The sequence below is a fragment of the Jaculus jaculus genome, chromosome 17 (genome assembly GCF_020740685.1).
Source record: "Jaculus jaculus isolate mJacJac1 chromosome 17, mJacJac1.mat.Y.cur, whole genome shotgun sequence".
NCBI classification, from domain to species: domain Eukaryota; kingdom Metazoa; phylum Chordata; class Mammalia; order Rodentia; family Dipodidae; genus Jaculus; species Jaculus jaculus.
This window is the reverse complement of record NC_059118.1, coordinates 43,106,729-43,169,990: the sequence shown is the minus strand read 5'-3', so window position 1 is coordinate 43,169,990 and position 63,262 is coordinate 43,106,729. Positions and strand designations below refer to the sequence as shown.

The following is a 63,262-nucleotide window of genomic DNA, read 5'->3' as shown; positions in this document are numbered from 1 at the left end:
ATGGAGGAAGGGATATTTATTGAAGCTTACAGATCCAGGGGAAGTTCCACAATGGCAGAAGAAGCTGGCCTGCTTTCACAGGACCTAGCAGAGAGAGAGGACCACAAGCCTAAAGCCACACAGCACACTTCAGGAACTCCAGCTAGGTGCACTTTGCATATCTTTAGATTGAAATCTGAAACCCACCACCACACCTTAAGATCTTCTCAGTGACACTGCCTCCAGCCAGGTGGCTGCAGAGGCAAACTACAAACAAATAAAAAAGCTGAATATATGGGGGGCTGAGCATCTATTCAAACCATCACACTGAGCTACGTCAGACTTTATGTAACTTGAAAATACAGTCCAGGGAATTCTTATGTGACCTAGCAGGCATGTGTGACCTAGTGCTTGCCTCACCTCTGGGTGTCTGGCTTACATTGGGTCTGGAGAGTAAAATATGGGTCTTCAGGTTTTGCAGACAAGCACCTTAACCACTAAACCATCTCTCCAGCCTGTGTATTGGCTTTTACATGATCTCTAGTTTTGAAATTCCCTTCCTTAAAAATGTAACACTTCCAAAGACAAAGAATTATATAGGCAGGTCAATGAAATGGTGCGAGTCAAGCCGTGGAAAGAAGAATGACAAGGAGGGCTAGAGAGATGGCTTAGCAATTGAAGGTGCTTGATTGCAAAGCCTGGTGGCCTGGGGTTCAATTTCCTAGTACTCACATAAAGGCAGATACACAAAGTGGCACACACATCTAGGGAGTGAGTACTCTCTCTCTCTCTCTCTTTTTTTTTTTTTTTTTGGTCTCCATCTGCTTATATCTACCTCAAATATGTGTATATATAATTTTAGCCAGGCCAGAACTTGAGATGCAGATGTAGAAGGACCTCTGTGAGACTGAGGCCAGCCTGAGACTACAATGAGATTCTATCTCAAAAACTAAAACAAATAGAAAAATAAAATAAAATATTTTTTTAAAAAGGCTGGGGGAATTTCTTACTGGTTAAGGCATTTGTGTACCAAGCAAAAGGACCCAGGTTTGATTCCCCAGGACTCACATTAGCCAGATACACAAGTGGGTACATTTGTATGGAGTTTGTCTGCAGTGGCTGGAGGCTCTGGGGTGCCCATTCTCTCTCTCTCTCTCCCTCTTTCCTTGTCAAATAAAGAAACAAAAATAAAATATTTTAAAGAAAGAAAAAAAAAATTAACCAGGTCTGGGGTGGTGGCATGCACCTTTAAACCCAGCACTCTGGAGGCAGAGGTGGAGGATTGTTGTGAGTTAGAGGCCAACCTGGGACCACAGAGTAAGTTCTGGTCAGCCTGTGATAGACTGAGACCCTACCTCAAAAAACTAAAAAGGAAAAGGAAAAAAGGAAAAGAATGATGAAAAAGAAAAGAAAGAAAATTGAGCTAGTGGCTGCAGAGAAGGGCTCAGGGATTAAATGTGCTTATTTGCAAACCCTGCATGTCTGGGTTCAATTCCCCTGTATTTACATGAAGCCAGATACACAATATGGTGGATGTGTCCAGAGGAGAATAAACAAACATTTCTTTGTTTGAAAATGCCAGAATGAGGGCTTAGGAGAAGGCTCAGTTGTTGAAGGTGTTTGCTTCCAATGCCTGTTGCCCCAGTTGATTTAACCAATACTCACCTAAAACCAGAACCTAGTAGCCATGTTAAGCCATATGTTTATGGGAGCATGCATCTGGAGTTTGTTTGCAGTGGCAAGTGGTTCTGGCTACCCATTCTCTCTCTGATTCTCTTTATCTCACTCTGTCTCTCTCTCTCCCTGCTCTATAAATAAAAACAGATTATTTTTAAAGAAAGAAAATTTAAAATAAAGGGGCTGGAGAGATGGCCTAGCGGTTAAGTGCTTGCCTGTGAAGCCTAAGGACCCCGGTTCGAGGCTTGATTCCCCAGGACCCACGTTAGCCAGATGCACAAGGGGGCGCATGCATCTGGAGTTCGTTTGCAGTGGCTGGAGGCGCTGGCGCGCCCATTCTCTCTCTCTCTCTGTCACTTTCAAACAAATAAATAAAAATAAACCAAAAATTTAAAAAGAAATTAAAAGTAAATAAAATAAAATAGTCAAGCATCATGGCACATGTCTTTAATCCCAGCATTTGAGAGCCGAAGTTAGAATTGCTGTGAGTTCAAGGCTAGACCGAGAGTACATAGTGAACTCCAGGTCAACCTGGGCTGGAGTGAGACCGTGCCTTGTAAACAACAACAACAACAAAAAGCCATAATAAAACCTAATACTAAACTGGCCATGGTGGTGTATGCCTTTAATTCTAGCACTCGAGAGGCAGAGGCATTAGGATCACAATGAGTTTGAGTCCCCCATCCCCCTGAGAATAGAGTGAATTCCAGCCTGGTCCAGAGTGAGACCCTGTCTTGAAAGCAATAAAATAAAATAAAATACAAACCTTGAACCCTAATACTTTGTGGTAAATAAAATTAAACAAAAGAGAAAGAAAGAAAGAAAGAAAGAAAGAAAGGAAGGAAGGAAGGAAGGAAGGAAGGAAGGAAGGAAGGAAGGAAGGAAGAGAGAAAGAAAAAACCACTGTCTGGTCAGGGAAATGTCCACTCTCCTGTTAGAACACAGTGACTTCTATTTTGCTTTGAGTCTGAACAACAGAGGAGCTCCAGGTTCAGTGATGAACTCAGCTTCAGGGAAATAGGGTGGACAAGTGATCAAAGAGGACCTGCATGTAGTCATCTTGTCCCCACATATGCATCTGCAAACACATACATACACCATACAACACATACTATATACACACTCTGAAAAGCTCATTTCACACATATACTCTCTACAGTGACTGTAAGAGTCGTATTTCCAACATTATTTTTTTTCTTTAAAACAAGTATCAAATGCTGTAAAGATTTATATAATCTTGAACAGTTTTCATGGTAATTGAATGCCAAATATATATATTTTTTTATTTAAGGGAGAGAGAGAGAGAGAGAGATTGCTCAGCAGTTAAGGCACTTGCTTGCAAAGCCTTATGACCAAGGTTTGATTCCCCAGTACTCATGTAAAGGAAAAAGCACAAATGGTGCATATATCTGGAGTTTTTTTGCAGCTGCTAGAGGCCCTGGAGTGCTCATTATCTCTGTCTCTCTTCTCTCTATCTCTTTCTGTTTGTAACTAAATAAACTTTTGAGAGAGAGAGAAACAGCATTAGGTCATTTTGTTACTGCAAACTCCAGGCACATGTACCTCTTCATGCATCTGTCTCTACATGGGTACTGAGGAATTAAGCACCATTAACTCCTGAGCCATCTCTCCAGCCTCAGGAGAGACACCCTGGATGAGATAGGGTAAGGGCTAAGAAAGGAGGGGTCCAAGAAATAGCTCTAATTCTGGCTAAGGCAAGTGGAAGGAGCTGGGGTCAGGATAGGTGAAGTTAATCAGGGACAGGCAGGGGAAGAAGGCATGAGTTAATGTCAGAGTTTAGTCTTGTAAATCAGTATCAGACAGGGGAGCCTATTAGTTTGACTCATTGTTTATACTGTAGTTATATTTTTCTCATTGGGTGGTTAAGACCATGTAGCTATCAGAATTAACTGTATATATACTTTGGAGGTCAATAATGGTTCTGTAGGAGAGACTTTTAGGGACCTGTGAGTTCTATGACTTTCATCTTCTAGGACAAGTCAAGGCTGTGTTGACCAAGTGACCCTCCCTCTTTTGGGAAGCCTGGAGGACTGATTTTCCTCTGATGTGACTCTCTTGTTGCAGATACACTGACTTGGAACTCATTTCTGGGTCTCCACATCCTCTCTGATCAAGAAGATAACTTACCAGAGGCTATAAGAAGTGTCCCATCATCTCCTGTGGACTTTTGACCAGGGAGCAGGAACCCAAATTTTGGTTATTTTTATTTATTTTTTTAAAATATTTTATTTTTATTTATTTGACAGAGAAAGAGGGAGAGTTAGAGAATGGGTATGCCAGGCCTTCCAGCCACTGCAAACAAAGTCCAGACATATGTGACCCCTTGTGCATCTGGCTAATGTGGGTCCAGGCAAATGCCTTAACTGATAAGCCATCCCGCCAAACCTTGGTTATTTTTTTTTTTTAACTCCAACGTTTTCAATTCATTTTGGCTTCTACATATGTTATTACTCTCTCAGAGAGACTGTATGTATCTGATTAGCAAAACAGATTAGTCAAAAAGGGTACAGAACATATCTGGTTAGCAAAGTAGATATGATAGAGAATGACATAATAGTTAAAAATCGTTCTGATTAATATTTAAGTTTAGTTGTCAGGTGACAGTATAAGCTATATCTGGGACATAGAAAGCATACACATTCTAGCTTTTAAGTATGTGCCACTTTTAAGTATAGGCAGAACATTTTAGTAGCCCTAAAGACAGTATTTTATCAATAACTTTATTGTATGCCAGAAAAAAGACAAGAAAGTATAAAAACTTAGCATCTGTGTTTGAAAACAACTTTGGTTAGTGTGTATGTTAATGTAGGTACCAGTTACCCCTCACACTGGAAGTAGAGCATCAATTTAAGATTATTTTTAGGGCAGGAAGCATGTTTTAAGTATCGATATCTCTATAAGCAATGAACTCAATATATCAGAAATGAGACAATTCATTAAGTGAAACCTTGATTGAGACTGATTAAAGAACTTGGTCATTGTTGAGTTAAGCAAGCATGATTTTAACATGCATTAGAGACAATATGTATGACAGACACAAAGCAATTTTTACAATTGAACAGTTTTAAGGCTTAACTAAAGAAATATTTATGACAGTTACATGAAGCTTAGACTGAAAGGCCCAAGAAACCAGAAGCCCAGAAATACTATCATGCTCCAAAAGGAGCTTAAGCGGGCCCCTGCATACCTCAAATTCCAGGCCCTACTCTCTGCTAGGAAGTAAGTAAAGAATCCCTCTTCTCATTATATCAGAGCCCACTCCCGATATAAAACTAGGTAAAAGGGTATGAGATAGCCCTCAAGGATGGGAAATGAGTAATGGAGTAAACTGCTTATTTGGTTTCTGTAAATAGCCCACACCATAAGCCTTAGTAGCCCGCGCCGTAAGCCTTAGCAGCCTGCCTTAAACCACACTTTGTCACCCCCACCCAAGGACCCATGCAAATGCTGACCACTGAGGTCATAGGAAACTGACTGGTCCATGGGGCAGGGGCTTGAGCAATTTAAACTAATTGGCTTAGAAATTATGGAGTGGCATAAACTGACTGGCTCACACCGCGCGGGCTCCTGATGCTAAGAAATGATTGGTTTAATGCCTAGGCTTTGTTAGAAATCCTATAAAAACTGCCCCATTTCTGCATTCAGGGCTCTGCAGTCCTCTACCCCTGTGCACTGTATGACTGTGGGCCCCAGTGCGCTTGGAATAAAATCCTCTTGCAGTTTGCATCAAGACCGCTTCTCATGAGTGATTTGGGGTGTCGCCATATCCGGGCAGAGGGTGGGGTCCCCGTTTTGGGGGGCCTACATTGGGGGCTCATCCAGGATTTGAAGACCACCCCACGCACCTGAGAACTGACTTGGAGGTAAGGGGGAACCCCCTGGAGTGAATGTGTGCCAGCCGGTGTTTTTTGTTCTGAGTATCTGGTTTCTGGGACGCGCAGTTTTGGTTTGGTTTGCAGCCGTCCTCTCAGGCCGTAAGGACCAGAGGACTGTGATCAGTAGACATGCTAGGAGGATCACAGGCTGCCACACTGGGGGACACCCTGGGAGGTGAGGAGAGCCAGGGATGCCAGGTAGTCTATTGTCGGTCAGAGGACTGAGTTCTATTGTTAGAGCGGAAGCTTCCTCCTCTGTGGCCGTCCAATTCTTTCGCCTGCTTGTGGAAGACGCAGACAGGTCGCTGGTGTCTGGATCTGTTAGTCTCAGTTGTGTGTGTTGTTGTCCTTTGTGTCTTTGTCTATAGTTCTGTTATGGGACAGATGGTGACAACTCCCCTTAGCTTGACTCTTGACCATTGGACTGAAGTTAAGTCTATAGCCCATAATTTGTCAGTTGAGGTTAAAAGGAGACCCTGGCAGATGTTTTGTGCCTCTGAGTGGCCAATTACAAGGTCGGATGGCCATCAGAAGGAACTTTTAATTCCGAGACTATTCTGGCTGTTGAAGATATTATTTTTCAAAATGGACCAGGCTCTCATCCCAACCAAGAGTCTTATATCTTCACATGGAAGGATTTGGTGGACAACACCCTGCTGTGGGTTAGGCCGTGGTTGAATAAACCAAGGAACCCAAGCTCCTGAGTCCAGGCCCTCGAAAATGAAAAAAAAAAAAAAACCCTCTCCTGAGAAAGCCAGACCTCCCCCTCGCATCTATCCCAAGATCAAGGAGCACCCGGCATGGCCGGAGACTCAGCCTTCCCCTCCTCCCCCTTACTTAGTCCCGGGGACCAAGGGAGGGTTCTCCACCCCTCCTGAACCTCCGTCCCCCACCCTTCCTGAACCTCCACCCCCGCCCTTCCCAAGCCTCTGCCCCCACCCTTCCCAAGCCTCCACCCCCTGCCCTTCCTGAGCCTTCACCTCCTGGCCTTCCCAAGCTTCCTCCCTCTGCCCCTCCTGAGCCCCTGGAAATGGGAGGGCCAGCCACAAGGATGGGGAGCTGGAGAGATGCTACTCCAGAGGGAGCAGATGGAATTGTAACATTGCCGCTACACGAGTCAGGTCCTCCTATGCTGGGAGGCCAACTACAACCCCTCCAATATTGGCCTTTTTCCTCTGCAGATCTTTATAACTGGAAAGCTAATCACCCCCCTTTTTCAGAGGAACCGTGGCACCTCACGGGACTGATAGAATCTCTTATGTTTTCTCATCAGCCTACTTGGGACGATTGCCAACAGCTGTTGCAGACACTCTTCACAACCAAGGAGCAAGAGAGAATTCTAATAGAGGCCAGAAAGAATGTCCCCGGGGCCAACAGGCAGCCCACGCAGCTGCAGCATGAGATAGACATGGGGTTCCCTCCGACTTGCCCTGTTTGGGACTACAATACGGCTGAAGGTAGGGAGAGCTTAAAAATCTGTCTCCAGGCTCTGGTGGCAGGTCTCCGAGGTGCCTCCAGAAGGCCCACCAATTTGGCCAAGGTGAGAGAGGTGATGCAGGGGCCAACGGAATCTCCCTCAATGTTTCTTGAGAGGCTCATGAAAGCTTTTAGGTGGTTCACACCCTTTGACCCCACCTCTGAGATTCAAAAAGGCTCAGTAGCATTAGCTTTCATAGGACAGTCAGCTTCTGACATCAGAAAGAAACTTCAGAGATTGGAAGGATTACAGGAAGCTGAGTCGTGTGATTTAGTAAAAGAGGCAGAAAAGGTATATTACAAAAGGGAGACAGAAGAGGAAAAGGAGCAAAGGAAAGAAAGAGAGAGAGAAGAATGAGAGGAGAGACATGAGAAAGAGAGAGAGGAAAGAGAAGATAGGCGCAACAGACGACAAGAGAAAAATCTGAATAGGATCCTGGCCACAGTGGTGGAAAAGAAAGGAGAAATAGAGAGGAATATTTGAAAAGTTAGGGCAGGCCCTAGGCAGATAGGGAACCTGGGCAACAGGACCCGACTTGATAGAGACCAATGTGCCTGTCATAAGAAGAAAGGGCACTGGGCAAGAGATTGCCCTAAGAAAAGCAGCAAAGGACCTAGGGTCCTAACCCTTGAAGAAGATGAAGATTAGGGAGGACGGGGCTTGGAGCCCCTCCCTGAGCCCAGGGTAACTCTAAAGGTGGAGGGGAAGCCAGTCAAATTCCTGGTCGACACTGGCACAGAACATTCAGTACTCTTACAACAACTGGGAGGACTAAAAGATAAAAAATCCTGGGTGCTGGGCACTACTGGACAACGGCAATATTCATGGACTACCTGAAGAACCATTGACCTGGGAGTGGGACGGGTAACCCACTCATTCTTAGTCATTCCCAAATGCCCAGCACCCCTCCTTGGTAGGGACCTATTAACCAAGATGGGTGTTCAAATTTCCTTCAAATCAGAAAAACCAGAAGTGTCTGCCAGAGGTCGACCCATCACCGTGTTGACGCTCCAACTAGATGATGAGTATTGATTACACTCTCCCCCAGTAGAGCCTAATCAAGACCTAAAGCCCTGATTAGAGCAATTTCCCCAAGCCTGGGCAGAAACCGCAGGCATGGGCTTGGTGAAACAAGTACCCCCACAGGTCATTCAACTAAAAGCCAGTGCTACGCCAGTATCAGTCAAACAATTTCCCATGAGCCGAGAGTACCAAGAAGGAATTTGGCCCCATATCCTAAGACTGATTCAGCAAGGTATTCTGGTTCCAATTCAGTCCCCCTGGAACACTCCCTTACTGCCAGTTAGAAAACCTGGGACCAATGATTACTGCCCAGTACAGGACTTGAGAGAAGTCAATAAAAGAGTACAGGACATACATCCAACTGTCCCAAACCCTTGCAACCTCCTTAGCACCCTCCCACCTGAGCGAATTTGGTACACAGTGTTGGATCTAAAAGATGCTTTCTTCTGCCTAAGATTACATTTGGACAGCCAACCTCTTTTTGCTTTCGAATGGAGAGACCCAAACAGAAAGGACTGGGCAGCTCACCTGGACTCGTTTGCCCCAGGGATTCAAGAACTCCCCAACCATCTTTGATGAAGCCCTACACAGGGATCTAGCCAATTTTAGAGTTCAACACCCCCAGGTAACCCTCCTTCAATATGTTGATGACTTACTCCTGGCAGGAGCTACCCAGCAGGACTGCCTAAAAGGTACAAAAGCGTTACTACTGGAGCTGACTGACCTTGGCTACCGAGCCTCGGCTAAGAAGGCTCAAATATGCAAAAGAGAGGTAATGTACTTGGGGTACTCCTTGCGGGATGGGCAAAGATGGCTGACAGAGGCACGAAAGAGGACTGTAGTACAAATACTGGTTCCAACTATGTCCAGACAATTCAGAGAGTTCCTGGGGACAGCTGGGTTCTGCAGACTATGGATCCTGGGGTTTGCGACCCTAGCAGCCCCCTTCTATTCACTAACTAAAGAGAAAGGGAAATTCACTTGGACCTCCGAACACCAGGGGGCATTTGATGCTGTCAAGAAGGCACTATTAAGTGTGCCTGCTCTAGCCCTCCTTGATATGACTAAACCATTCACCCTTTATGTAGATGAGCGTAAGGGGATAGCCCGGGGAGTCCTAACCCAATCCTTAGGACCATGGAGAAGACCCATTGCCTACCTATCAAAGAAACTTGACCCTGTGGCTAGTGGATGGCCTGTCTGTCTAAAAGCCATAGTGGCAGTGTCCACGTTGATCAAAGATGCTGATAAGCTAACTCTAGAGGATAACTGTCATTGCCCCCCCATGCTCTGGAGAGCATTGTCCGGCAGCCCCCAGACCGATGGATAACCAACGCCCATATGACTCACTACCAGAGCCTGCTCCTCACTAACAGGATAACGTTTGCCCCACCTGCCATCCTCAACCCCGCCACTCTTCTGCCTGAAGAAACTGATGAGCCAGCGACTCATGACTGTCATCAAATGCTGGTTGAGGAAATTGGGATCTGAAAGGATCTTACAGATGTCTCACTGACCGGAGGAACATTAACCTGGTTCACAGATGGGAGCAGTTACATTGTAGAAGGTAAGAGGATGGCTGGGGTGGCGATAGTAGACGGAATGTGAACAGTCTGGGCCAGCAGTCTGCCAGAAGGAACTTTGGCACAAAAGGCTGAACTCATGGCCCTCACACAGGCCTTACAACTAGCCGAAGGAAAGTCTGTGAATATCTACACAGACAGCAGGTAAGCTTTTGCTACTGCACATGTACATGGGGCCATCTATAAACAGAGAGGGCTGCTTACTTCAGCAGGGAAAGAAATTAAAAACAAAGAAGAATTTCTAAGTTTGCTAGAAGCCTTACATCTACCCAAAAGACTGGCCATTATGCATTGTCCTGGCCACTGAAAAGCCAAAGATTTTATCTCTAAAGGGAACCAGATGGCTGACCAAGTGGCCAAACAGGAAGCCCAGGGATTCAGCCTTCTGCCCATAATAGAAAAGCCAAAGAACCAAAAAAGTAAGCAACAATATACCCCAGATGATTGGCAGGAAGTCAGAAAGTTAGACCAGTTCTCCAAAACTCCAGAGGGGTCCTGTTTTACCTCAGAGGGAAAAGAGATTCTACCTCAAGCAAAGGGACTAGAATACATTCAACATATACACCGCCTAACCCACCTGGGGGCCAAACATCTACAAAAACTACTGCAGACATCTCCTTACCATATTCTGAGGTTGCCAGAGATAGCTGGCTCAGTAGTCAAGCATTGTGTACCTTGCCAGATGGTCAATGCTAATCCCTCAAGAATGCTTCTGGGGGGCTGGAGAGATGGCTTAGCGGTTAAGCGCTTGCCTATGAAGCCTAACGACCCCGGTTCGAGGCTCGGTTCCCCAGGTCCCATGTTAGCCAGATGCACAAGGGGGCACACGCATCTGGAGTTCGTTTGCAGAGGCTGGAAGCCCTGGCGCGCCCATTCTCTCTCTCTCCCTCTATCTGTCTTTCTCTCTGTGTCTGTCACTCTCAAATAAATTAAAAAATAAAAAAATTAAAAAAAAAAAGAATGCTTCTGGGGAAGAGGCTGAGAGGAGACAGCCCAGGCACTCACTGGGAAGTGGACTTCACTGAGGTAAAGCCAGCTAAGTATGGTAACAAATACTTACTAGTTTTTGTAGACACTTTTTCAGTATGGGTAGAGGCTTATCCTACCAAGAAAGAAACCTCAACTGTGGTGGCTAAGAAAATACTGGAGGAAATTTTCCCAAGATTTGGGGTACCTAAGGTAATAGGATCAGACAATGGTCCAGCTTTTGTTGGCCAGGTAAGTTAAGGACTGGCCAAAATATTGGGGATTGATTGGAAATTACATTGTGCATACAGACCCCAAAGTTCAGGACAGGTAGAGAGGATGAATAGAACCATTAAAGAGACCCTCACCAAATTGACCGCAGAGACTGGCGCTAATGATTGGATAGCTCTCCTACCCCTTGTGCTCTTCAGGGTCAGAAACATGCCTGGACAGTTTGGACTGACCCCTATGAATTGCTATACGGGGGGCCTCCTCCACTGGTAAAAATAACCTCTATACATAGTACTGATGTGCCGCTTTCCCAGCCTTTGTTCTCTAGGCTCAAGGCACTCGAGTGGGTGAGACAATGAGTGTGGAAGCAACTCCAGGAGGCATACTCAGGAGAAGGAGACTTACAGGTCCCACATCGCTTCCAAGTGGGAGATTCGGTCTATGTTAGACACCACCACGCAGGAAACCTTAAAACTCGGTGGAAGGGCCTCTACCTCGTCCTACTGACCACTCCAATGGCCGTGAACATTGAAGGAATACCTGCCTGGATCCATGCATCTCACATCAAGCCTGCTCCACCGCCAGGCCCTGAATGGCAAGCCGAGAGGACGGACAATCCCCTTAAACTTAGGCTTCACTGTGTGGCTTCTCCTTCTCCAGCTAGGTGATGCCTCCAATCCCCATGTCCCCAAAAGTTGACTTGGCAAGTGCTTTCTCAGACGAGGGATGTAATATGGACTGAAACTAGGGAAGCGCCCCCCTGGACTTGGTGGCCTGTCCTGACCCCGGATGTATGTGCCCTGGTAGCTGGGCTAGAATCTCGGGATATCCCAGAGCTCACCCCCGAGAAGGTCCCTAGAGAAGTCCACTCTCATGTGGCTAAGCGGGCACTCACACAGGGGTTGTCTCCCAGGGCCAATACATGGCAGATGACCCAGGGTGCAGTTCTGGGCCAGCCCAACATAGGATGCAGCATACTCCATTTTATGTCTGCCCCCAAACTTCTAAACGAAGTTGTGGAGGGGTAAAACAGTTCTACTGTAAATACTGGGGTTGTGAGACTACAGGCAATACCTATTGGCATCCAGTTTCCTCCTGGGACCTGATCACCACGCAGGATGGATTAGATGGGAAAAGGGAAGTTCCTCTCAGCATCTCTTTCACCCCCCAAGGTCAAGAGTCCTGAGATTGGATAAAAGGAAAAACTTGGGGACTCAGGTTCTATATGACAGGATGGGATAAGGGCCTAACCTTTACTATATGACTCAAGATAGAGCCTCCCACCCCAAGACCAGTAGGACCTAATAAAGTTCTAGTAGATCAGGGACCCCCCTAATGTGGCATTGCCCAAGCTCCTACCCACAGTGGCAGCCAAGACATAATGACCGCTAGAACCACTTCGACCAACCCACTCTTGGAAGCCCCACACAGGACAAGACAGAGGCTCTTTAACCTTGTCCAGGGGGCCTTCCTCGCCATAAATGCCACCAACCCCAATGCTACCTCTGCCTGCTGGCTTTGTTTATCCTCAGGACCATCCTACTATGAGGGGATGGCAACTATGGGAGAGTTTAATGTGACTAAAGAACATAATAGACAGTGCTCATGGGGAACCAAAAACAAGTTGACTCCCCCGGAGGTCTCAGGAAGGGGGACATGCATAGAAAAGCCCCCCCAACACCCCCCCCCCCCCACGTCCCACCAACATCTTTGTAATATTACTCTGACCTATAATCAGACCTCAGACAACCAATATCTAGTGCCAGGGTATAACAGGTGGTGGGCATGTGATACTGGGCTAACTCCCTGTGTTTCTACCTCAGTTTTTAATCCATCCAAAAATTTCTGTATAATGGTCCAGCTTGTCTTCCGGGTTTACTACCATCCTGAGGAAGTAGTCATTGATGAATATGATTATCATTCTACCCGATCCAAAAGGGAGCCTGTCATGCTTGGCTTAGGGATAGCAGCCGGTGTGGGGTCAGGGACCACAGCCCTGGTCATGGGACCACAACAATTAGAAAGAGGACTTGGTAAACTACATGCTGTCATAACTGAGGATCTCCAAGCTTTAGAGAAATCTATTAGTAATCTAGAGGAGTCCCTGACCTCCTTATCTGAAGTGGTTCTACAAAACCGGAGGGGATTAGACCTACTGTTCCTAAAAGAAGGTGGATTATGTGCAGCCTTAAAGAAAGAATGTTGCTTTTATGTAGTTCACTCAGGAGCTATCAGAGAGTCCATGAGCAAACTCAGGGAAAGACTAGAAAAACGTCGAAGGGAGAAGGAAACTGACCAAGGATGGTTTGAGGGATGGTTCAACAAGTCCCCCTGGATGACTACTCTGCTTTCCACCCTGATGGGACCCTTAATGGTTTTGCTCCTGATGCTTTCAGTTGGGCCTTGCATAATTAATAAGCTTACTACTTTTGTTAGAGAACGAGTGAGTGCGGTCCACATCATGGTACTTAGACAACAATACAAGGGCCTTCCAAGCAAAGAGGAAGCTTACATTTAGTCCTTCCAGTTCTAGGATTAGAACTATTAACAAGAAAAAAAGTGGGAAACGAAAGGCCCAAGAAACCAGAAGTCCAGAAATACTATCACGCGTCCTACATGACAACCTATATTACCATTGTTTGTATACAGCAGATTTTCTAAGACATGAGGATTTTTTCAGTTTTTATAAGAACAAAATCACAATAAGTCACTTTTTATGAGACTTAGATTATAAATAACTTCAGTGATAATCATCTAGCAAAATAAGCTTGAATAAGACAAGAACCATAATAAATGTCAGAGTTTTGGCCAGGCATGGTGATGCATGCTTATTGATAGCTAAACATCACAGACTTTGTATAAATCAAATTATAATATTCTAATATTTGGAAAAGTTTGATATTACCAAAAATTAGAGTTTACATATTTAAAGCACATGACACTACAGAGAGCAAACTATGAACAAAAGGTCTCCTGACAGAATTTAAAATCTATGTCACTTTTTTTGAAATTACTTTAGTTATATTTAACATACCCAAAGAATAGAGGAACTTGGGCTGGAAAGATGGCTTAGCGGTTAAGCACTTGCCTGTGAAGCCTAAGGACCCTGGTTCGAGGCTCGGTTCCCCAGATCCCACGTTAGCCAGATGCACAAGGGGGTGCATGCGTCTGGAGTTCGTTTGCAGAGGCTGGAAGCCCTGGCGTGCCCATTCTCTCTCTCTCCCTCTATCTGTCTTTCTCTCTGTGTCTGTCACTCTCAAATAAATAAATAAATAAATAATTTAAAAAAAAAAGAATAGAGGAACTGGATTAAACTGCCATGATCTAATAAAAAAAAAAAAAGGAGACAAGTCTCATGGAAAAAGAGGGAATGAGCATGTCAGGACCACTTGCCATTGTAAATGATTTTCAAAACAATTTTCAAATGTATGTTCCACTAAGTGCATTTGGCTTTGCAAATAAGCACCTTTAATTGTTGAATCAAAAAGAAGTATTTTTAATCTCTTTCAAACCAATATTATGGAACTATATTGAATTTTAAATATACACAAAATTTGATGGCACAATCTATAACTATTCAAACCTTAACCAACTTTATAATTCTCCTTGTGGTACTTTGGTCAACTTGTTCAGTAATGGTGTAAGTTAAAATTAAAGTATTAAGAAGGATTGTTGGAGGAATTGAGGAATTACATCGTAAAATCACAACCTAACTTTGCTTAGGATTTTTTTTTTATACTGTTCATCATGAAGTAAATAATTTTTAAGTGTGTGGCAGATAAGAACTGTTTAGTGTTTCAAATGTGGTCTATTTACCTTATACAAAAACGGAAAAAATAGTTCCTCTGTGAGTTTTTTTTTTTTTTTTTTGAGGCAGGGTTTTAGATATAATAACCTTAGGAGAGAATATTAATGAGTCAATTTTAACCTTAAGATTTAGTTAAAATGTTGGCAAATGGAGGAACCCAGTTAACTTGGTTGGGTACTCTAAATTTAGTGTTTTGTAATCATTATTATGACCAGATTAACATCAAGGAGTTAAAGTTAGATTTACAACCTGAATACCATTAGCATCCCCCTACCAGCCAGGGCCATACTTTGTTAGTCTGATGTAAACCCCAGGGTATGTCATTTTGCATCTCAATAAGTCTGTAATCTGATTAGGTACTTTGTTTTTAAGCTGTTTTAAACTCACTCACATCTTCACGTACATACTTTTACCTTACAATCCATGTAACCACTCTGTCAAATATCTAATATTCAACATTTAAAATTTTCTCTCCAGTTTATCTTCTTTAGTCACATTTATCTCATAACTATTGACAACAACTTACTGTCCTTACCATAAGACTGTGTTTTTTTTGATAATTATAAATTACTAAATTTATAAAGGGAAGTACAGAGCCAATGAAAGGCACCCACATGGCTAGAGATCCCAAGTGGAGGCCCTGGGAAAACTGGGGAAAGAAGAGACAGAAGAAAGTTCAAGGAGCTCCTGCCATGTGGGGAGCTGGAGGGGTGAAGGAGCCATGTGGAGAGTAAGGAGGGGCACTCCCGCTGGGTCTGAGCCTGGGCCAAGACAGCCCAGGCCCAGAAGAGGGAAAAACTCACCCACAGCTGGAAGTTCCCAAATGGTCAGAGACCCATAAGACTTTTAATATGACCATTTTTTCCTCCTTAAAAGGCCTTTCCAAAAGGTCTTTTGTTTTGTTTTGTTTTTGTTTTTGTTTTTCAAGGTAGGGTGTATCTCTAGCTCAGGCTGACCTGGAATTCACTATGTAGTCTCAGGGTGGCCTCAAACTTACAACTCACAGGGATCCTCCTACCTCTGTCTCCCAAGTGCTTAGGATCAAAGGCATGTGCCATCACACCTAGCTTTGAAATAACCTTTTTTAAAAAAGATTTTTCTTAAAGATCAGGTTTGACTTATGCTATTTACCCAAAATAAACATACAGATTTTGGAACTTTGTTTTTTATAACTTTCCTGAAACACATTTAAAAAAATATGAAAGCAGACTTAAACATTGTTTTAGAAAAATGTTTTACAAATTTAGTATGGAGTAGTTTTAAATTTAAACATAAATCTTGAGGCTATTGTCTGTTAGTTCCATAGGAGCATAGAAAGATAAAGCAAACATAAAACAGTTACCATTTCTTATAAGCATAAAACAGTTACAAATTTCTTTCTTTCTTTCTTTTTTTTAAGTAGGGTTTCACTCCAGTCCAAGCTGACCTGTAATTCACTATATAGTCTCAGGGTGGCCTCAAACTCATGATGATTCTCCTACCTCTGCCTCCTGAGTGCTGGGATTAAAGGTGTGTGCCACCACGCCCAGGTTACAAATTTCTTATAAGAAGTTCTCATAGCGACTTGGCATTCATTCATCAGCATGCTAGGGTGAAGATCCTGAGATTCCCTGTGCTTGCAGTTCCCTGGCTCTGCAAAGCAGGCAAGCTAAGAAAGAGCCATTCTCCCCACTCCCCAAATTCCAGGGAGAGTTCCCTCAGGGTCATCTGCTGCTTTTCAAACCTGTCATTTTATAACTCTTTAGAGTAAGAGAATATTGCCTTATTCCCCCCCCCCCCCATGATTGTAATTACTTTTAAGTGTTCCTGCAGGGGGGACACTAAAAAGTAAATTTGGCTCTGCAGTCTAGTGCAGTGGGCTTGGTGGAGAATATCCCTACAATGAAATGGTATTGCTCAGATATTCATTCTGCAACCTTAGGGCTGTGAGCCACGTACATATTCATACACACACACTCATTTTTCATATAGACTCAAGACAAACATATTTCCTTCATATATTCATTCCTTCAAAAGTTATGCATTCCCATTTTAAATTTCTATTTGTTTTTTACAACTCTGGAGATTTTAATAAAATCTTATTACCAGGCAAGGTGTTAGTAGAGGCTGTGGGAGCCAGAGGAGCTGGAGGAGCTGTTGGGACGAGGCCCTCTATGGAGTCAGGGTCAAAATCAGAGGGTGAGGACAAGTATGGGGGGAGTTGAGTGAGAGTGCATTCCTGAAACCTGGTGAGAATGGCAGGTAAGGCAGAGATAAGGCCTTGTATAGAGTGAAATATAGGGTACTGTGGACCATTTGCCTGGCAGTGGCAGAAGTTTGTCTTAAATCAGTGAGAATTTGGAAATCAAAGTATCATTCTCAGGCCATTTGGACCCATTGTCCAGATGATGGATGTGGCCAAGAAGAGTTGCAGAAAAAGATAAGATGTCCTAGGGAGACAGAGAAAGAACAAAACAATAGTGAGAGAAAAATAAACCAGAGCTTAAGCTGGGTTTACACAGAACAACAATATGACCCCCTGCCCCATGAGGGTGAATGGGGCCTGCACCTCCCACATGGGCAGAGGCCAGGCGTACAGGTAGCAACTGTGGGCTTTTTTGCCTATTAGTGGACAAGGAGGGCAACTGGACTCCTGATGGTGAAAGCTGCTGGTTGTGGAAGATTAAAGCAGCTGGCAGTGGAAGATGAGAGCTCAGGAGGGAGAGGGAGAGGAGGGAAGGAGAGGGGTTGTTCTGAGATGGTACAACCAGACCAAAAGGTGCCCCATAGGGTATGGTAGACCAGAGAGAAAGAGAGAGACCCAAGGCATCCAGAGCGCATCTTTGGAGACCTGGAGTCGGGGCCTCTTGGCTGAAGGACTCAGGAACCAGAGGGACACCATGACAGGCTTCAGAGTCACCAGTTGGCCTAAGTTTCTGTTTCCTGGCAAGGTTTAAATAAAAGTTTAACATTACTGAAAAAACCACAAACTGCTTATGCCATACATTCCTAAAATAGTTCATAAAATAAGTTGCTTAAAGTGTTGCTTAAAGTTCCTCAAACCTACATAGCCAATCACAATAAAAGTACCTAATCTACCTGGCATTCCCCTAGCCCCTGCCTGCCAATTTCCTAAGCCAGTCAGGAGAATACAAGTACAGTTACTGTTGAAAACAACCAATCATGTAACCATCCCCTACTTCTATGTTCAAATCCCTATAAAAACTCTGTTTTCCTGACATTCATGGTTCTTGTATGGATCCACTGCATTGGTGAAGTCAACAATCTGAGCTTAAGCCTGAAATAAAGTTCTTTGCCTTTGCATACATGTCTCGTTCTCCTTGTTGGTCACTGGGGGTGCCAAGAACTGGGCATTACATGGCCAAGAGGTGTAGCCTGGTGTGCTGGCATGACTTCTACCAGGAGGGGTGAAATCCAAGACAGGCCAACCAGGAGAGAGAGAAAGAAAGGCTTTTTGAGAACGAGGGAGGAGATGCAGAAATGAACAGTGAGGCCGAATCATGGTGGGTGTGAAAGCCTGTATCAGACAGCAATGGTAGTAGTCCTTCAGAGGGTCAAATGGCAGCTAGGTGGTCTGGTCAGGATAAAAGGAGGTCTGGCCACCAAAGAGGGCAATCAGACACCTTCTTACCTGAGTCAGAGCACCACAGGTAAGGTTCAGGAGTGACCAAGGACCACGGAGACCACTCTGAGGCAAGGATGGAAGTTTTTATTTGGTGTGTGTGCGTGCGGGGGACACTAGCTGCCAGGACTGACTATCAAGAGTGGAGCTATCAACTTGGGGTTACAGATAGTGCCTTTATAGGCTCTTCAGTTGGGGGAGGGGGAGGAAGGGAAGGAAGTTCTTTGTCGGGGCAGTAAATCTCCATTCCATACATTAGCCATAGGGTGAGACCAGAAGTGACCCAGTGAAAGATAGGTGGAAGTAAATCTACATCTGGAGACTTGTTAGGCAGGGAAGGGATAATGGCTAGACAATTTCTTGAGGGATGTAGATATTCCCTTTGGCCTCCTGCTGTAACTCCATTTTGTCCTGACCTAACAGTATGATTTGGGATTTAGGTGCTTTGTATATAACCTATAGTATGTTGAGATATAAACCCTCCATGCCAAGTCTCTCCAGGGTTTTGGTCATGAAGTGATGTGTTTTGTCAATGACCTCTGCATCTATTCAGATGATAATGTGTTTCTTATGTTTATGTGGTATATTACATTAATTGATTTCTATATGTTGAACAATTCCTCCCTCCCTAGGATGGAGCATGCTTGATTGAGGTGAGTCATGCTTTTGCTGGGTTGTTGAATTCAGTTTGCAAGGATTTTGTTCAGAATTTTGAATCCAAGTTCGTTGGGGATATAGGTCTCTAGTTTTTGTGTTGTATCTCTGGTTTTGGTATTAGGGTGATGCTAGCTTCATAGAAGGAGTTGGGGAAAGTGGTAGTTTAAATAGACAGCCTCCAATATATTCAGTGTTTTATTAGTTTGTAGTTTGGATCTAGAGGTACCTGGTTGGAGATGGTGTCACTGGCTGGATCTCAGGATGCAGACCTAAGGGTGTGTTGGTGGATTTGCAATTCCAGTCTAAAGATATGCAAAATGCCTGGAGTTCCTGAAGTGTGTTTGTTTGTGGTGTGACTTTCTCTCTCTCTCTCTCTCTCTCTCTCTCTCGTTTGGTCCTTAAAGAGGAGTCCAGCTTCTTCTACTATTATAGAACTCCTCATGGATCTGTAAGCCTCAATGAATCCCTTCCTCCCTATCTATGCCTGGTCTGGAAGTTCATTTCAGTGACCTGAAGCTGTCTACTGCATAAATTGGTACTGAGAGTGGAGTGAGATAAATCTGATCATGAGGATTTTGTTCTTTTGGAACTTTTGTTTTAAAGGAACAGACATGGACTTGGTACTTGGTACTCTGCAGTGGTAAGCTGTCAGAGACCATGACCTGACCGCCCTAGGACAAAAGAAGAACTAACAGCCTTCATATGGCCCCTCCCTGAGGGCAAACAACAGCTCCGGAAAAATGTCACAAGACGGTCCATTCCAAGATGTTCCAGAAAGATTACGGCCAGGTGGCCCTACCTCCTTGTGCCCCCTGCTTGACCCCTCTGCCTGCTGACTGATTATAAAAAGGCTAAAAAATCCAACGTTAAACGAGACCTTGACAAAACCTCTGCTTGGTCTCCTTCTTCTTTCCTACCTGTTCTTTCAGGTTGCAGCCCTCCTTGACCACCTCGTGTAACATTGGCCCCACGGGTTGGGGGCAAGTGGCGCCCAACATGGGGCTCGAGGCACGGGTCTCGACCAGATGACTAACCACACTGGAGATCTCCTCAGGACGCTGAGAGACATTTTGAAGAGTGCCCTGCCATTTCATTGCTCGCGATTTCGGCTACAGGTCACGGTAAGTCAGGGCCCTTATTTTTCATTCTCGTCCGATTTTCAGAATGGGCCAAAAGCTTAGTAAAGAGGCACTTTTTCTTAAGGATTTAAAGAGCTCATTCAGGGAAAGAAGAATTAGAGTTAAGAAAAAGGACCTCGTTAATTTTTTTGTTTTCATTGACAAAGTGTGTCCCTGGTTCATTATTTCTGGTCCTGATATTCATCCTGAAAAATGGCAAAAGTTCAGTAAAGACCTAAATCACCGTATTCTAGAGGAGGGACCTGATTCCGTTCCCTCCACGATTTTCTCCTACTGGGGACTCATAAGAGACATAGTGGAGGAAGCGCATTCAGATCCAGATAAACATCAACTCCTTTCTGTCACTGAATACTGCCTCCGCCCTCTCTCACGCGGCGTTTCTTTTCACTTTCCTCTCCTCCTAAAAAATCCCCTTGCCCGTCGGTCATTATCGATATGGGTTCTAACTCCAATAACTCTGGTGCTCCCCAAGCAGTAGAATGGTTGTACCCGCCCTTGCCCAAGCCCACTCTCCCTGAGACTGCTTCTCAATGTACACCCCTCATTAACCCGGTTTTATCAAGAAATTGCAATCCTGAGCCTCTTGATCTGGGTGACGCTACCTCTCTTGTGGAGGAGGGTGCTAAATACCATAATCCCGACTGACCTCCCGCTGCATCGGCCCCCCCTTTCAGACCACCCCCTTACTCCTCCCAGCTTTGTGCACCCACTCTGTTATCCACTCTGCTACCTCCAGGGGTTCACCCCTCTACCCTTACTGGAGCCAAAGAACATCTCACTAAACAGATAACTGAATTACGGGATGTGCTTAAGCTTCAAAAAGAGTTTGCTCAATTATCTACAGATTTAAGCCCTTTACAAGCTTCAATTAATGAGACCATACTTAAACCCCCTCCCCCCCAGAAGTCTTATACTGTCTCTGATCCAAAACTGCTAAATTCAGAATGCGGACATGATTCTTCTAGAAAAGGGTGGTGTAATCCACTCAATATCAGCTTCACACCAGAAGGCAAAAGACAGGATTGGACCAACAGAGGATTTGAGTGGGGCCTTAGGTTATATGCCTACAGGACAGACCCCAGCCTTACTTTTAAAATTAAACTTCTTAAAGCACCCCCTCAGTTCCCTAAGGTTGCAATAGGACCAAATCCCATTCTTCATCAACCCCCTCCCAACCAAGCAAAGAAAAAAATCCCTCCTTCTCCCCCTCCCAACCAAGCAAAGAAAAAAATCCCTCCTACTCCCCCTCCCAACCAAGCAAAGAAAAAAAATCCCTCCTTCTCCCCCAATCCCACAAGCTGTCACCGGCATCACCCTGTTCCAACCTACCTTACCACTAGGGTTGCCTTCATCGGCAGACCTTATTCTGACCATGGTTAATGCCTCTATAGAGGCCATACATCAGACCAATGTATCTGAATTTCAGGAATGCTGGGTATGTTATTCACCTCGACCCCCTTTTTATGAAGGGATAGCCTTATATGCAGAACTAACTGTGACCAATGACACCATGGCTTTACATTGGCAACGGCAAGATGGGATTGGCCTCACTGTCGCCCAGGTATGTGGGTGCGGGATGTGCCTCCTGGGTCTGTCCATGCTTCCCCCTATAGAGCTTCAAACAACCTGCAATCTCACTCATGTTGTTAACTCTAGCTTTCTCTATATTGTTGCCCCTGCTGGCACTTACTTCGCATGCTCTACTGGTCTCACTCCTTACGTTGTAACTTCCACCTTCTTAGCTCACAAAGATTATTGTGTCCTTGTACAACTCTTCCCCAAGCTAACAATACATTCCAAAGATGAGTTCCTCCATTTTTGGGAGGGAGGAACATCTCCGTCACGTGCCAAACAGGAGCTTATCACTGCCATCACTCTTGCTGTTATCCTGGGGTTGGGTGCCACCGGAGCAGGCACAGGCATTGCTTCATTAGTCACCTCCCAACAACAATTTAATCAATCTCTTTGGCAGTAGATAAGGACTTACAGGAATTACAAAAGGGTCTTCAAGACTTAAAGGACTCTATGGTATCTTTGTCTGAAGTAGTCCTCCAAAACAGATGTGGGCTAGACCTAGTCTTTCTACAAGAGGGGGGACTCTGTGCTGCACTTAAGGAAGAATGTTGTTTTTATATGGACAAAACTGGCCTAGTTCAAAATAGTATTGACAAGGTCCGTTCCAGTTTGGAGGAACGAAAGCATAACCGGGAAAAGCAGGAGTCATGGTACCAAAACTGGTTCTCCTCTTCTCCTCTGTTTTCCACATTACTCCCCTCTATTCTTGGTCCCTTCATAGGACTCCTCCTTCTTCTTTCTTTTGGACCTTGGGCATTTAAACATCTAACTTCTTTTGTCAAAAAACAGGTTCATTCTGCCACCAGAAATTCGGTGTCTGTCCATTACCACAGATTGCAGCTACAAGAAGAAGAGGGCCAAACACATGAGGCACCCCTCGGCTCTCCTTCGGCCCGACTTGATTTTTCTTCCTTGGCTAACAACAGGTCATGGTTTCAATTCCCTAAATGGCTGCGAGGCTCCCAATGATGGGATTATTATGGTACCAAGCCCAGGGGCACACCACTAAGCTATGGCAGCAGCCAGAGATGAGAATATTGTAGGGCCCATTCCCTGGAGGCCATTCACATAGCCTATGACAGGCGGATCACCTTCCATGAACTGTGATCGCGGCCAATGATGGGATTATTGTGATCCAGGGGTGGAGGCAGCCCTCATAGCTTAAGACAGGCGGGTCATCTTCAGTAACTGGTGCTGGGACTGGAAGCATACCATATAGCCTAAGACAGGGTACCTCACCCATTTCAATTATATAAAGAGGGAGGAAATGTCAGAGACCATGACCTGACTGCCCTAGGACAAAAGAAGAACTAACAGCCTTCATATGGTCCCTCACTGCCCTAGGACAAAAAAAGAACTAACAGCCCTCATATGGCCCCTCCTTGAGGGCAAACAATAGCTCCGGAAAAATGTCACAAGATGTACCATTCCAAGATGTTCCAGAAAGATTACGGCCAGGTGGCCCTACCTCCTTGTGCCCCCTGCTTGACCCCCCTGCCTGCTGACTGATTATAAAAAGGCTAAAACATCCAACATTAAACAAGACCTTGACAAAACCTCCACTTGGTCTCCTTCTTCTTTCCTGCCCGTTCTTTCAGGTTGCAGCTCTCCTTGACCACCCCACGTAACATTGGCCCCGTAGGTCGGGGGCAGTAAGCCAAGTATTATATACTATTCTGTTGAGAGTTTGGGAATGCTAAGAACAGAGAAAATTGTGTTGAAAGGCTTGGCTTATAAACTTTCTAAGATAAAAGAAAGACTACAGAGGACTTTGTTGGAACAGGACTACTGGCATAAGGACTGGCTGTGTTCTGCTGCCCATTCTCAGAAAGTTTGATCAGGTTAAATTTATAATTGGACTGATGGACATGGCTAAAGATATTGGACTGAGAGCTTTAAGATATTAAATTTGAAAAACCCAAACAATTTAAAATGACAGAGAGTAAGACTGATTTTAAGTTACTTAAATTGCTATTAACAAACACATTAACAATCTTAAGAAAGACAGCCCAAATGCTTTGCATTAAAACAGTATAGAGAGTGCCTGAAGAAACATTAGAAATACATGGAGTGTGTTAAAAAGTACAAACACAGTTGCAGGAGCATGAGACAGGACAAGGTGACCCTGATAGGCTGGCAAAGCCAGTGGAAAAGTGACCATGGTTTGCATGGAGACCCAAAGATGTTTTGGACATAGAAGGGCTATATAAGTAGTACCACAGAGGCTGTTGGCTAGAGATGAAAGTTTTCCCGGGCTGCTCAATCTAGCTGGAGGGGCAGAATTTAAAAAAAACCGAGACTGTCAGTCACTGGTTATGTCAGACTTAAACTACAGAAGTTTCATGTTTGCTTGCTTGATGGTTGTTTAGTTTACATTGATCCTATTTCCCCATTATGCCTTATAATAGTTAAAAGTTTTTACTCTGTGCTTTTATGAGTTTAAGGTATATAACTTCTTTGATTTTAGAGGACTCACAGTTGCAAAACAATCTTAAATTTCTGAAAACACTTGGAACTTTAAAACAATCAAGTTGGTCAAGACTGTGGAGATCTTCAAAATTGGACTAAGTACTGTTTAAAATGTGAGATTGTTATAAGTTTATTGGTGGCTCAGGGCAAAATATGGAAGTTTAAATAGATGGCCCCTAATGCATTCCATATTTTATTATTTATAGTTTGGATCTATAGCCACATGGCTGGAGGAGTTGTCACTGAGTGGATCTTAGGGTACAGACCTAAGGTGTCATGGTGGATTTGCAATTCCAGTCTAATGATATACAAAGTGCCTGGAGTTTCTGAAGTGTATTTGTGGTGTGATTTTTTTTTTTTTTTCTCACTCTGCTTGGTCCTTTAAGAGTCCAGCTTCTTCTGCTATTATGAAACTTCCCTTGAATCTGTAAGTTTCAATAAATCCTTTCCTCCATGACTGTGCTTAGTTTGGAAGTTCATCTCAACTACCTGAAACTGTCAACTACAGGGAGAGTTTCTTGTTCTCCAATTATTTGAAGTAGCTTAAAAAAAAGAGGTTTTAGTTCTTCCATGAAGGTTTGGTAGAATTCAGGTCCTAGACTGTTTCTTTTAGAGAGGATTTTAATTTTCAATGTTGATGGAAGTAATGGGGCTGTTTAGGAGATCTATCTGTTCAAGACTTAGTTTTGTTAGGTGATATGTATTTAGAAATTGGTCCATTTCCTCCAGATTATCTAATTCTGTGGAGTAGAGGTTCTATAAATATGCCGTCATGTTTTTTGTTTTTTTTTTAATTTTATTGATGTCTGTTGTGACCTCTCCCTTTTCATTTCTAATTTGGTTAAATTGAGACTTCTCTTCTTTCCATTTGATCAAGTGGCCAGGGGTTTATCAGTGTTATGTATTTTTTTCAAAGAACAAGCTTCTCATTTTGTTTATTTTCTTAGTTTCCAATTCATTAATTTCTGTTCTGATCTTAATTGCAATCTGTCTGTTACTCATAGGCTTAGGTTATTTTTGCTTTTCCAATGCCTTTAGGTGGATAGTTAGATTACTAATTTGAGATCTCTCTGTCTTTGTTATGAATGTATTTAGTACTATGAATTTTCCCCTTATGACTGCCTTCATTTTGTTCCATTAGTTTTGGTATGGTGTATTTTTGTTATCATTCAGTTCAAGAAATTTTCTTTTTAAAAAATATTTTATTTTCACTTATTTATTTATTTGACCAAGAAAGAGGGGAAAGACTGAGAGAATGAGTGTCCCAGGGCCTCAATCCACTGCAAATGAATTCCAGATGTGTGTGCCCCCTTATGCCTCTGGCTAATGTGGGTCCTGGGGAATCAAACATGGGCCCTTTGGCTTTGCAGGCAAACAGCTTAACCACTAAGCAATCCTTCCACCCCAAGTTCAAGAAGAGCTGGAGCAATTTCTGTTGTATCTCTTGTTAATTTCTAGCTTTAAAGCATTGTGGTCTGATATGATGTAGAAATTATGTCAATTTCCCTGAATTTATTAGGCATGCTTTATGCCTTAATATATACCATATTTTGAAGAAGGTTCATGGGTTACTGAGAAGAATGTTATTCTGTTGAATTGGGGTGGAATATTCTGTACATGTCTATTAGTTCTAACTGATCTTCGGTGGTGGTGACATCTATTATTTACCTGTTATGTTTCTGCTTGGATCATCTTGCTAATGACAATGACATACTAAGGTTCCCTACTATGATAGTACTGGGATTTATTCCTGATTTTCTGTCAAGTAGGGTTTGATTTATAAAATGTGGTGTGCCTGTGTTTGGTGTATATAAATTTATGATTGTGATGTCCTTTTGTTCAATTGTTCCCTTGAGCTGGCCTTCTTTGTTGTTTTTATTTACTGTTTGTTTGAAGTCTATTTTTCCAGATATTAGTATAGCCATACCCACTTGTTTCTTATTTCCATTTCCTTTGAAATTAATTTTACATTCTTTCATCCTGAGGAGGTACCTATCTAAAGTATTGAGGTGGGTTTCTTGAAGGTATCAACGTGAATGTCCCATTTTTCTGAGCCACCCTGTTAACTTGTGTATTTTTAGAGGTGAGTTAAGTCCATTAATATTTAAAGTTATAGCTGTGAGGTTTGATTTAGTCCCTGCCATGCTGGAGGGTTTGTGGGGCTTGGTGTTTTGAACTTTTTCATGCCTTCTCTAGTTTTGGTTATTGCGTCAGCACTTTTATAGGCTCTTTATGTTGATTATTGAATCTTCTGTGTAGAATATTTCCTGAAGTATTCCGTGTAGGTTTGGTTCTGTGTTTATGTAATCATAGATTGGCTTTGATCTTTTTTCCATCTACTGTGAGAGATACTTTTGCTGGGTACAGCAGTTTGGGATGGAGTAGGCTGTAGTTTTTTAGGCTTTGAAGTATTCCATTTCATGCCCTTCTAGCTTTCATGGTTTCCATTAAAAATTTGAGGTAACTGTCATCAGATTGCCTTTATGTGTAATTAGTGGTTTCTCTCTTTCTGCTTTTGGCGCTCTCCCTTTGTTTTCACTGTTTAGAGTTTTAACTATGACATTTCTTGGAGTTCCATCTTTTGTCCTGTCTTTTTGGTGTTCTGTGAGCTTCTTGTTTCTGGATGGGCCTCTTTTGTAAGACTGGGAAAACTTTCTTCAATAATTTTGTTGAATATGTTCTCTATGCTTCTGACCTGGTTTTCTTCCCCTTTTGGTACAGCCATGATCCAGATTTTGGTCATTTTAAGATATCTCACAGTTCCTTCAATTTTTTTTCTTTGTTCACATGACTTTTTGAAGTTAGCAAAATGTTGGGCTCCCAATCAATTTCTTCTGTCTTACCTTCCAAGTCAGAGGGCCTGACCTCCACATTATTGACCCTATTAATGACAGCTTCTGGAGAGCTTTTAAAAGTTCTGGTTGATTTTTGTTTTCTATTGATGTGTGTGTGTGTGTGTGTGTGTGTGTGTGTGTGTTGAGGGTGTCATGTCCATTTATTTTTTTGAGGTCCCATTTCAGGTCAAGGTCTGATTTTCTTGATGCTTCCTGGAATTCATCTTTGCATTTGATCTTGTCTTCATCAAGCTTAGTCAGCTGATTATTGAGACTCTCTACTTGTTATCTCACTTTAAATTTGTTTAATCTCTCTTTGAGGTTTCTCTGGTTTTTTTCAATTAAGTTCAGCCTAGTGACAAAGGCTGTGTACTGCAAAAGACAATTCTGCTCAATTTCATTTATGTGATTGCTGGTTTTTTGTTTTTTGTTTTTTTTTTTTTTTTTTGCTTCCAGTTTAGCAATACTTTGGCAGGGTCACATAGCGTATTGTGTTTTCATTTTGGAGTTGAATTTCTGAGTTTCATTGTGTAACTAGGCATCCTTGGTAGAGATCTCGCAGTTTTCTGACTTTTTTTTTTTTTTTTCCTAACTTTTTTTGGTTTTGCATTGTAGTCTACTCATTTCCAGGTAAAACTCTTATTTCATTAAGGAGGAAGGAAGTATTTATCTTTGCTAGATCCTCAGTGAGGGTTCAGTTTTAGGTTTGAACAGATTGCAGTAGCATGGGGTTACTCCCACACATGCACAGGTTGTGGAGGTTGAAAGTGCAATAGGGGATACCTGGAGAACTTGAAGGTGGGTAATGGGGAACTCAGGCCTACTTACTGTTTGTGTGTATTCCTTAGCACAGGGGAACTGTGGGTTAGAAAACCAGAATCCTGGAAGCTGGAGAGCTGGGAGCAACAGGCAGGCTCCTATGGTGGTGTGTACACCATCTGGTACAGGGGAACAGGGACCTGAAGACCCAGGTTCCAGTCAATCAGGAACATGGAGGTATGGCCTGCTCCAACAGCATGCATGCAGGGTCCAGGCTTCCCCAAACCAGCAGCAGGGGCTCCAGGGGGTGGGGAACAAATCAAAAGCTCTGGCTTTTCCAGTTGGGAGAAGGTGAGGAAGGGAAAAATTGAATAAAAACGGTTCCTCTAGGTGAGAAGTAAGATAGCCAGGGTATGAAACAAGAATAGTGACCAGATGACTTACTAGATAAGGGGGCAGGAAACCATGGGCTTAGGGCATTGTTAGGCAAGGAAAGGATAATGGGTGGGAGATGTTTTCTTGAGGAATGTAGATAATCCACTTCCTTATGACTGGTCACCATTCTTCTGTCCTTGGTGACTCCATTTTGGGAGCCTGTCCCAACCTAACATTCCGGCCTTTTGTTAATGATAAGAGAGGAATGTTAATTTCTCTTCTGTAGTATTTTCATGCTGACCATAGGAGGGATGAGTTTTTATGGAGAGCTGGAAAATGCAGTCAATGGGTCTCCCTTCAGGGCAGGTGATGAGGAGGCAGTTTCATGGTGGCTAGAGGTAGCACAGTGGTGAGATTGATAGTGAGCATTTTCCATCAGCACCAGTGTAGCATGATGTTACAACTTGGCCCTGAGTGAGGCAGAGACTTCTCTCATATTATCTCTGTATTGAGCTGGTTTCAAGGCAGTCGCTGGCAACATCTATTATAGAGAAGGTGAGGGAAATGGGCTATGTGCACCCTGTGAGAGGACAGAAGGAAGAATTAAGGAGCTTGTTACCCTTGTCAACAGTTATGACACCAAACACCAGGCACAAGGGGAAGATGAGCCCTCAAAGATGAGGGCAAGAGAGGGGAGGCAGAAGGGCATCTGAGAATTCAAGAGGAGCATTTTGGGATCACGGGAAGCATAAGAACATGAGAGAATTTAAGTTTGAAAGTGCTCGTTGTAATGGTGGTATACTTATCACTGGATGAGGTAGGGTAAGGGCTAAGGAAGGACGGGCCATCAGGAATAGCTCTGATTCTCACTAAGGCAAGTGGGAGGAGCTGGAGACAGGATAGGTGAAATTCAGAAATCACTTTAGACAAGTGAGTCAAGAATAGCATTTGTTTTTTAAGCCTGTGGGGGAAGAGGACAGTGAGTTGTTGCCCCCAAAATGTCACCATTCTACTGTCCTTGTTGATTCCATTTTGGGAGCCCGTCCTGACCTAACAGTGAGATCATGTGCTTTTTTAATGGGGAAACTGGGGTTCTGGAGTGCTTCCTGGAACCCCAAGCCCTGAGTTCATATCTGCACACTAACCAAAGAACTGGCAATTCCAGATTCAGGAAAATGATTTATAAAATACCACATTTTATTCAGATTTTACAAAGGTGTGCATAAAGGGAAAGGCTCAGAGGCAAGAGGAAATAAAATGGAAAGAAGCAAAGTATACCATGTGGAGCCCAATAGCCCATGTGAGCCACATGTAGCTCAGGAGTCCAGGGGACCAGATATGGATCTGGGGAAAAAGAAACATGAAAAAAGAGAAAGAGAGAAAGGAAAGTTAAAGGAGCTCCTGCCATGTGGTGAGCTGGAGGAGATAAAGAGCACATGTGGAGAGTAAGGGCTGGGGGACTGGGAGGCTGTCCTGGCTGAGCCCCTCCCAGCTGGCCCTGTGCCTGATGCAAGCAGAGCCTATCCAGACCCAGCAGAAACACTCACCCATAGCTGGAAGTTCCCAAGTGATCAAAGAGCATAATCTGCCCTCCCCTTGCAAAGGTATTTATAACCTTGGGGTGGTGTCTTTGGGCCCAGGTGAACGAAAGGGCCAGCTGTTGGTTAGGACTAGGGGCTGTCTCAGGAAGAAATTAGCTCTGGTAAAGAGTTCTGGGCACTGAACTTGACCAGTCACAATGTTTAAATCCTATGAAAGACCTCCCTCCCAAGAGGGATCTTGACTGTTTGTGGGAGAAAGTTCTTTGGAAGTAGGCAAGAAATAAGAAAGTTTCCTGCCATTTTTATCTTCAGGGATCCAGTCACCTTAACTCTACCCCCTTCACTTTCCTCTCTCATTATAAGACACTCTAACTGCTGTTAGAGGACAACAGTGCAATGATATCAGATTGTTCACTATTCCCTGCTCAATGGGGCATGAAGTTGTGGCAGTTAGAGTGTCTCCCAGAGAGGAAAACTATTCTACAGGACCCCAGAAGTATACTGATGGAGTACAGGAACATAGCCTTGGAAGACTATGGAGTTAATGAGAAGTGAACCTATAGTAATCTGGTTGCCTTCAGAGTTGTCTTTCTTATGATCTTCTAGGCTTTGGGGAACATTTGAGGGAACTCAGGTAGATGGAGCTGGATTGTCTCAGGACCATTTGAACATGAGTTGGCTGAGATTTTCTTCCAGAACTGTTCATTGAATGGCACAGTAGTGTCTGACATAGTCTGAGTCTGTTTTACAAGCCATAAGAAATTATGTCTTTCTGCCCACTTCCTCCTTTCAGCATTTGTTAACCCTTTCCTGCAGGTCCAATAGCCCGAGAAGCTCTGGAAATAGAAGAGTGCAGTGGGCGAGGTGCTCTACACACATGCAGCTCTTGGCGCAAGCTTACAACAGCTTAGGGTGCAGCATGATGTTAGCCTATGGGAGTTATTTACAGCCATGGGAATAGGACAGAAAAACTTGTTTGTTCCTCTAGGAGACTGGGTTAGGAAAGATTCTGCATTTTTGTTTTGTTTTGTTTTTTAAGGTAGGCTCTCATTCTCATCCAGGCTGACTTGGAACTCACTATGTAGTCTCAGGGTGACCTTGCACTTATGGTAATCCTCCTGCCTCTGCCTCCCAAGTGCTGGGATTAAAGGCATGTGCCACCACACCTGGCTCTGAAAGGCCCAAGAATTCAAAAGCTCAGAAATACTATCACGCTCCAAAGGGAGCTTAAGCGGGCCCCCTGCATACCTCAAACTCCAGGCTTTACTCTCTGTTAGAAGCAAGTAAAGAATCCCTCTTCTCATTATATCAGAGCCCGCTCCTAATACAAAGCTAGGTAAAAAGGCCATGAGATAGCCCTCAAGGATGGGAAATGAGTAATAAAGTGAACCACTTATTTGGTTTCTGTAAATAGCCTGCACCATAAGCCTTAATAGCCCACACTGTAAGCCTTAGTAGCTCACACCATAAGCTGTAGCAGCCTGCCTCAGACCACCAAGGTCATAGGAGGCTGGTACCACACTCTGCTACTCCCACCCAAGGACCTGCGCAAATGCTGACCACCAAGGTCATAAACTAATTGGCTTAGAAACTATGGGGTGGCATAAACTGACTGGCTAACACCCTGTGGGGCTCCTAATATTAGAAAATGATTGGTCTAAGGCACAGGCTTTGTTAGAAACCCTATAAAAACTGTCCTGTTCCTGCATTCGGGGCTCTGCAGTCCTCTACCCCTGTGAGGTGTATGACTGTGGGCCCCAGCGCGCTTGGAATAAAATCCTCTTGCAGTTTGCATCAAGACCGCTTCTCATGAGTGATTTGGGGTGTTGCCTTATCTGGGCAGAGTGTGGGGGCCCCCTGCGGGGGGTTTTTCCTACAGCTCTTAGTTCATTTTTAGAGAGAGAGAGAATTGGCTCCCCAGAGTGTCAGCCACTGCAATCGAACTCCAGACGCATACACCAACTAGTAGGCATGTGCAACCTTGTGCTTGCCTCACCTTTGTGTATCTGGTTTATGTGGGATCTGGTGAGTCAAACATGGATCCTTAGGCTTTGCAGGCAAATGCCTTAACCACTAAGACATCTCTCCATCCAAAGTTGTAACTTTAAAAAAAAAAAATTATTAGAGAGAAAGAGGGAGAGAATGTGGGGGGTGCCAAGGCCTCCAGTCATGGCACTCGAACTCCAGACACTTGTGCCACCTAGTGGGTATGTTTGACCTTGTGCTTGCCTCATCTTAGTGCATCTGGTTTATGTGGGATTGGGAGAGGTGAAAATCCTTATGCTTCACAGGCAAGTGCCTTAACTGCTAAGCCATTTGTCCAGCCTTCTTTTTCTTTTCTTTTTTTTTTTTTAATGTAGGGTCTCACTCTAGCCCAGACTGACTTGGAACTCACTATGTAGTCTTAGGGAGGCCTCAAACTCACAGTGATCCTCCTACCCCTGCCTCCCGAGTTCTGGGACTAAAGGAGTGTTTACATGAAGAGCTGTGCAATGTGAATCCTCTTCTGGCTTTTGAGGTGCCTGTTTACATAGCTCCAGTTCCGTCAAGGTATTTACTTCATCCTCATGTCCATGACTGAAATGTGAACAGTTTGCAAAGAAAAATGAAGCTTGGATGTTTAGATAATAGCACCCTGTTTAATCCTAGTGAAATTGTTAGGAAAATGAATTTAAACACACATGGACCTTTTTTTTTTTTCTAAGAGGAGGAAGCAGATTCAGCTCAAACACACAGATGTAACAAAGTATGGCACTGTTTACCTAAAACTTCAGTTCACCATAAGCTTTAGTTAAATGTGACCTTTTAAAAAAATTTTTTTTTACTTTTATTTTTTGCCACTTCTTGGTGCTGGTGCTGCAGCAGCTGAGCACGGCTTACATACACCTCAGATCAGCCCTGCGTGGCTTCAGCCCCACCCTGCTCCTGGGCATTCACCTGGGGTTTGGTCTAGTACACGTGGAGGTAATGGTGGAGATTGGCTGAGATGATTTCCGGAGTCTGAGTCTGGCTACCTGAAAGGAGGGTACTGCTGGAAGAGGGGGAGACATGGTGCCTGCACGGGCCAAGGCACCATTGTCTGGGCACATGTGAGCCCACCAGCTGACTCTGACTCGAATTGCTTTGGAGTGCCTGCAAAGCTGGCTTGCAGTTTTGCCACTTAAAGGGAGTGAGGGGAAATTTCCTTCCTGAACTTTTCATTTCCTAGTCAGATAAGCTATGTGGGTCCATGTGTTTGGGCCACATGGATGCCCAGAAATCATACAGGGGATGACCTGGAGGACTTCCCAAAAGGAACTGGCCTCCCTCTGGGAGAGTTTAGCTCCTTAACTTTCAGAAGAGCCCATAATTTATGAATCTGTGATTCCTTTTAGTGGGAAACAATATTAAAGTAAAGGAGAAAAAAGAGAAAATTGCTTCTGTCTGATGGAGGAAAGAGAAATAGATAGAGGGATTTTGCCAAAGCCCAACAGGCTATTGGGGTCCTGGCAGAGGACGCTTGGCCTTTAGTCAATACTGAAGAGCGGCCTCAGCCAAGATACTTCACTTGCCAGTTCATTGTGTCTGGTCCCATGTGATGGCAGGAACAGAAAATAAAGAAGGAAAAAAATAAAAACCTGCCAGCCCTCAAAAAGGTGGAGGCAAGGCTGCATAGGCCAATGTCTCCCAGTCCCTCTGGGAGAGCACTCACCTACCCTGTCCATCTCATATAGTTCCTGTCTAGGTACCAGCTGTGGGTTCCTGAGTTCTTGCTCTGGAACCAGCTGCGGTTCCCCTGAAGACGCCCAGGCAACTAGGGTAGGTGAGCACATGAAAATAAAACTTTCGGGAGGAGATTTGCTGTGAACAGCTCTTTCAGTTTATTGTCAGGGAAATGAGTTTATAAGCATCTGAGGGCGGGGGAAGGAGACTATGGTGGATTTTAATTGGTGGATTTAAATGTTGCTAGGCTATGCCTAGGAACATTTTTTTCCAGCACATAGGCAATGGCAGGGGGGTCAGGTGATCTAAGGTCTCAGGGGGATGGGCTGTGTGAAGGTACTGGCTGATAAGGAGTTTCCTAGGCAACTGGCTGGAGGTTACAGGGATATGCACAGAGCCTAAGTTCAAGTGTGGCAGACTTGGAGAGGGAGTAGCCTCGTGTAGCCCAGGGTTCCTTAGCCATGCCTGGAAACTCAGACCCCTATCCTGAAGGCTCCAGCCTGTTCCTGGCAGTGCCTGACATATTTCTGTTTCTGTCCATGCCAGGGTGTCAGTCGCAGCTCAACATTTCCCTATTGGGGCATGGCTCCTGCCTCTCCTCCCAATCCCATTTTTCTGCTCCTTCCCTCCACTTCTGTTTGATTCTAAACTCTCATAATTGCCCTCAACCCACCAGCTCCTTTTATTATACTATTTTTTTTGTATGTGTATTTTGTGTAGCATGTGCAATGTTTCATGTGCATGTGCTTAGAGGCTCATGTATGTATGTGTGCATGTGTGGGTGTGGCCAGAGGTCAACATTGGGGTGTGGTTTCCTCAATCATTCCCTACATTTTTTTCAACCTTTATTTTAACTGTCTTTCTTTCTTTTAAAAAAATGTATTTATTTGTAAGCAGGGAGAGATAGGAAAGAGTTACATAGAGAGAATGGGTGCTTTCTAGGACCTCTAGCTGCGGCAAACAACTCCATATGCATGCACTACCCTGCATCTAGCTTTGCGTGGGCACGAGGGAATTAAATTCTGGCCATTAGGCTTTGTAGGCAGTGCCTTAACCACTGAGCAATCACTCTAGCCCCACACTGTTTTTTTTTTTTAATTTTTATTTATTTATTTGAGAGTGACAGACACAGAGAGAAAGACAGATAGAGGGAGAGAGAGAATGGGCGCGCCAGGGCTTCCAGCCTCTGCAAACGAACTCCAGACGTGTGCACCCCCTTGTGCATCTGGCTAACATGGGACCTGGGGAACCGAGCCTCGAACTGGGGTCCTTAGGCTTCACAGGCAAGCGCTTAACTGCTAAGCCATCTCTCCAGCCCTGTTTTTTGAGACAGCATCTCTCCCTAAACCTACAGCTCACTGATTTGGGTAAACAATCTAGCCAGAAAGCCCTGGGATCCTCTTAACTCCATTTGCTCAGTGCTAGTTTACAGACTATAGGTGTGCATTGCTAAACCTGGCTTTCACACAAATGCTGAGGACCTGAATTCAGGGCCTTATGTTTGTATAGTAAGCACTTTACCCACTGAGTGAACTCCACAGCCATTAACAACTTAATTTTTCAGACATGGTCTCTGTCTCTTAGATTCTTAAGATTCTTGACAAACACAACACTTTCCTGGTTTGGCATCATGACACCCAAGCATCCTTTCTTGATTCTGCCAAACAGACATTCCTTCTGTCCATCCCAAACACTTCATAGTTTTGTGTTGGGTGTCACATGTCTGTCTATGCACTTGTCTTTAATTATTCTTCTTCACCTTACCACATAGAGTCTGGAGAGTCAGTACATCAAGAGCAAGGAAGGGCGGGCACAGTTACTGCAAACCTACTCTGCACCAGGCACCTTAGAAAGTTCTGGAGAGTCATGACCAGTTCCTACATTGGGAATCTGGCCAACCCGTAGCAGAAAATCACTTCTATCTTAAGTAATCAATGGCAAGACACACACATACATATATCTGTGCATATATGCACATACCACACAAACCCACACAAGGATTCCTGACCTCACAATGGCTGACACTACCTACATAAGACCTGAATAATAAGAAGGGAAAAATGATTACATCAAAACAAGAAACTGAGGAGCTGGAGAGATGGTTTAGCAGCTAACGTGCATGCCTGCGAAGCCTAAAGACCCAAGTTCAATTCTCCATGTCCCACATAAGCCAGATGCACATGGTGACACATGTGTCTGGAGTTTTTTTGCAATGGCTATAGGCCCTGGCATGCCAACTCTCTCTTTCTATTTTTCTCCCCTATCTCTAATAAAGAAGAATAAATCTTTTAAAAAACAAGGGACTGGTTGGAAAGAAGGGATTCAGTGGAGGAGGGATAGAGAAAGGGCAAAATGGAGGGTAAGATCATGGCATATTAGCTATATGTATGGAGATTGTCAATAAAAAGTTAAAACAAAGAATATTCCAAGTTGTTAAGAAAATCTGGAATCAGATGCCATGTGTCAAGTTTAAAAGCACAGAGATAAGAGGCTGGAGAGATGGCCTAGAGGTTAAGGTGTTGCCTGCAAAGCCAAAGCCAAAGGATCCTGGTTTGATTCTCCAGGCCCCACGTAAGCCAGATGTACAAGGAGATGCATGTGTCTAGAGTTCATTTACAGTGGCTGGAGGCCATGGCATGCCCATTCTCTCCCTCTTTCTTTCTCTCTAATAAATAAAATATATTTTAAAAAAACACAGAGGGGCTGAAGAGATGGCTTAGCAGTTAAGGTGTTTGCCTGCAAAGCCAAAGGATCCTGTGGTTGATTCTCCAGGATGTACATAAGCCAGAGGAACAAGAAGGCACATGCATCTGGAGTTTGTCTGTAGTGGCTAGAGGCCCTGGCATGCCCATTCTCTCCCTCTACCCTCATCTCTCTCTCTCTGTGCCTCTTTCTCTCTCTTAAATAAATACATAACTAACTAATTAAATAAATAAAATATTTAAAAAAACACACAGAGAGATAGGAAGCTGAGTGTGGTGGGGCACACCTTTAATCCCATCACTAGGGAGGCAGAGGTAGGAGGATTGTCATGAGTGTGAGGCTACCCTGAGATTACATAGTGACTTTCAAGTAAGCCTGGACTAGAGTGAGAAACTACCTTGAAAAACAAGAGAAAAAGAAACACAAAACAAAAACACAGAGATAGGGATTGAGGTATGCCTTAGTGGTTAAAGCACTTGCCTGCAAAGCCAAAGGACCCAGGTTCAATTCCCCAGGATCCATGGAAGCCATATGCACAAGATGACACATGCATTTGGAATTTGTTTGCAGGGCTACAGGCCCTGGTGAACACATTATCTCTCCCTTCCCTCTCTCTCTCTCTCTCTCTCTCTCTCTCTCTCTCTCTCTCTCTCAATATACTTGCTTCTTTCTGTTTCTCTCTCACAAATAAATAAAATACATTTTAAAAATAAGTTTAAAATAACATAGAGGTAGCCAGGCGTGGTGGCACATGCTTTTAATTCCAGCACTTGGGAGGCAGAGGTAGGAAGATTGCCATGAGTTCAAGGCCACCCTGAGATGACAAGAGTTAATTCCGAGGTCAGCCTGGACCAGAGTGAGACCCTACCTCAAAAAATCAAAAAACAAACAAACAAACAAAAAACCAACCAGAGATAAACAGAAAACATACCAAGAGGATAAAAGATTTAAAAATTTTTAAACACTTCCATGTTGTGTTATTTAAAGGAATTAGATGTGGTCACATGAAAGCTCATTATGAGAAAGAGTCCATTATATGTTGATATTTGTAGGTAGGTAAAGCATTTTAATAAGTCACTTACATCCTCATTAATGAGAATAATCACTTCTATTTTTCCAGTTTTTAAGTGTATGTATAAATGAGAAATTCTTAGCAACAAGCAGAAGAAAACCAAAGCAAAATGATAAATAATCCAGATCCAGGGCTGGAGAGATGGCTTTGCTGTTAAAGTGCCTGCCTGCCAAGCCTAAGGACCTATGTTCTACTCTACAGATCCCACGTAAACCAGATACACAAAGGTGAGGCAAGTGCAAGGTCACACAGGCCCACTAGGTGGCACAAGCATCTGGAGTTTGATGTCAGTGTCTGAGGCCCTGGTGTGCCAATTCTCTCTCTCCCTGTTTTCCCAGCCCCCCCCCCCCAAAAGTCCATATTCTATGAACCCAGTGAGAGCAGAACAGACCCATAACTGACCCAGTGACAGCACTATGTAGAGGTCTCCTGTGCTAAGTGCTCACATGCTTCTACCTCTTTGTACAATTTGGAGTAGTATTTGTCTCTATATTCATGGGACATTTGATTTGGCAGACACGTTACAAAACCCATGTCCTGCCCCAGTTGGAGAATGCTCCATTTTACAGAGGACATGAATGAGGCTTGGCATGGATACTCAATCCCAAGCGCTCACCAGTGCATAGTGCACAGTGTTTGCCTCATGCTCAGCTCAACAGGACCCAGTCATTGGTGTTCTCTTGTCCTCATATAGGTGAGGAAATCCTTGTGCATTCAGCATCAGTGGCCAGAGCTCGGGTTGAGGCCAGCAGTGCTTCATTCTGCTTGGGTCTTAAATGCCCTCCGGCCTTTAAGGTGACCCAGCACCATGTCCAACCTCAGTTCAGCGTGATTGCCTTTCAGGGTCTGGCTGATTTTTAAAAATTATTTTATAGATTATTCACTTGTAAAGAGAGAGAGGGAGAGAGGGAGGAAGGGAGAGAGAGAGAATGAGAATCTGGGGACACTGGGGCCTCTTGCCACTGCAAATGAGCTCTACACACAAGTACCACTTTATGTGGTACTTTACATGAGGACTGAGGAATTGATCCCGGGCCTTTAACTGCTGAGTCATCTCCCCAGCCCATGGCTGATTGTTTTGGAAAGTACAGACGAACATATTTGGGTTGTTCCAAAAGTCATTCTTGTGAAAGGAACAGATTTTGAAGACCAGTTGGTGCTGACCTCCACAGATAAGAGGCCCCAAAATCAGTTCAAACTATGTCTTCCTATGTGATTACATATTCTCGCTCTCTCTCTCTCTTTCTTTCTTCTTCTTCTTTTTTTTTGAGCTACGGTTTCACTGTAGCTCAGGCTGACCTGGAATTCACTATGTAGTCTCAGGTTGGCCTTGAACTCAGGGCAATCCTCCTACTTCTGCCTCTTGAGTACTGTGATTAAAGGCACATGCCACTATGCCCAGCATGGTTATATATTTTCTAACTGGCATTACAGGGCTCAGGGTTGAAAACTGTGGGAAAGCCTTATGGAAGTAGAGACATTTCTTCTTTCACAGAAACCTCCTCTTCCATGAAGTCCTTGGGTTTCATTTCCCTCTCTGGCATGCATGAATAAGCAGAAGAAACAACACCTTTTGGAGCTCTTGTATTCTAACTTTGTAAGTTGTTAAAATAAACATCAAAAAAAAAATCAGGTCAGTTTACCCACTCATACCTTTTTAATTTTTTTAAAAGAAATTTATTTTAAATTAGTTTTGTACTCAGTGAATTCAGCCAAGTTGGTACTGTTGTTAGCCTCCTCCTTGTCCTCCCCTCTCCCCCTGGACCCTCCTTGTTTAGGTATATGGGTCATGCATTGTGAGGTTAGTCTTCAGTTATGGGTAGGAAGAAATGTCTCTGTGTATCATGACCCAATGTGTGGCTCTGACATTTTTTCTAACCCCTCTGCCACAAATTTTCCTGAGCCATGTTGGGTTCATTTTGGGTCTGCTTCAGTGATGAGGTTTTGGGAGCCTCCGTGTCTCTGGATATCTGATTTGGTAGGAGTTGATCTCCTTCACCCTTGTGCTGGTACCGGGTTCACCAAGAAAACAGCACCCTTGATTCTTTCAACAATTATTCTTAGTTTGAGCTGGGGCAGACCACAGCACAAAGAAATAACATGAAAAATCAAATGCAAGTAAATCCAGTAAGATCACCCAGTCCTACAATGAGTGTCTCTAATCAAAACATAGAAGAGACATTAGGATCAGAACACCAAAATGAAGTGATGAGCAATGCAACCCTGATTAAGCTACTGTTAGAACTTGCAGAAAAGCAACAAAGGACTGATAATCATTTGCATGCTGCCATCACTACACTAGACCAAATAGATAAGAAAATGGAAGGAGTTCAAAGACAGTTAAGAGATATGAGGGAGAGTGTCAAAAAAGAGAACTTCAAAAATCAGCTTGCAATGCTAAATGAAGACAAACAAATTCAAGGATGATGGCTGGAGAGACAGCTTAGTGGTTAAGCATTTGCTTGTGAAGGCTCGATTCCTCAGGATCCACATAAGCCAGATGCACAAGGGGGCACATGCATCTGGAGTTTGTTTGCAGTGGCTGGAGGCCCTGATGTACCCATTCTCTCTCTCTCTCTCTCTCTCTCTCTGCCTCTTTCTCTCTCTGTCTGTCACTCTCAAAAATAAGTTTTAAAAAAATAAACAAAAAAGTTTAAAAAAAGAAATGCAAGGATGAATTCCAAGAAGCATCAAGAAAATCAGAAAAGGATGTGGAAAGGGAACTTCCTATAGGGATGGAAACTATACATAGAAAAGTAGTATAAAATGCAAGCCTAACTGAACAAACTGCAAACTCATTAGAAGCTCTATAGAATAGAGTCAGCAATGTGGAGGACAGAAATTCAGATCTGGAAGACAAGACAGAAGAAAACAGTTTGAGAGTTCAAAAGTTTCAATAAGTTCAAAAATTTCTGTGAACAGAACATGAGGGAAGAACATGAGGGAATTGCAGGATGCCCTTAAACATTCTAACATCCAGATCATAAGAATACCAGAAGGGGAAGAAATTCAGAACAAATGCATGGAGAATTTATTTAACAATATAATGGAAGAAAACTTTCCCACTCTTTCAAAAAAAAGGCCAATCAAGATACAAGAAGCTCACAGAACTTCAAACAGATAGGAACAAAGGAGAAATTCTCCAAGACATATTGTCATTAAAACTCTAAACATTGTGGGCTGGAGGGATGGCTTCACGGTTAAGGACTTTGCCTACAAAGCCAAAGGACCCAGGTTTGATTCCCCAGGTCCCACATTAGCCAGATGCACAAGGGGGTGCAGCATCTGGAGTTCATTTGCAGTTGCTGGAGGCCTTGGCATGCCCATTCTCTCTCTTTCTTGCTTGCTCTCTCTCCCTCTTTCTCTGTCAAATAAATAAATATAAATAAAATATAAAAATAAATAAATAAATAAACCTCTAAACATTGAAACCAAAGAGAAGATCCTAAAAGAAGCTAGGGAAAAATAGCATATCACTTTTAAAAGTAACCCCATCAGAATTACTCCAGACTTCTCAATGGAAACTCTGAAAGTCAGAAGGGCCTGGAATGGAACACTGCAAAGTCTAAGAACCTATGCCTTCCAACCCAAACTACTTTACCTAGCAAAAGTATCCCTCAAAATAGATGGTGAAAGAAAAACTTTCCATGACAAAATGCAGCTTGACAATTATATGAACAAAAAACCAAGCCTACAGAGAGTATTTCAGGAAATTCTTCACACAGAAAGTTCAAATAATCAACCTCAAATGCCTACAAAAGCAGATCACAATAACCAAACTCAGAGAAGGCACAAAAAACTTCAAAGTCCATGAAAACACCAAACCACATACCCCAACACAATATGGCAGGGATCAAATCAAACCTCATAGTCATTACCCTAAATATTAATGGCCTTAATTCACCTATCAAGAGACACAAGCTAACAGGGTGGATCAGAAAATTAGACCCCTCAATCTGTTGTCTTCAAGAAACCCACCTCACCACTAAAGACAGTCACCTCCTCAGGGTGGAAAACAGTATTCCAAGCAAATAGGAATAAGAAACAAGCAGGTGTAGCTATACTAATATCACATAAAATAGACTTCAAACCAAAAATAATTAAAACAGACAAAGAAAGCCACTTTCTATTTATCAAGAAAATGATCCATCAAGAGGATATCACAATCATAAATCTATATGCACCAAACACAGGGTTCAGTTCATAAAGCAAAACCTACTTGACAATAAAACAGAAATATCCACCAACACCATCGTAGTTGGGGACATCAATATGCCATTATCAATAATAGATCATCCAAACAGCAACTCAACAGTCAAGTAAGAGAGCTCAACAAAACCATAGATCACTTAGACCTAACGGACAACTACAGAACTTTCCATCCCAAATCCACAGATTACACATTCTTCTCAGCAGCCCATCGAACATTCTCTAAAATATACTATATACTGGGTCACAAAGCCTGCCTCCACATATTTAGGAAGATTGACATAATTCCCTACATGATATCCAATCACAGTGCTACCATGCCAGAAATTAACAACAAAAGACCTACCCTTAGGATCCTGGAAACTGAAGAGCACACTTTTAAGCAATAAATGGGTAGTGGATGAAATAAAAATGAAATTGTGAAATTTCTAGAAATGAATGATGATGAGAACACATCATACCAAAACTTATGGGACACAACGAAGGCAGTCCTAAGGGGAAAATTCATAGCACTAAATGCCTTCATAACAAAGGCAGAGAGATCCCAAATCAATAACCTAACCATCCTCCTAAAGGCACTGAAAAAGCAAGAAGAATCCAATCCAAAAAGCTTGAGACAGAAAGAAATAAGTAAGGTCAGAGCAGAAATTAATGAATTGGAAACTAAGAAAACAATTAAGAAAATTGAAGAAACAACCAGCTTGTATATTTTGAAAAATATACAAGAGTGATAAACCACTGGCCAATTTAATCAAGCAAAAAAAAGATATGCTTAAAATTAACAAAATTAGAAATGAAAAAGGAGAGATCACAGCAGACATAAGTGAAATTAGGAGAATCATCAGGACTCACTTCAAAACTGGACAATATGGAGGAAATGGATAAATTCCTGGACACATACCATCTACCAAAGCTAAACTCAGAGCCGATTAATCTCCTAAACAAACCTATCAATTCATCAATATTGAAAAGGTAATAAAAACCTCTCCAAAAAGAAGAGTGCAGAATTACATGGCTTCTCAGCTGAATTCTATCAAACCTACATAGAACTCAAACTAATCTTTCTCAAACTGTTCCATACAATTGGAGAACAGGGAAACCTCCCCAACTACTTGTATGAAGCTAGTATCACCCTAAACCAAAACAAGGTAGAGATGACACAAGAAAAGAAAACTACCAGCCTATTTCCTTGATGAACTTAGATGCAAAGATCCTGAACAAAATCCTCACAAACCAAATCCAACAACCCACCAATTCCATTATTCACCTTGATCAAGAGGGATTCATCCCAGGAACACAGGTGTTGTTCAATGTATGGACATCTGTCAATGTAGTACACAACATAAACAAGGTTGAACACAAAAACTACATGATCATTTCGACAGACAAGGCCTCGGACAAAAAACAACATCACTTCATGATTGGAGAGAATTAGCATGGTTGGTTCATATCTTAACACAATAAAGGCTATATACAAAGCTCCTAAGGCCCACATAATACTTAATGCAGAGAAACTGGAGGAATTCCACTGAGATTAGGAACAAGACAGTGTTGTCCACTCTCACTTCTGCTCTTTAATATGGTACTAGAAGTCCTAGCTCAAACAATAAGAAAGGAGAAAGAAATAAAAGGGATGCAATTTGGAAAGGAAGAAGTTAAATTAGCTCTATTCATAGATGACATTATTCTATACATAAGAGACCCGAGAGACTCCATTCCAAAACACTTGAAGGTGATTAACTCCCTTAGCAAAGTAGCAGGATACAAAATCAATGCATAAAAACCAGTAGCCTTCCTATATGCAAATGACAAAGATACAGAGAAAGAAGTAATGGACATGGTCCCATTTACAATAGCAACAACAACAACAACAAACATTCTTGGAATAACATTAACCAACAAAGTGAAAGATTTATAAAAGAAAAACATAAAACCACTTAAAAAAGAAATTGAGAAAGACTTAAGAAAATGGAAAGCCCCCCCCCCCACCCCCATGCTCCTGGATAGGCAGAATTAACATTGTGGAAATGGCAATCCTACCAAAGGCAATATACAGATTCTGTGCAATTCCAATTAAAATCCCAACATTGTTCTTCACAGAGGTGGAAAAAGTGATCTCAAAAAAACTCATATGGAAAGGCAGAAGGCCTCAGATATCCAAGGATATCCTCAGTGAAAGAAATACCTCTGGAGGCATCACCATACCTGATCTAAAGCTGTATTACAAAGTCATAGTAATAAAAACAGCACGGTACTGGCGTAAAAACAGGAGTATATACCAATGGAATAGAATTGAGGACCCGGACTTTGGGTCAAGGGACTATAGCTACTTGATATTTGACAAAGGCCCTAACAATATAGGCTGGAAAAAAAGACAGCATCTTCAACAAATGGTGGTGGACAAACTAGATAACCATATGCAGGAAACTGAAACTTGATCCACACATCTGGCCATGAACAACACTCAAGTCCAAATGGATCAAAGACCTCAATATAAGATGGGAAACTTGGCTACTACTGGGAAAAAAAAAAATAGAGGAACTTTCTATGATATAGGAACGGAAAAAATTTCTTCACAAACATACAATAAGCAAAGCCAAAAGATTACCAAAAGAATGGGAGAAAATATTTGCAAAATATCCAAATGAGAGAGGCCTAATCCCTACAATCTACAAAATACTCAAAAACCTAAACAATAAAAAGTCAAACAGCCCACTCACAAAAGAGAACAAAGAACTGGATAGGCAGTTCGCAGAGGAAGAAATACAAATGGCAAACACACACTTAAGAAAATGTTCATCATCCCTAATCATCAGGAAAATGCAAATTAAAACAACTATGAGATTCCACCTTACCCCAATAAGGATAGCAAACATCAAAAAATCAAATGAAATTAATGCTGGTGAGAATGTGGAGAAATAGGAACCTTCATCCACTTTTGGTGTTGAATGTAAGATAGTACAACCACTTTGGAAAGCAATATGGAGCCTCCTAATAAAGCTGACTATAGAGTTACCAACAGACCCAGTTATTCCCTTACTGGGCATGTACCCTAAAACCTCCAAGCCTTGGTCCAGAGAGATTTGCTCAACCATGTTTATAGCTGTTCAATTCTTAATAGCTAAGAGCTGGAATCAACCCAGATGTCCATCACTAGATGAATGGATAACTAAGATGTGGTATATCTACACAATGTAATTCTACACAGCAGTAAGAAAAAAAAAATGACACAATGAAATTTGAAGAAAAATGGTTGAACCTGGAACAGATCATTCTCAGTGAACTCAGCCAATCACAGAAATATAATCACCACACAGTCTCACTCATCTACAGCACCTAATCCGAATCTACCCAAGATGCCAACATACCCAGCAAGCATCTCAAGGAATGGACAACAGGGTAAGTGGGGAGGGAGGGAAGGGCAATGGAGGGGATGGGGTACACAAATCTGGACCCAAACGGCAATGGTACCATAAATTCTACCCCCTAAAAGACAGACCAAATGGTTGAACCTTCACCAGGCCCTTAGAGAGGGTATAATAAAGACTGGCCTTAATCTTCTACTGCCTCTCTCTCTCTCTCTCTTTCTCTTCCTAACTCTTTTTTGTTAGTTATCTTTTTCATCCTTCTCTTCATGGGCACTGACCTGGAACTCCCAGTACCAGCATGTGGCTATCATCCACAATGAGCTTTTTTTTTTTTTTTAATTTATTTATTTATTTATTTGAGAGTGACAGACATGGAGAGAAGGACAGGTAGAGGGAGAGAGAGAGAGAATGGGCGTGCCAGGGCTTCCAGCCTCTGCAAACGAACTCCAGGCGCGTGTGCCCCCTTGTGCATATGGCTAACGTGGGACCTGGGGAACCAAGCCTCGAACCGGGGTCCTTAGGTTTCACAGGCAAACATTTAACTGCTAAGCCATCTCTCCAGCCCCACAATGAGCTTTTGATCAGAGACCTACAAGGTTTCCTAAAAGAAAGAGATTTTTCTGTCTGAGTACTTGATGACCCACGAAAGTTAGTGGTAAGACCCTACTGCTGAAGACACCATATGAGGTTGACACGTAAGATGAATGATATGGCTGGAAGAGGTTCAGTCCCCAGACAGTCAGCGCATCTAGTGCCAGAAGGTGCTACTTGGGTGACTGGGGGAAAATGACCAATATCTGTCCAAGCTACTCATGGTCTAACCTACTTAGCAGCAAATAACCTATCATGATGTTCACACAAGTGCAATAGTGGCACACAGCCATGGTGGGAAACCAAATCTCTTGATTTGGCTAACTGATCCCCTCAGTGGAACAGGACCTATAGCTGGAGCTGAGAAACAAGTCAGAACCATATCCAAGCATAAGCCCATTCTCCATTATCAAGCTACCAACAATCATGGGCTACAAGAGGGCCTACACCTTAAATTCTCTGTAAAAAAATAATGGTTATCCCATTCATCTGGTGCTAACTTTACTCTCTGTTGGAGAATCTGCTTCTCTTTTTCAGATAGATGCAGATCCTAAAGAGAGAACCAACCCATCATACCCACTCATTTCTTAGAGTTCTGAGTTTAAGGGTCCAAAGATTACTGAAGAAAGATCCCAGACTCAAATACTATGTAAAAACAAAGATCATTTATTGTGCAGAATCTGCCCGCATGTGGGGTCAACAATTCATACAAAATGGTGACCCCAAGAGAAGCATGCAGGCTCCTTTTAAGAACAAGTTGGGGAATTCAGGTGGGTTAGGTAATCTGACATGATTAGCTAGGCAAGCAGCAGTTACAGTTGTATGTTTCTGATTGGTTGTGGCAAAATCATGTGAAAGGTACATGTTTTGCCATGTCTCCAGGAACTGACTTGGCCTCCAGAGCACAGAATGGCAGCTATCTTCCCTGGCCACATGTAAGGGTCACTGTTGATTAACAGCCCATCCTTTGTTCATGGTTTTGCCCAGAAGTCTTGCCTACCTCTCTGGGGTACTGAAACTTAGGCCTAGTTAGGGTGGCACCTTACTGAAGCCTGTCATGGTGTCAGTTTGGTCCCTTCACTGAGGACTAAAGGAATTACACCAGGATTACAGAATCTAGTTTTCTCAACCTTTAGGGCAATGATTTATGTCAGGCCGTGCCTGGATAGTTAGGATGTTCTGGGATCACTGGTCAAGGTCTGAGTTTCTGTGGGGATTTCCAGGGCTGAGTTCACAGTCAATGAAAGCATTTGGAACTATCATTTCCTGGTTTAGTAAATAGATACACACTGGCCCCCTCAAAAGCAAACTACTCCTTGACACTTCCTGACAGCACTTTCAAAGGAAAGCCTGAATATACTTCACAATAAACCATTCCAGATTCTGACCTAAGGGTTTTGTTTACTAAACATAGATTGAAGGAAAAAATCAGATGTCAACCTCTTCTGTTCATTCTGTGGACAGTATCCAATGACATCATCATTTCCTTAGTAATTAACAAATACTGGTCTTTACCAAGAATTTGAGTTCAAATGCCAGTTCTGCCACTTTTTCCCTGGGGGAATTTGGTCAAATTCTATCATTTCTGGGAGCCTTTGCCTATTTATCTTGGAAATGGGGCCCCATTGGCACCTGTCTGGTAGATGTTAAAAATGTCATTTATGAAGTACTAGACATTGTATAAAAAGTGTACATATATATACACTTGGAAAACCAAACCATATTTTATTTTATTCATTTATTTTGAGAGGGGGGTGGGCATGCCAGGGCCTCCAGCCACTGCAAATGAACTGAAGACGCATGTGTAACCTTGTGCATCTGGCTTTACATGGGTACTAGGCAAATCAAACCTAACTTTACATGGGCCCTGAGGAATCAATCCTGGGTTCTTTGGCTTTGCAGGCAAGTGCCTTAATTGCTAAGCCATCTCTCCAGACCCCAAACCATATTTTCAATTTCTCTTTTTACTATTGTAAACACATAATCCATTAACACAATAAATAAAATCCTAGGGTTTCCTAAAATTTAGGATTTCTGAAGCTAAAATTCTTTGCACACAATTGATGTCTAGTTCGACTTGAATAAATATACTTTTATTTTCACTATTTTTTAAAAATTTTTTATTTATTTGCAAGGAGTAGGAGAGAGTATGGACTTTGCTGGGCCCCCATCACTGCATATGAATTCTACATACATGCATCACTTTGTGCATCAGGCTTTATGTGGGTATTGGGGAACTGAACCAAGGTCATCAGGCTTTGCAAGCAAACACTTTAACCCATTTCTCCAGCATTTTCACTGATTTCTTTTTTAATTAACTTTTTGTATTTTATTTGTATGGAGAGAGAGAGAGAGAGAGAGAGAGAGAGAGAGAGAGAGAGAAGAATGGGTACACCTGGGCCTCTAGCCACTGCAAACAAACTCCAGATGCATATGTCACTTTGTACATCTGATTTTATGTAGGTACTGGGGAATTAAACCTAAGTTTAATTATGCTTTAAGTAATTAATTAAATTAATTATTATGCTTTGCAAGCAAGTGACTTAACCACTGAGCCATCTCTCCAGCTCTCACTGATTTTTTTGGGTTTTTGAGGTAGGGTCTCACTCTAACTCAGGCTGACCTGGTATTCACTCTGTAGTCTCAGGGTGGCCTTGAACTCACTGTAACCCTCCTACCTCTGCCTCCCATGTGCTGGGATTAAAGGAGTATACCACCATGCCCAGATCACTGATTTTTTTAAATGGAGATACATATTCTTCTAGTCCTTGTTTCAAATTTTTTGTTTAACTACCAACACTTTGAAAAGTAATTGCTTATAATACAGTTTGCCCTATAACCATTCCTAATATGGAATATTATTTTTACATTAAAAGTTGATAATCTGGGGCTGGAGAGATGGCTCAGCAGGTAAGGTGCTTGCCTGCAAAGCCCAAGTATTGAGTCAATTCACCAGTACTCACATAAAACCATGTGCACAAAGTGGCACATGCATATAGAATCCATTTGCAGTGGCTAAAGACCATGGCACACCCATTCTCTCTCTTTCTAATGAATTTTTTTTTTAAATGATAATCTGGAGCTGTAGAAATGGCTCAGCGGTTAAGAAAATTGCCTGCAAAGCCTAACAACTCAGTTTCATTTCCTCAGTACCCACAAAAGACAAGACACACAAGGTGGCACATGCATCTGGAGTTTGTTTGCAAGTGGCTGGAGACTGCTGTGCCCATTCTCTCTGTCTATCTCTCTTCTGTCTGTCACTGTTCCTGCAAATAAATTAATAATAATAATAGTAATAGTAATAGTAATAGATGACATTCTCCATTAGGAGATTGCCACACTCTTTGTTTACCTTTCTGGCCTTTTCAGAGAACTAACAAATTAGGATCTTGTTTTTATCCTTAAGGAACTGGGCTTATACACTTCTAAACTATGCAATCAAGGCTCCCAGGTGACTCACTTGCTCTAGTTAGTTGAGAAGCATAACATAGGCTCGATTCATAATGTCCTCACCTTGTCAGTATATTAAAGTGGAGGCTCTCCAGCAGTAATCTTAATGATCCAAAAGTACTACCAGACACATGGGGCGGCATTCCAAGGAATCAGGAAGGGATTAAGAACCGTAACAATGAGTTGGGCATGTTGGCACATACCTTAAATCCCAGCTCTTGGGAGGCAGAAGTAGGAAGATCACTGTGAGTTCATGGCCACCCTAAGTCTACCAGGTCAGCCTAGGACTACAGCTAGACCCTATCTTGAGAAGCCAAGAAAAAAAAAAAAAAATGAAATGTATCAAGGGCTGGAGAGATGGCTCAGCGGTTAGGACACTTGCCTGAGAGCCAAATGACCCAGGTTCAATTTCCCAGGACCCAGCTAAGACCCATGCACAAGGTGGCACATGTGTCTGGCTTTTGTTTGCATTTGTTGGAAGCCCTGGTGCATCCGTTCTATCTGCGCCTCTCTCAAATAACCAGATAAAAGTTTAAAAAAATTTTTTTAAAGGGGACTGTAATAAGATGTGACCCACAGCTATTAAGAGTTGTCAAAGCCTCACAAAGACACCATGGGAGCTGCGCTGCTACTCCGCCCCCCCACCCAGGCCAGCTTACTTTGCTTGTGCTCAAGGGACAGAGTCACTGGATGATGACAGCATCCTCCTTTTCCCACTCTCTCTTATAAAGAAACCATTTGATTCCTCACTCTTAGTGGACAAAGAAGAGAAGAAGGACTTAAGTTAGCTTTTGCATGAGAACTGGGTAGCAGCTTGTCTAGTATTTTTTTTTTTAACCTATGGAGACCTAATTGTGCTAACACCATTTATTAGAAGGCTGCCTTTCCTACTGTGTGGTGGCCAGCACTCAAGGACTCAGTGGTAGGAAGATCCCTGTGTGTTCAAGGGCACCCTGAGACCACACAGTGAATTCCAGGTCAGGCTGGGCTAGAAAATAAAAAAATAAATAAAGAAAAAGAAAAAAAGAAAAAGGCTGCCTTCCTTTCCTTATTGAATTGCTTTCACACCTTTGTAAAGACAAAAGAAAACCATTTTTTGTGTATTGCACAGGTCTGTTTCTGGATCTCTTGCTGCTCTCTGCCAAGCAGGCAGTCTTGATTACTGGGGCTGCAGATCTTGGATCTGAGTGGCTGATCTTTCCCACTGCCCTTTTCTCAAAATTGTTCATAGCTATTTTTTAGTTCCTTTGCTTTTCCATGTGCATTTTAGAATAATCTGTCTTTAGTTAAAAAATATCTTGCCAGGATGTTTATAGAAGCTATCTTAAGCTTGTATCCACTTGGGGAGAATTGAGATTTTTTATTTTTACTTTTTTACTGTATCTTATCTTTAATCCATAAACACAGTATGGCTCCTCATTCATTTTGATTTTCTTCAATTTATTTAAACTAAATTTTATACTTTTAAACATTTAAGTCTTATACATGCTGTGATAGATTTAAGTCTACATATTTATCTCTTGGGGGAAAAATTTTTTAAAAGACGTTGTTTTTTTCAATTTTGGCATCTGTGATCAGTGCTAATGAGCAAAGATACAATTGCACTTCATGACCTACCAAACCTATTTATCTAGAAGAGGATTTGCGTGTGTGTGTGCATGTGTGTGTGTGTGTGTGTGTGTGTGTGTGTGTATGTTTGTGTCTGTTTGTAAATTCTTAGGAATTTCGACCTAGACAATCACACTTGCAAATAAAGGCAGCTCTATTTCTTCCTTTTCAATATCACATCCTTTTATTCCCTTGTTTCACATTTTATTGGCTAGACCTCTTAGCACGGTGCTGAAGAGGAGTGGTGAGCACCTGCCTTGCACGCTGTATTCATTATCACAGATAATGTTCTTTTTGCACATGCCCTTTAACAAAATGGGAGATTTCTTATGTTTTCAAGATTTTGTATATTATGACTGGGATTCAAATTTAGTACAACATCTATTTGGAATATATTATGGAATTTTTCTTCTCTGTTATATCAATATGGTGGATTTGAGTAATTGATTTTTGAACATCAAGCCAGCTTTACATGAACCTTTTACACCCCGCTGGACGTGTGTTGGGAGTATGTATGTTGTTTGGTGGTTTCGTGATGCCTTGGAAAGGACACTGATATGAGGATTCTGCACTGTTATGCCTGGCTTTTGGGTCAGGCTCACATAACTTCATGAGGTGACCCTGTTCTGGCCTGGCATAGTTACTCAGTGTCACCCTTCAGCACAAGGAGCATTGCCTACTCTCAACCCCATCCACATAGCTTTCCAGGAGGCCCAGCTTGTACCCAGGAAGATGGGCTGAGGGAGAGTCCCCAGACAGGACCTCTGGGAGGCATTTCCCAGGACTTGGCTGGGGACTCTCAGGTGTCCAGAGGAAGAAGTTAGAGACTCAAATGGAAGCTGCCCCTTGGCCCTGTGAACCTTTAGTCTTGTTGAAAGGCATGCAAGTTAGAATGGTCCCCAAGTGAGCCAAAAGCCTCACTCTGTAGGCCAGCAGCATCACTACCAAATGGGAATATTAGGCCACATGATGGAACCACTGGGCCAGAATCCATATTTTAGGAATGAATCTCAAGATCTATGTCAAAAGCCATGCTATAAAGTATTAAGGCAGCATTATATCTAGGAATACTGAGGGTATGAGTTGCTTTTTCTTTTTTAGAAGTTGTTCATATTTATTTATTTGCAAGCAGAGAGAGAAAGAGAGAGAGAGAGAGAGAGAGAAACTGGGTGTGGCCACTGGAAACAAACTCCAGATGCGTGTGCCCCCTTGTGCATGTGGCTTAAGGGGATCCTGGGGACTTGGACCTGGGTCCTTTGGCTTCACAGGCAAATGCCTTAGTTGCTAAGCCATCTCTCTAACCCAGTTCTTCTTTTTATAGCTAGTATTTTTAAACTATGTAACAGCTTCAAGACTTTTATTTATTTGAGAGAGAGAAAAAGAGAGAGAAAGAGGGAGGGAGGGAAGGAAGGAGAGAGAATGGGCATGACAAGGCTTCCTGCTGCTGCAAATGAATTCCAGACACATGGGCTACCTTGTGCATCTGGCTTACCAGGGTCCTAGGGATTCAAACCTGGGTCCTTTGGCTTTACAGGCAAGTGCCTTAACCACTAAGCCATCTCTGCAGTCTCATCAATAATTTTGCTAGAAGAAAGGTGAGTTTTCTGGGCTGGAGTGATGACTTAGCAGTTAAGGCCTTTGCCTGAAAATCTGAAGGACCCAGGTTTGATTCCCCAGGAACCACATAGACCAGATGCACAAAGTGGTGTATGCATCGGTAGTTCATCTGCAGCAGCTGGAGGCTCTGGCACACCCATTCTCTCTCTCTCTTTCTCTCACACACACTGTATCTTTCCATTTGACTCTTTATTTCCTCTCAAATGAATGAAATGAATAAATAAATTTTTTAAGTAGCTTATTTCTTTTTTAATAAAGATGGAGTTTTCTGGCAATTCTCTTATTTTCTGGGACAGGGAGCAACATATCAGTTACTTATATCATACATATCAGTTACAGATACTACTTCTTATAAAACTTGATAAGGCCAGGTGTGGAGTCTGAGGACACCCTGAGAATACAGAGTAAATTCCAGGTTAGCCTGGGCTAGAGTGAGACCCTGCCTTGAACAACAACAACAACAACAAAAACTTGCTAAGTACATATTCCCTGGAAAACTACTTCCTTGACTAGAACTTTGAACTTCTTGACTTTATAAATAAAAACTTCTTCCAGGGAAGCTAAATTTTCCTGAGTGAGAAGCAACATAGAACTCAGGAAGAACATGGAGGTTTGAGACAGGCTGAGCCTACATCACATCACTGCTGTACCATTTGTTACATGTAGGACTTGACCAGCTCAACTTCTCCATCTTAGACTACTGTCTCTTGGATGGTGATAACTGTTCAGTCAGCAGGTATAGTATGGGGGACCTAACACAGAATTGCTTTCATAGTACAGGCTTAAGGTATTCCAGTACTTACTACAGCAGGCCAGTGATGGCATCTGCAGATAACTGAGTTATTCTGTGGACAGAACAAGGGCGCCAAAACCTTTAGAAAAGTGATAGTTACTGTTCTCCATCTCTCATGGACTCTCCATCTCTTCATCTCACATGGTCTCCTGGTCTCCCTGTCTCTCTGCCTCTCATGCTCTCCCAATCTATCCTCCCCATCTCACATGGTTTCTCTGTCTCTCCATCTCATGTGGTCTTCCTGTCTTCCATCTCTCTACCTCATCTGGTTTCCTTTTCCACAAATTTTTCTAAGCATTCCCATTAGTACCACAGGCCAGACAACTTAGATCTGGATCAGTGGTCAGGGCCACCAGATGAATTCCCATCATTTCAGATTGGACATTCTAATGGTCTGTTAGCTCCCTGTCCACACTAAGTAGCCATGGGGCTACAAGAAGATACACTGGGAAGAGAGATAATGTTTCTATAACAGGAGAGGGCAGAAAAAGGACTTGTCCTACCTGGCTTCCCTTCCCACATATCTCCAAAGCAGGTAAGCTGCATAGAGAAGAGAAAAGAAACAAGAACAAGGAAGAAGCAGTAGGCGTCACCAAGAGTAATCATACTCAAGGCTGGAGAGATGGATTGGTGGTTATGTGCTCGCCTGCAAAGCCTAACAATCCTGGTTAGATTCTCCAGTACCCATGTAAAGCCAGATGCACAAAGTGGCCCATGCATCTGGAGTTCATTTGCAGTGGATGGATGCCTTGGTGTGCCAATTCTCCCTGTCTGTCTTATCTCTATTTCTCTCTCTGCTTGCAAATAAATAAATAAAATATTTTTTAAAAAACTTATAAAAAGAGTACTCATACTCAAGTGGACCAGACTAGACACAGGAAAGAAACAAAGAAAGAAGGGGTATGGTTGAGCAGAATGACTGCAAAAATTTTAACCTATAATAAGCTAGATGGAAAATCACATCTTAACACATTTTCTTTCTTTCTTTTTTTTTTTTAGTTCCACAGGGGGTTACATTTAATTGACCTAGCAGACTTACCATCAGCAGTTTCTTCCGTGGCACACAGGTTAATGGAGCTGCCAGAATGCCTCAGATATGAAATCACTGCCTCATAATTATGTGGTTCTTCAAATTCAACACTGAGAAACATAGAAGAAAAAAGGTTACTTACAGGAATATATTTCTTTAGACACACTGTAAAGCTCTTTGTACTTTTTTCCTCATTAGAGAAATAATATTTGCTTGATCTGGTGACCTAAGCTGATGTGGAGGGCAGGCACCCTTTCTTTGAATACCAAAGGTGTTCTGGAAGAATCATCACAGTGCAGAGTTCACCCAGTAATCAATAAGCAAAGCCCTCAGATGTCACACAGAGAGGAAACCACAGTAACAGATGGAGGTGAGAGCTGCAGGTACCCTCAGGGAACTTGAGGGGCAGACAGAGAGAAAGGGCATTTGGGGAGTCAATATCAGAGTCAGAACGGAAATTTGAGGGCTAGAGATGGCTTAGTGGTCAAGGTGCTTGCCTATAAAGCCAAAGGACCCAGGTTCTATTCCCCAGGACCCACATAGCCAGATGCACAGGGTGGTACATATGTCTGGAGTTCATTTGCAGTGGACGTAGGCCCTGGCATACCCCTTCATTCATTCTCTACCTTTTTCTCTCTCTCTTCAATAAATAAATAAATTTTTAATTGCATATTGTTGCAGTCAGGTTCACATTTCTGACAGAAATCACCCAACCATGAGTAGCTTGTTGGAAAAAAAAATGGCCAATAATCACTTAAAGAGATGTTCTACACCCACAGTCATGAGGGAAATGCAAATTAAAATGACTCTGCAATTCCATCTCACTCCAGTCAGGATGGAACTCATCAAAAAAACAACAAAATAACAACAAATGTTGGTGAGCAAGTGGGGAGAGAGGAGAGCTTATTCACTGCTGGTGGGACTGTAAACTTGCACAGCACTATGGAAGTAAGTATTGATTCTCCTGGAAAACGATGAAAACAGATCTATCATTTGGCCCAGCTATTCCACTCCTGTTGTTTACTCTAAAGACTCAACTCTTTACTTCAGATATAGCTGCTGTTTATCACCCTTCTATTCACAATAGCTAGGAACTGGAATCAGCCCATCAACTGAGGAATGGATGATGAAGATGTGGTATGCACACACAATGGGATGCCATTCAGCAGCAAGGAAAACTGAAACAATGATATTTGCAGGAAAATAATGGACTTAGGGGAAAAAAAATCATTCTAAGTGAGATCACACAGGCTATGAAAAACAAACACCGTGTGTTTTCTCTCATATGTGGTTCCTAAACTTGACTGGCTACAATTCAGTGAAAATGGGAGTAAGCATTAGGACTACAGGTACAGAATAAGAATAAGACCAGGAAAAAGAAACAGGGAGGGAGAAGATGAGGGGATACCAGACAAGCTACTAGAGGGAAGGAATATATGGGGTCTGCGGGTCGTGTAGGGGTATAGAGGAAAGAGATGATAGATTTCAAGCCTTGAAAGTAAACAATTGATAGCAAAACTACTGTATCCAGAATTTATGGAGAAACAAGGGCCTTTTAAGACTGGCCCAAACCAAGACAGTTTGTGATCATCAAGCCAGCACTGCAGAAGACGCTTGTGCTATGCACAGAGGAAGAAGAGAATCATGAAAGCACAGGGGAGAACAAGTTCATGAGAAGAATAAATGAACAAAGACAAGCCAGGACAGACTGCATCCCATTATACCAGCAAATCAACAATGAAGGGGAGAAATGTCTAATAGGGGAGAGAGAACCAGTAATGTGCCAACCAATCAGAAAAGACCAACCATATTAAAGGAATTAGTAAACATTTATTAATAGTAACTTTAAATGCAACTAATCAATAAAGACTAGTTGACTGGATTCAAAAACACAACCCAACCTTTTGTGGTCACCAAGAAACACATTTTACTAGCAAAGACACCAACAGGACAAGGGCCAAAGAACGGAAGTCAATTTATCAAGCAAATGTAGGAAAAATTAGCCAGAAGAGATAAAAATTGGCTATTACATGTTCATAATGGAATGATTATTGTTTTTCAAGGTCTCACTCTAGCCCAGGCTGACCTGGAATTCACTAGGTCACCTCAGGGTGGCCTTGAACTCACAGCAATCCTCCTACCTCTCCCTCACAATACTGGGATTAGAGGCCTGTGCCACCACACCCAACAGGGAATAATTTATCAAGAAGAGATAAGCCAGCTAAGACATAAAAGGTGAGAGAGTTCTTAATACAGTAATACTGGGTGACGTTAATATCCCATGTTCAAGTTCTGATAGGTCATCCAAAAAATTCAACCAAGAAACCAGAGTTAAACTATACCATAGAGCAAACAAAATTAAATATATACAGACTTTTCTATCAATATATGCAGAATACACATTCTTATTAGCAGTCTATGTAACCCTCTCAATAACAAATCACATTTAGGCAATAAATCAAATTTTAAGGTATAAAATAATTTGTATTTTATAAGAATGATAGCAGGAAAAAACTAGAAATCAATAGCAGGAGAAACTACAAAAATATTTGGAAGTGAATAATATACTCTTGCATGACCAGGAATTCACTGAAGAAATTTTCTTTTATTGAAACAACATGATTGGGCTGAAGAAATGGCTTAGTAGTTAAGGTGCTTGCCTACAAAGCCTAAGGACCCAGGTCAAATTTCCCAGGACCCGTGTGTGTGTGTGTGTGTGTGTGTGTGTGTGTGTGTGTGTGTGCACATGCAGTGGCTGGAGGCCCTGGAATGCCCATTCTCTCTCTGTCTCTCTCCCTCTTTCTCTCTCTCTCTCAAATAAGTAAATAAAATAAAATAATTTAAAAAAATTGAATTCAATGATGTCTTTTATTCAGTACAAGTGTAACTCAAGCATAAGAATATACTTCATGATAATACTCCTAATCAGAAGTGTTGGCTACATAAAAAGAAGGAAATGAACCATAGAGGTCCAGCTGCATCTGTAACACATGGACACAGATCAAATATGCAATATCTAGAGGGGAAACAGACTCCCAATCCTACCTCTTTCACACCAACAAGGTCTTCACATCCATGCTCACGATTTTTTCTCAACTACATTTCTATTCCTATAGTTGTAGAAAATGAAGTTTGAAATTCCTTTGTTTTCCTTATTTATTGCCATATCATTAGTACATTCTATTCACTTATTCTCCCTCCTTTGACCATGTAGGTATTTTATTGTTTTCTCTTCAGTTTGTACGTTCTTTGCCATATTTCTCAAAATATATAAATTATTAATTTTGTGGAAGAAGAAAAAAATTACAAACTCTAATGCTTCAGTAACTTTTCCTCTGTGTTCCTCTGTCTCTTCGCAAAGCAGTTGAGAGAATTATTCTTAAACTATAGTCTAGCCATACAGCTCACGCTCTGTGGTGTAAAGACTTCATCAGATCCATGGTAAGTTAACTTTATTAATAAGAAACAGTTTGGGGAGGAATTGAAAAGAGATGCTTAAGCGTGTGGCAAAGAGGGCCCTGAGGACTGGACAAACAAAGCCCAATGAGAGGACAGTGTGTCTGCGGCAGCTGCCAAAGCAGATGGACTGCAGCTCCCATTCAGTTATGTCAGACACTGGCATTCATTCACTTTCTACTTCAAGACAGGATACTGCCCAGTCTGGTTGCAACTTTTTGAGCTCAAACAGTCCCCTCCCCCCCTCCCGCCCCTCTGCCAGCCCTGTTTCAGCCTCCAGAGTAGCTGAGACCACAGGCACTAGCCACCGCCCCTGGCTCTTAGTCACTATTGGGACACCTACATTATCACTAGTTCTCCGTGTGTTGTTTAAATTTGGTCCTGTCAGTAGCCCTGTGAGGCATCTTGCAGACTAAGGACCTGAGGCTGGAAGATGGTCAGGGTTTGCCTAAGATAGCTCTGCCACTAAGCAGCCAGGTTTGGATCTGGAAACCAGATCTTCTGACTGCCAGTCCATTCATCTTTCCTGGACCACAAGTCATGGCAGAGGAAGAAAAGTTGAAAAACAAAAATGACGAACCACTGGATGATGACGACGGGCAAGGAGCTGATGAGTGGTTTCAGATGATAATTTTCAAAGCTTTCTGCGGCTGACCCAGCAGTCTGACAGACTGAATCTTTATTGGCCATTTGTATGGGGAATGTTTGATGGCTGAAACTATTCTCCTCTATGCCTAACATTATTACCTATAAAATAAAGTGATCTAATCTGTCATCTGGGGTAAAATGGGACCACTGGTGACTTTCTTAAAGCACTCTCTCTTCTCCTTGTGCAGTACAGTACCAAAGAAGATTGTTTAAAAAAAAATTGAAAGAGAGAGAGAGAGAATGGGCACACCAGGACCTCCTGCCATGGCAAATGAACTCCAGGCACATGCACCACTTTGTGCATTTGTTTGGATTTATGTGGGTACCAGGGGAACAAACCCGGCTGTGAGGCTTTGCAAGCAAGCACCTTTAACCACTGAGCCATCTCTCCAGCCTTCCAAAGCCGATTCATAATAAACCAATGGCAACTTCAGCAGCAAAAAGAGAAACATTTATAACTAAGGTCCAAAGCCCTGTGTGGAGCACTCAGAACAGACCTGAAAACTCTGCATTTTCTATGTTGGCACCTCTGCTCTGTGTTTTGCCATAATATCTAACCCCATGTGTGGTGGAGAGGGAAGCAAGGTCACCCCCTGAACTGGTGGCAGGCTATCACGAAGAGCTGGACTCCTGACCGCCCATTTGCTACCTGTAGCACATGTCATGACTGGACACGAACCATGCTATTACAGACCAACCACAGACAGCGGCTCTCTACCAAGAGTTGACAGCACGGTGACTCTGTGTTTCAAGGTTATAGATATTTACATTACTGCTCTTCACAACTCTACAAAGTAGGATGTGATTTCCCCATTTTCCTTGTGAGGAAATGCTAAGCACAGAGATACACAATTTTTTTCTGCACTATTATCCATCTCCAAAAACCTGTGCTTTTTAAATCTTTTACAACATGTACCTTCTATCTTCAAATGTTCAAGCATCGTTCTAATCCCACCTCAACAAACTTTAGTTACACAGCTAGGAGGAAAGAATATGTAACTAGGGGATGGGAGAATACGCCTGTGGTTCCAGCACTGAGGAGGATGAGCAGTAAGATCCTGAGTTCAAAGCCACCTTGCCCTATGATGTCATAAGACTGTGTCAAAAAGAAGAAGAAGAAGAAGGAGAAGAAGGAGAAGAAAGAGAAGAAGGAGAAGAAGAAGGAGGAGGAGGAGGAGAAGAAGAAGAGGAGGAGGAGGAGGAGGAGAAGAGGAGGAGGAGGAGGAGGAGGAGGAAGAAGAAAGGAAGAAAAAAGGAAACAGGGGCTGAAGAGATGACTCAGAGGTTAGGTGTGCTTCTTGCCCAAGCACAAGGGCCCGAGACTACCAGTGTAAGAATCTCTAGATCTAGAGTAAACAGCTGGGCCTGGCCACACATGCCTGTAACCCCAGTCCTGTAGGGAAGCAGAGAGCCTTTGGCAATAGGAGACTTTGGCTCAAAGCAAGACCACGCTGAAGAGAAATGGAGCAATGGTGCTCCATTCTGGCCACCACACACAAGGGACCTCATAGCAGGTGTTTATATGGGGCACAGAAAGGGCACATACATGTGCACACACATGGAGGAAATAAAATAATAAAATACATATATGAGGCCTGGTATGAAGAAAGATATGGCTGTACAGAAAATATTCCAGGCCCAGGAATTCCAGACCCAAGTGTCTGATGGGAGTGAATATGGCATCCTTGCCAAGAAGCTTGGAGGGTGAAGGGAAACTAGCTGGACAGCATGCTGGAGATGTGCATAGGAATGCAATCATAGGGTGAGAGGGTTAAGGCTGTCTTGTTATGACTCTTTTTATTAGAAACCACAAGAGGTCTTGGGACCATGGCACTGTCTAAATTACCTTCGAGATCATCCATGCTTTTGTGTGGAGAGTGGCTTATGGGAGGCTCAGAGATAATGGCACACAATCCATGTTTTGAAGGAAAAAATAAAACAAACAGGAGTTGGAGGGACATTTGTGATTAAGCTATCCCAAAGGAGTTCCATGTCCAAAAACACAGTGGCAGAAAATGCCTGGTGTTTGGGAACCAGAGACCATCAGACATGACTAGGATGTGTGGTGGAGGAGTGGGGATGCTGCACAAAGTAGTTGTTTAACAAATGCTGGCTGAATAATAACCGACTTGTCTCTCAGCTGAGCTTCCATCCCATCCCATCCCATCTATATTTGTTATTCTCCATTCTGGGTGTGCCTCACCTTTCTTTGTAAGCAAAGAGAGGGAGAGAAATCTAAATTTCCTTTCTTTGCCCTTCATGTTTCACCTATGAAATGGGACCATTCGTGTCACCTTCCTAAGATGATCATGGGACTATAATGAATCTAAGAGTGATACCCAGCATGTGACCATCCTTAAAAGTTAGAATCCAAAGCCGCATGTGGTGGCGCATGCCTTTAATCCCAGCACTTGGGAGGCAGAGGTAGGAGGATTGCCGTGAGTTCTAGGCCACCCTGAGACTCCATAGTGAATTCCAGGTCAGCCTGGGCTAGAGTGAGACCCTACCTTGAAAAATCAAAAAAAAAGAAAAAAAGAAAAAAAAGAAAAGAAAAGTTAGAATGAAGTCAACCATACTGAATGGACCTGTGTATGTACTACAATAGGTTGAACGTCTGCAACTGGGGCTGGAGAGATGTCTTAGTGGTTAAGGCACTTGCTTGCAAAGCCAAAGGACCCAGGTTCAATTCCTTAGCACCCATGTAATCAAGGTGTGCAAGAAGGCACATGCATCTGGAGTTCCTTTGCAGTGGCTGGAGGCCCTGATGAGCCCATTCTCTCTCTCTGTCTCTCTTCCTTTTCTCTTTCTCTGTCTCTCTCTCAAAAAAAAAAAAAGTCTGCAACTGAAACTGTCTTGATATCTCTTCAAACCTGCATGCCACTGAGGAGCGCAGACAAACCTGGCTCTGACCCTTTCATGTCTTAGTTCTGCCCTGGCCAGCCTGGCCCATGCAGGTCTCCCCTGGAGACAGAAAGTGAGATGCTATGGAGAATCTTTGAGAGAGCCTCAAGTATTCACCCCAAGCCCTCTTTGGGCATGAAGTAGAACCTCAGAGGCTGTGCACAATGCACACATTGACCAGGTCAAACCCAGCACTCCTAACCCACTTCCACTCATTAGGATTCCTGGACCTGCCTCTTCAGGTCAGAGATGCATGAACTCCTTCCTCTCCCAGGTTTAAAGAGGAGGGCAGGGACACAAGTAACAAAGCGCAATGCTTTGTCCATAAAAAGTGTTCAGGAAATAGAAGCAACAGGTGAATTTATTTTGCAGGAGGAATTTGAAAACCATGAAAGAAGAGAAACACTGTTAATAACCCAATGCTCCTGTCATGGATGCTCCTGCGAAAGAGAGGCCACACAGAGCCTGTGTTATGTCCCCTGAAGTTCAATTATAAAGGGACAAGAAGACTTTTATTTTTTGAAGTGGTTTAAGCTGAAGCCACCTGAATGTTCTGGAACTAAAACTCTGTAGGTCACAGGCTTCAAAAAATTCCTTCCCTTCATTCCTCTTCCCCACCCTCAGACAATTCAACTGAGCAGGCTGGGGCTGCCTTCCTCTGCCCTGCAAATGTCAGGAGAGGGGAGCTCTCTGCAGTTCTGCTCACTTGATGGCGTATGTGTTACTGTAATTACCTGCAATGCCACGTTCAGGAACTGGCACTGCAGACCTTAGAAATTAGCCTGAGACGCTCGGCCTCACACGCTCAAAGGCACTTGGACGTGCTCCTCCAGTGTGAAGTAGAAAACAGTCTCCACAGCTGCTGGAAGACTGGCTGCATTGAGCACCAACTGTGCACCAGATACATCATCCATGTTAACATCAATGATGAGGGAAACAAAATAGCTCACACATTGTTCTAGATTCCTGCTGTTCACCACTGCTGACCAAGCCCTGGGTGGTCTTCCTCCAAATTAAACCTTGAAACAACTCATTAAAAAAAATCTTATTTTTTTGTTTGAGATAGAAACAGCAGAGAGTTGGGCATGATGGTGCATGACTTTAATCCCAGCACTTGGGAGGCAGAGGTAGGAGGATCGCTGTGATTTTGAGGCCACCTTGAGAATACATAGTGAATTTCAGGTCAAGTTGGGCCAGAGCAAGACCTTACCTTGAAAAACCGAAACAACAAAAAGAAAGAGCAGAGAGAGAATGGGCACACCCAGACATCCAGCTACTGCAAACGAACTCCAGACACATACACCACCTGGTACATCAGGCTTTTGCAGGTCCTGGGAAATTTAACCTGGGTCCTTTGGCTTTGCAGGCAAACACCTTAACCACTAACCTGTCTCTCCAACCATCAACCCATTTCTTTTGTCTCATTTTAAATAGCAGGACAAGTTACTTAACCCCTCTGTGACTCAGTATCCTCCTGCATGAGATGGGATAACAGGTGTCTCATAGGAATATCACCAGTGGGAATCACAAATTTAAAGCATTTAGAAGACCATATGAATGCAACTGTTTTCAATCACTGCAACAGTTTCCTATGCTAGCCTCCTGTTTCCTATCCAAATGTATTATTTACATAACATTAAGTGTCATCTGTTCAAGACTGATGTCAGCTGACATCACTCCTTATCTTCATAGTCTCCCTGGCTTCCCAGAGCACTTGGTATAAACAACAAATTCATCCCATGACTCTGAAGATTGCCGGCACCATCCCTTAGCTCACTGGACTTTACCATCATCCCCTCTTGTATGGTTTTAAAAATGTGCCAATGAGGTTTGTCCAGGTTTGATTCTCCAGGTGTCACATAAGCCAGTTGCATGTGTGTCTGGAGTTCATTTGCAGTGGCTGGAGGCCCTGGCCTGCCTATTCTCTCTTTCTTTCTCTCTCTCTCTCTCTCTCTCTCTCTCTCTCTCTCTCTCTCTCTCTCTCTCATAAATAAAAGTAAAAATTAAATTTTACATAGTTCTTGGGAGGTGTAGGCACTGTGAGTGTGAGCTCAAGGCCAGCCAGGGCTGCATGGCAAAACCCTGTCTCCCAAATAAGTAAGCAAGCAAGCAGATAAATAAATAATAAATTAAATGTCTTAAGTAAGAAAATGGCAGACTTCTAAGAATCTACTTGCATACCTTCTCGGAGGCACCATGTACCCACATCTTCTTTACTCCTGAAATAAACAGACCTTCCCCATCCCCCCAACCTTCCCTCTATACTCCAGTCAGAAATTCCCTGAGTCAGGACTACTCTGCAGCTTTTTAATACAATCATTGTGAGTTTGAGGCCAGCTTGAGACTATATATAGTGAATTCCAGTTAGACTTGGGCTAGAGAGAGACTCTACCTCAAAAAACCACAACAAAACCAAACAAAGACTAAGTAGAAACAAAGCTGGGTGTGGTGGTACATGCCTTTAGTCCCAGTACTTGGGAAGCTGAGGTAGGATTCCCTGTTG

General features: G+C 42.8%; 1 pseudogene; it reads left to right on the top strand.

Annotated features, from left to right (window-relative positions):
* Positions 1-5,743: 5,743 nt before the first annotated feature.
* On the top strand, positions 5,744-52,770 carry LOC105944421 (annotated as a pseudogene).
* The last annotated feature ends 10,492 nt before the right edge of the window (positions 52,771-63,262 follow it).